Genomic DNA, 72,089 nt, shown 5'->3' with positions numbered 1-72,089 from the left:
GTGAGGGGGTGACGATATTGGATTGTGGGTGGGTGTCTAAGGTTGTACAATTTTGTGTGCGCCTGTGGTTTTGTGTGCGTGCGTGTGTGTGTATATGTCAGTACGTGCGCGAGAGAGCGTGCATGCGCATGCGCGGTAAACCCCACTGACTGCTGCCCGGGCTGCCCTGCACACTCAGTACACTATAGTGCTGCTGTTTTACCTTGAAGTCTCCCTCGTATGTCTGGTACAGGGGCTTAAAGAAGTCCTCTGGGCTGGGGACGTAGCGCCACATGTGCATCTTTTTCAGCCACCCTCTGCGGAAGAGAAAACAGCAGTGAAGCCCCACCGAAGACTCCTGCCCCACTGTCAGACAGGGAGAGAGGTTTCAGACAGGAAGTGCGCTTTACTGTAGCAGTGAGGCAATGGGAAAGAGTGACACAACAGAGCCACAGAGGGGGCAGCCTGGACTATTTGTCATAGCAGTATGCAGATTCTTTCATCTGTGGGTTTGTGGAAAAAATAGTGATAAGGATAAAAAGGAAACAGAGAAGGAGGAGGAGGAGGAGGAGGAGTTCTCTTCAGAGAGCAGGGACCATTCCATAACATTCTTACATACATTATGACATGGAACTCAAATTCCATCACCGTTACAACAGTGTACCACAGTATTCTGTACCTGGAAACATTATTTCATTGGTTTTTGAATGTTTCTGTAAATTTCATTTAAATATCTATTTATGACTACACCTTTGCTACGGCAGACTTCATTGTAGCCTATACTGTACGAGATAAATGATTAGAGTATTAGTGTTGACATAACAGCGATGACTGCAGTGCTCCTTTAGAGTTAAATGAACCAGTATTCATCAAAAGCTTTAGCGATGTATTTGAGTGTGTGTGCTCGCATGCATGCATGTGCGCGTGTGAGTATGCGTGTGTGGGTGTGTGTGTATCGATGTGCTTGGAATGGTATTTTTACTCCGTTGTTTTAATGACCATCGTGCTGTTTTCTGCATATGTCTCTGCCGCATAGCAAATTTTGAAGTGACCTGAACTGAAGCCAATTGAAATGAACTGATCTGAACTGAAGTGGACTGCAATGAACCTGCTTCATTTCGGGCCAGCTTGCAGTGCCTATACCCCAGCCGCTGCAAGTTCGAATCCAGTTATCCTGTTTGATGACATTCTCGATAGCCTTTTCATCTTGATGTGTCTCCTGCTGGCCGCTATTATGCAGGTCCACCCTTGCTGTTAGCATGAATAGCCACACTAGAAGGCTTTTGTGCTTTCATTGCATGATGTAGAAAGTGCATATACATATCAGATGCAAAGGCAGACAAATATCACTAACCAGTCTTTGTCTCTGCTCTCTACATGTCCTCCTAATATCGGAGGTCATTTTCTGAAGCAGACATGATGTCATAATAAAGATGCCCTTTCTAACCCTGGTTCCAGCCAGTACAAGGGTGGTTTCTACAGATGTCAAGAAACTTCCTTAATCCTTGCCAGACAACTTTCACTGTGCTTTGTGTGGTCTGCCTCAGAATCACTGTGCAAAAACATAGTGAACACCGGGGGGAGCACACAACCTCTAAGATACTTCTTGTGTCTGGCTTTCATAGAGTGTAGGGGGTTTCGGGGTCAGAGGGGAAAGTCCAGAGAGAAAAATGAAAGTAGTGAGTAACAAAGAGCTGCCGTATTTTTCTTCTGGGTGCTTACCAGGGAAAATGTCAACTCAGAGTGAAAGGGAAGCCCCCCCCCCCACAAGAAAGCCACTACACCAAGGAAAATATCTGTCCAGTTTTGACTAATGCCGATTTCTGTTACCACACACATTTGAGAGTGGTAGCTACTGTGTTACCCCCTTGACTACAATATATTACAACCATGTCATCAATGGCCAGGTGATTCTGCCTGAAGCAATGGCCTTCACTCATGAGACATGTCTTTGAGTTCCCTGTGCATTGTGGGACATGATGGATGCAGCTTAGACGAATGTGCCTGATGAACTGAGCAAACAACGCCTCAGTGCCCTGTATGCAGTCCTTTGCACTCCAGCTTAAGGTGTGAATGTGTGCAACTTTGTAACATAACAGTCTTTGATGCAGGTACAGAACTTATTTCCTGTACATGGCGCCTTGCACACTGCACCACGCCTCTCTGTAACATTAAATGTAGAGTTTGTGGCTTTCACATGTAGGAGGTAATTTAAAGTAAAAATTAATGGTAATCTAACAGTAGACAAATCAAAACTTTTTTTTGTTTTATATACATCTAAAAAACAAAGACTGAGCTCATTTATGATTAGAGGCACTCTGTATGTTTGCCTGCAAGGAAGTAAACAACCTTTCTTTATAGCTGTAGTAAGGTCATCATTTAATATTAGAAAATGTAACAATTTTCTCTTGTTTCCTAAGTTTTGGCAAAGGGGTCAATGTTAAGAGATTAGATACATGAGAAAAAGTGCAAAGTGGTCAACACACCACTACAGCATGCAATAAACTCAATAATAATACACAATAAACTTTTCAAGCAGCCCTGCTGAGATCTTCAGCTCTTGCATTTCTTGACTAGTAATGTAAGCACAATGAGTGTATAGAGACTGACAGACGTGATTCAATGAGCTACTGATTCTGTACTTACCTTCTTTTACAGAAATACAGGACCCCAAAAGCCACAGCACCCAGCAGCAGTAGGACGTAAGGTATGTATGCTCTGAAGCCTTGACCTAAAAGAGACAGAATGTTACCATGTCTCCCCTGAGAATGTTCAAAATAAAGCTCATACTAAGAAGAGAAGTACTTCATTGCAACTCCTTTTGCATCATTAGATGGATAAATGGCAACCATCTGTGTAGGTCATGGCTACGTAGCCTTGGTTCTGAAGGATCACTGTATATTCAAGCCTTTGTTCCAGCTAGACATGCACTGTAACCACCTGTTCCAATGAATCTTTCTCCCCATTTCACCAGTTTAGCTTCCCAACCCAGCTGAGTGTTAGTAGAACTGGGATGGAAAATCCTTCGCATCAGCTCACACGGGCCACCTGCACTTATCCATTGTAATAATGTCCCCAAGCCAGTTGTTATAACCTATTATAGCACATGTTAAATTATTAAGACTCTCAGGTAGCCCAGTTGGCAGGGTGCTTGCTGTGAATGCAAGCTGAGCCTTACAGCCTGGGTATGAACACGGCCGTATCATCTGCCAGTGATGACCAGAGGCCCACATTAGTGGAACAAACTGGCTTTGTTCTGCCAGGGACAGGAGTGGGTAGGTCAGCCAGGGGCCCTTTGTTGCATTCCCCTTGTTGGGTACTGCAAGTTACTCAGATGAGGTCAGTGGAGCAGCACCTCATCTCCAGTTAGTGGCTATTTTACTGTAATGCACTGTGGGACTTGTGTGAAAATCAGCCACAAGCATTGCCTCGCCTGCATTCTTGTGGGTGTGAAGGTTGTCATGGTGAAACTAGCTGAAAGAAGCACATTTAGCGATCACAAAAAAGTGTGAGAAAAATGAAAAACAAAGAAGCATGTATATATACAGTATCTCAAGTCCATTGTGATGAGCAAGTCCAATTGGGAAAGGTGATTCACAGTACATTGACTCTATGTGCCTCTTTTGCTCCTGAGAAGAGACTTACGCTTGGTTTTCCATTTTATGACAGGACTCCACTCGCTCCAGTAGGATTGGAACTTGGAGGGATTTACAGTGGCCTGGACATCTGCCATATACTCCCTCCCCTCCTGTAAGGAGTTGTACGGAATCACCAGGTACCACCTGTCCTCATTTATATTTTGATACACAGGATCCTGGTAAAGGTAAACAACATGGTATAAGACAAGAAGGTATCATGTTTTCACTCATCAGGGTTTTTTTTGTGAAACAATGTGTTGTACTCTTTGTTTAACAGGTTACTGCTATATTATCCAGGTGAAATGGAGTGGTGCCATACAGAAACACTGAATAAAGAAAAACTGAATTGAATACATGGTGAATGAAGTCTGTTGTGTCTTAAAGGACATCTAGGGTTCTACTTTCAAATAATATCCGCTATATACGTCAGGTCATCAGGTGGTTAGAAGCACACCTATAGCACTTCTGTAGAATACCCTACATTTACATTTACATTTATTTATTTGGCAGACGTTTCTATCCAAAGCGACGTACAAAAGTGCATACAGTAAGTATAGCGACAGTACGGGGACAGGATGTGTACAGTTCCACAATGAGACAGTAGTTCTCAGCTGAGAGCAAGGTCTGTTTGAGGACACAGTACTAGCTAATTTATACAACTACAGGGTATAGGGCAACTAACAAGATCCAACTTCAAAACAGCACAATGAGAAAAGGCGGTAACAAGAAAACAAAAACACAAAAAGCACACAGCAATTTATAACAGCACCGATCCAGATGGGGAGCTGAAAGGCGGCCCTACCACGAGCGGATCCTGTGTTCTTATCCGCACTCTGTACATTAAGATGGAGCTCAAGTGAATGTTCTCTGTCTCTGTGTAAGACATTTCCCACGATATGTTGTAGCTGTCCTCAGCCTCCACAACCTGCATGTTGAAGGGGGGCAGAGGCCTGACTGAGAATAACAGAGAGAGGGATGTGAGGTCACACTGATGCAGACTGAGGAGAGTCAGGTCCACAGACAGGCAACAGACAGGCCCCAAATAGTTCATATAGAAGCTTTGTCTCCTTTGAGTTTACTCAGATTATACTACTAAAAAATGAAAAAACAGAGAGAGAAAAAAGACTAGGAGAATTCTCTACAGAGAATTAAGAGCAGTGTGAGGACATTGCAGACAAAAATGAAACTACATTTTCTATAAACAGTTGCCATGTTTGTGCCAGGTGACTCATAGCAAATGTTTTTCAGCAGAGATAAAAATAATGGCCTGTTAACCGTTAGTATTTGTTTTACTCACTGTGATTGTACAATGTCAGGTTTGTTGAATCGTTCGACGCCATGTTTTGTTCATTTATGTTTTTTGCCCTCGCTGTGCAGTACGTGTCAAAGGCAACTATAAACGTAAAATTCTCTGGCTCCATTTGGCACCATTGCTGTGGAGGTTGAATTTCACAGCTTCCTTTCACAAGCTCATAGTCATCCCTTTCAAAAGAACAGCAAACATACACAAGTTAAGACAACAAAAATACACATTTGATACATCACAGAATCTCCGCCCTTATTTTCCCTTGAATACATCCAGTATTAAACTCACATTCATTGAAAACATCTTATATTACATGGTAATAAAGTGAGAATAAAATGACTATTTTGTTGGTCAAAATCAATACAAAGGTTTAACTTCACACTCACTTGAAATTTTGTTATATATGACCTCTGTGCAATATCTTTTAACTGAAAAAACAAAATGATGTATTTGTTGAAAAGACAGCCAGTGAGCTATGATGATTCTAACCTAGACAGAAATGAGTGAATATGGCTTCTATATTTAAATATGAGTTATTGAAGCAGCGTATTGGATTTTTCTTCCCACAGCTGTTGCAATGAATTTTAGTAAGGTTAATAACTTACTTACAACAACTCAATTTATAATGCATTGCTGTGACCAATTATTAACCTGTCACAAATGAAATATAATCAATGTGCAATCGTTCATAGCTATGTGTAAAATGTTTCTTTCATTGTAGTAGTGACTGCTTGCTGATGAGACTGAGAAGAAACCTCATTCCAAAAGCACTTCTGTTTAAGTGGCGTCTGTGTGACACAGCTCACTGTCACTCCAAACATGCAAGTACTTTTAGGTTCTCAACAGGAATGAGGTGGAGTATGCACAGGTGCTGTATGAAAGACTATGATAATGTAGAGAGTGCGTACCAGCATTCAGCCTCCACTATGTAGGAGGATGCAGGCCCTGGATCTGAACAGGAGCAGTTTAACGAGGAGATGAAGTCTGTGGAACAGGTCACATTGCAAAAGCATGTAGCTGCAGGAAAAAAGGGCAGAGGGTGTGGGGTCAGTGCACAAGGCACATATTTTTGTGAGGGCTGAATTCAAAATTAGCACAGCTTTTGTAAGTGTGGTTACACCCTGCCCCCTAATAAAAACATGAATACCCTTACAGTAATGAAATATTTTGTCAGAACCCAACCAAGTAGAGGAAGTTTGGGTTTCAGAACATTGATATAAATATCAACTGAAAAATGAGGAAATCAGTAAAAAAAAAAACCTACTGTGTTGAATCATGACACAAAACGCAAAGACGACAATGGCAACTTGTTTCACACCATCGATGGCAGCCATAATGAACAATTGAGACTTGCTGTTGGCTCTGATCGGAAGCCGATATCACCAATGACACGTGAAAAACCTTGAGGAAAGAAACAAGGCCAAAAAATGACATTTCTTAGTACATATATTAAGTTATGGATCATCTGGACAAGATGTTGGATCAGTTCGGTCAGAACTTCTCTGATTTGATTTTACTTTAGTTGTCATCAAATTCATTATCACATCATCCCCATATATTAATTCCGTAATCACTTACATATGTATTTCCATATTACTTTAATGATTCATGACAAAGGCACATAATGACATTCTGATGTACAAGCGCAACATTTACAGAATGCTTTGATCTTTCAAGATTTATTTGAAATTTCAGCCTTTTGGTATTTATTTACCTATTTACATATATATATATATATATATATATATATATATATATATATATATATATATATATATATATATATATTTATAGTGTCTCTATCCTTTATAACAGTTGGATTTCACAGATTAACCTCCCTTATACTTTTGTGTTTCTAGATAGTATTTTTCTGCTCACTTAGGTGTACTGTTCATGTATTTGCAGTACTTGGGGGCCACAATGTTCTCATGCCTTTTCCAACTTGAGTCACTTTCTTGAGCACTTGTTTTCAAATTACACGGTCAGTCTGACACATCGTTATACAGGAGTGATTTTGGAATAAAATAAACAAATGTTAGATGCTGAATACTTTTATGTAAATACGGTTTTGTATAGACTTGGTCACCGACATTTTAGAAAAATTCCCACTGAGTCAACGTGCTACTCCTTTTAGATGTTACATGTTCTATTGAAAGAAAGAACAAATTAACTTTACTTATGTAAAACACAGCAGACAATGTTCAATATACTTAATCTCCGTATACTTAATATACTTCAGTAAATAAAGCAACGCTTCTATGTTATCAGGCTGCACAGAAAAGCAGGGACAGTATAGGTGATGCTATGATCAGCTTCAGTCCTTCACTTGCCATCAATGCACCAAACAAGCAGAAAAAAATTGACTTAAAAATCATATACAAATGTATATACAGTCATAAAAAAGAACTGTATTTCTCTTAGGCTGAATATGAATATTAACAAAACACAAACAAAAGAACAAAACAAACAACAAAAAACAACACTCCAGTGTAACAAAGCACGTTCTTATCACTAAGACACTGAAGCTAAACCAATCTGAAAAACACATGCCTAAATGTATAAATTACAAATACAAACACAAATAAATACACATACCTTTATTTTCTTCGGTGGCTGTCAGTAAATTGTTCTAAAATTGTTTAATTCTCACTCATTTCAAAGTCGTAACGGCTTATCCGGCGGTCTAGTCATTCTCGATCACAGGGCTGTGTGACTCTGTTGCAAATGTTATCTTGCAGCGGCTGGGTGCTGCGTCACTGAGGATGTGGCTTTGTGGTTTCCATACAAAATTAAGAATGAGGCAGTCCCCTTGACACAGTTATGTTTTTGCAACATAATGCAAACTCCATGCCTAAACGATGGATGAGTGACACGTAATTTTTCAAGTTTAGCAAAAAAGCATAATTCCAGCAGAAGGAATTTTTTGGTTATGAAGAGGCTTGGTGGTTTTTTTTTTACATCATTGTTAATGGCTCAGCTGACCTGTGTATTTTAATAGTAACATTCAATACTAATATGTTCTTATCATATTACTACATTCATGAAAATGCGATAAGTGAAATAGTTACAGCAAGATACAACATGGCTGACAAAGCGCCCATGTGCTAGAAAACTCCCCCTTTTTACGTCAGAGTTTTAACCGCTGTGTCGCACATCATGGACTGAGTAGTCATAATGTGATTATGTAGGAAGCTAACAGACTATGCCTATTGTCTCTGTAGGTGCATTTAGGTCACAATCTATATGTCAAATACCTAGCATCTGCATACACAATGTACTCATCTTTAAGAAGCTGTTGGTCGACCGTTACATGGACGTCAACTCTAAAGAACAAATGAACTGGATATGACCTACAGATAGGACCTCACGGTTCGGACTTAAGTCCCTCATTGTGGAAAAAAAAGATGTTTATAAATGGCATCAAGATAATATTGTAATACAACACACAATACAATAATGAACAGGAGACTCATTGTTTGTGTGAGCGTAAAAGGAATTTCACACTTATGGTGTGTAATAATAAAACACATTTATGGTAATGCAATGATGCAATGAATGGGGGAGGGGGGGGGGGGGCAAATTAGCAAATCATATTTTTCAGCAGTAGCTCTCCAGGCTATGAAAACTTAATAAATGCCCAGACATGCTTTCCAGCATAATCGTAAAGAAATTACATTTGAAATGAGGGAAGGTAAAGTTGTAGCTAATTTTAGACTGTTCTGTGCTGGAGCTAGCTGGACCCAGAGCTATTCGTTCTGGTTGCAAAGGTGGATTTTAAAGTGGATATAAAAGAGGTTCTTTTCACTGTTTATGGATGAGTGGAACATATTGAGTTGAACAAGAAAAAGACCACAGCTAACCCACAAGTAATAACAACAGCTAAGTTTTCCTTTTAGTATATACCTCTGCACAGACACAAATCTTGCAGTCTCAGTTTGATCTGCACAGTATGCCCCCAGGGCCTAGGAACATCACAGTTTGATATTCCGGAACACAAAAAATAGTAGTCCCAGGTGTCCAGGCTGCAGACACATCCGCCCACATGCAGTAAACATGTGTAAAATGTAAAATAAATGAAAAAGTGTAGGTGTTGATGCAGCTGTATCTGGCAACAGAGCACAACGCTAAGGACAGGGAGTGCGGCCTGTTTTGATATGCAAAACTGCAAGTGGACGCGTCAGTACTTTGGCCCCCTCGCTGTTGTTTTTGTGTTTCTCCCTGTCTGTCAGTGTCGTCCATGTGCTTTTGTTGTCAGCTCCCATGTGTTCCGGCCCTGTCCCCGCCCACCTGATTTCCTGATTGCCTTCACCTGCCTGTCTGCCCACCTGCATCCCATCTCTTCGTCAGCCCAGCCCTTTATATACCCTGCCTGTCTCTGTCTTGTTACTAGTTTGTCTCAGTTTTTCCCCCCTCTGTTGTGTACTTGCCTCATTACTTGTGTTGTTGATCCCGTGCTGACTTCTGACCTTGTCCCTGCCTGCCGCCCTGCCTTGGGTGCCTGATCTGCCTGCCTGCCTGGTTTTGACCCAGCCTGTTCCTGTTTTTGATCCCTGCTCCTTGTTTTCTCTGCCTCGGACTGCCTTCCTGGTTTTTGACCCTGCCTGTTCTGCCACCACGATCTTGCCCTGCGATTTCCCATTCTAATAAAGCCACTTGAAACCTGACTACGCCTGGTCTGCATTTGAGTCTGTGCCTGTGCCCTGACAGGGATGTTATGGTTTGCCGTTGATTTACAGTTGGCTCATAGCCATTGATTTGAGCAATATCATTGTAATGCTATCAGCCAGGCAAAGTTCTTCAGTTAGAACTGCCATTGAAAGCATGGAATAACAACTGGAAATTATTTCAATGTGTGCTTGAAAGAAAAACAGAGGTATTGCCCCACATGAGCTTGTAGGGGTTTTCCAACCCTGCACCCTACAGTGTGCATCTGCTATGTGTAAATGAGCTGTAGTAAAGAAGACCAACAGTTCTTTCCATCCAAGGATTCAAAGGTAACCAGTTGTTCTTGAACTGTAAATACAGCACACAACTGAGATACATATCACTGACATTGAGACTTCACTATACAGTATATAAATATGTACCCAGCTTATTACTGACTTCATGATGAGCTACACTAAAGCCCAGGCAGAATTGCCTTTGTCCAGATCACATGGCACCACAGCATTCTGCACCTGCTAGGGCAGTCATCTCTTGGGACTGGTTAACTGCTTGCTTTCAGAACCAGTTATTATGAAACCTTACTACCTGTTTCTAGCCACTAGGTATTACTCCCTTGAATAACATTTTCTGTGGGTAATATTTCTCTTACCTCTGCTTCTGTAAAACACACATTGTTATTTTGTTTTGCACTTCCGAGTTATGTGTCATATGCTGAATGTTGGGTCATGTGTAACAGGTTGCCCACAACACAGAACCATTAATCATGTGTGGTGTTGTGAAAGTGGTATCGATACCCAAGAGCTTCTGAATAAGCTATCGTAATAAAAATTTAGGCCTAACGTGCCTTAAAGCATCATTCTCTTATAGGAATCACATTGTTCTGGATGGATGTGATTAGTACGTGCAGAGTGCACTATGAAACCAAATGACTAATATGTGTATGGTATGTTTACAGATCACTGCATGCCTATTATGAATATCTTCAAAGTATCCCTGAAACAGTGGGCCCTATTTCAGGGGTACAAAAAGACATGGCAATGATCAGTAATCTTTTAGTGCAATATCACAATTTCAAAAAGACGGTACAGGTGGTAAGAAATGACAGTACGCTGAGATAGCTATTTTCTTCCTCGGTTTTATCAGTGACTGCATTGATTTGGAATGACAGGGGTTGGACTATTTGTTTGGGAGTGTACAGTAGATTAGTACTAACAAAAAGCACAGTATTAGGTTTAATAACCTTTGTTATCTGCCAGGTGAAAGGTCCGTTTAATGCACACAGTACAAGTATTGGGAAAATACAACTTTATGAGAAAAATATAAATTAATGTTAATACTGCTGTACCAACGCTGATTGAGTACGTCTTAGCACCAGTTCATTGCATTTGTTTAACAACTGCATTTCTGCTGCTTAGATAGGTCCCACAGATCCTGTATGTTCATGTTTTCTCCTTCAGTTGAAGAAATTTACATTAAAATACGGCAGTGTAACAGGAATGTACAGGTGTTATAGAATAAAATAAAAATAATAAAAAAACAAATAAACAGCAGTAGGGGTTTTCCCTTACTACTACAGATGTGTTAGTCTTCCCTGGGGCTGGATTAGGACACTGTACTCTCCTAACAGAGCAGCAACTCCTGCCAAGGTGTGCAAGAAGTGCTGGCAAAAACGAATCCTCATCATTTTGCAACAGGAAGCGGCAGCATTGCACATCCCATTAAAGGCACCGGGACACATCTCTTTAATTCATTAGGGCCCCTAACTGCAGCTACCTAGCCTGAGTCTAGCCTGTGTCTACTGTGTGAAATGTTCCTTATAGGAACACCATCACCTCTCCAATTAATAATGTCACATTGTGTTTCTCTGGATGTCCCCACTGTCCCTCCTACCCAGTACCCACCTTCAAGTATCACAGTATGTTATGCTGGTATGCGTCCCTTGCCTTCTGCTAATTTGCATGGCCAATATAAAAATCTTTATAATCTATTGCAAAAATGTACGCTTTCAAAGGAAGTGGGTTAACGTTACCTCAGCTTACGTCTTACCCCAGATGAAACATTAGAGTAAAACCAAGTTCTCACAGTAAACCAATACTCTTATAGAGCCAATTATAAACCATTTCTTGCAAAGGTCAGACCTGTCTTCATTTCAAGACAATGATATACATACAGTATGTGTCTTAGATGTAATTATAAAACCAGTGATTCTGTTAAAAGAAATCAATTTCTCTCGCACAGCGCTGTTGATAAGCTGAGGGAAAGTAGTGCAGTGCATTATGCACGTTTCTAAAAAACAACTCTCAGACAGACATGTACAGAAATATCTCTCTGCGCTTCCTGACCATGCTTGTCTTTGTGGTTTGTACCACCGAACACTTCTCCCTTGCATTTCAAAGAACTGTGTTTTTGTGATTTCTAATAATGAATGCCTAAGCTGATTTGTTGGGTCCGAAACGGTGCAGCTATGAGACTGTGACTAAAATGGTTAACAGAAAACGTTGCTCAGAATCAGTCAAAATGCAGGTTGGGACTTTGTCTGCATAGTTAGAGTAAAAATCCAATCTTTCAATGTTCCATGCAATGAATCGCGTCATTCAGAAATCAGTATCCAAGTAGGGACGGGATATAAATTCGGTGTCACAGATGAAAGACAAACTGATAAATTACAGAACAAACACAGTCCGATACAAAGCCAACTCCTGCTCGCTTTGTGTTATTCACTGGTATCTTTAACCAAAGCCAGTGACAGGACTACTAAGCACATTCTTTCAGTTTTTTTTGTAGAATCATGATTTCATCAAGACATTTGTTTCTCATTGTGGCAAATGTTCATATCAATGGCCAGATTCACTTTTCAACAGAGGGAATTGTACACGTTTTGGGCCTCCAACAAAAAACAGCACCATACTGCAGGCCATTAACATTTTGTGTGCCCTTCTGCATATCATTTACAATGGCTGAAAAATATTCGACAATCATTTTAATGTTCGAATGTTTTGGGTTTTATTCCTGGAGAGCAAACCAACCTGTGGTGGGGGTTCAGACAGAAAAGGATACCTCAACTCCCTGCACACGACTGCAAGCACCACTGACAGGATGCTGTGTGGCTCTCCGCTGTTGCTTCAGTGTTGCATTTCACAGACTCGACGGGCTTGAATCTGCAGGCGGAGAGGCGGCCATTTCAAGAGCGTTTACTGCTCAGATCACACAGAGGCATTTTGTAAAGGAGAGGCTAACAGGTTCAGTAACATTGCAGTTCCTACTCTTGACTACCAAGGTGAGTGTTAGATTGAACTGATTCTCTGCTGACAGCCAAGTGCTGTGCCATCCTGCCGTCCAACTCACACTGCCACATGCGGAGGACCAGAGGACAGAGCACAGTGGGTAATAAAATGCAGGGCTCCTTTTGAAATTTTCATGACTCTTTACACTCCCAAACATATTGCAATCAGGCCAAAGTGTGAATAGGAAAATAAGTCTTGATATCCACAAAGTAACTAGAGGAGGAGTGTGGGTCATGTGGTATGTTCCAAGTGTGTCTGAAATGTGTCGGTACCCATGCGTGTACATGAATGTACCTATGTATGTATGTGTGCATATTAAGTGTGAATGAGAGACTGTTTGTGCATGTTTTTTTTTCCAAGTGTGTGCATCAGACACTAGCTCTGCTTTGTCTAAAAGACGTGTCTGAAAATGGTAGACACCCACGTTTGTCTTTTTAGTGGTTTTTAAAAGAAACTGATAAGCATGGGTCCAGCATAGCTCTGATTCTGTATGCTCTCTGCCCATGTTAAGAGACAGCCTTTGAGTGCTTCTTCTATTAACGCATGTGTTGTGAGGTGAGCATGCTCAGCATTAAAAGTCTAATTTCAAAACCTCATCTGTACATCTTTTTCGTCATCAGAGCGGGGGATGCTGTGGTTTGATTGAGATGATCAGTCAAGATCCTTGCTTGCTTGGTTGTGCTGAGGCTCCGTCGCCGCTGAAGACCCTGAGCTCACATTAACCTTTTCACAACTGTTGTATGCACACCAATAGCTATAAGAGAATATCTGTAACTTCTTTCAATGAACACACACTGAACAAAGCATTTATCTCAATGTCAGTTTTAAAAAAAATGAAATGAACCCAAGCTCCACAGCACTAGATTAGTCTGCTTTTTCCCGATATTGTTTACCTCGTCCATAGGCCTCACTCAATAGTAAAATCATTTACAAAGGTAATGATGTGTGGTCTTGGTTCATGTTCATTTTTTGACTGAGCAAAAGTCAATATGAGCATTAATGGTGGCAATTTTTCATAATGTTCAGCTCTGTAGTGTCTGCACTGATGTTGCCTGGGGAGCTGGAGTTTGCTTTCGAGTTGTATCTCAGAAGTAAACTCCAGCCTGTTTGTGTGAAGTAGATGTGGGCTTGATTGTGCATCTCTGTGCTACCGTGCCACACACCGGGTCGTATGCTCTGTGCCTGTATGTCTGGAGCCCTTGGTCATTGAGGTGGATCTAATGCAACATTTAGCACTTTATCAAACAAATCTGAAATCAAATGCCTCTTTTGGTGGAACTGTACATTTATAAGATCATTTTAGTTCATTTACTGCAATCCATGATGTATCTATATGTACTGAGCACGCATGGAAGATTGTGTAGATTGTACACTGCATATGATCTGAGGGGGGAAAATGCTGAAGCAAGTGAATTGACAACAATGTATTTGGATGTTCGTATGTGGACTTTGGTGTGCTCTCTCCGCTTACAGCTGGATCAGATAACTATGACAGATGACATTTACAGCAGTGGTATTGTATTTTACAGAGCCTTTGCAAAATCATGTAGCTGCAGTCTCTCTTGATGTGATCTGTTGGGATATGGTCATTATTTACATGCCAGAATTGAAGCCTGAGGTATCTAGAGGAAATCAGGACATATAGGGGCCATATATCTGGGCACAAGATGACAGCGTGTTGGGGGACTGTGTTTCCAGAATACTTTGTGTGCCCTTTCATGCCACCTGACCAAGGAGCACCCATGGTAGATGACCATTCAAAGAGTAAGTCTTTGGGTAATATGTTTTCATGAGGTTTCTGACAGGGATTGTGTAACTTTTACAGTACCCCAAATCACTCCTGGGCAAGTCTCAGTTTGACAGTGCCAACAACACAAAATAATGAGGTAAGTAGTTTTCAGGTCAGAGTGCGGTACATAAGAGGATCTTTTTTGATTGGTGCTTTACACTGACAGGATCAGATAAGCTTACATTTTGAAATAACAAGAACATATTTGACGATAATTTGATGTTAGAGATACAGCATATATGTGCTATAGACAGTCTCAGCAAAAGAATGGGCCTGCAAATACTGCAGGTACTCACAAGTGGTGGCCCAAGACAAAAGAACAGGAAGGATGAGAAATTGCCCTTAAAGTTCCTTTATGACTCTCTTGCAGCTGTCGTTGATTGTTTTACATGATTGCCATGCGAAACAAGCTTGCTGATTTTAAGCATCATCCATCAGTAGCTTATTCTGCTTTATTTTACAGTGTCTACTTTTCCTGTGCAATATTATAAAATGATTAAAATATATATTTCAAAAAGATTCATGGACTTATTTGAACAGAATGAACCATCAAATGTTCTAAAGCAAGCAACCAGGCAAAAATTCAAAAGGATTTAAGGCCTTGACAATAAGACTTCATTATTAAGACTGCAGGAATGAGCTAATGTGGTAGCACCAGTGAAAAAAAAGTGATTATCTTTGCTAAATCATTTTATTGAAAGTATTTAATGTAACTAGATATCCTTGCTATTATTCATATGATTTAATATGATGTGCACTGAAGTAAATCTGTAGCATTCAATGCAATGAAAAAGAGGAATTAAGGATATGTGATCCTTACTAAAACTAGCAAGCTTGCTTATCGCCACAGACAACCGAAAATGTTTTCAGGAAACGAAAGGTAAGTCCCTGTCCTCTCCTATGTCTAACTTGCAATCTGGCACTGACGGTTATCCTCGTGCGAGCCAACCCCCAGAGACTTCGAACAGACAGCCAGACAGCATCAAGCACTGCAGCAGTGAGGAAGCTCAGAGACCATTTTCCCCGTCATCACAGTGCAAGCTGTAAGAGTCCTGTAAGTTGTCAGTGGAGAACGTGCATGACATCATCACTAGAGATCATAAGTTAATAGCTTAGCACATGAGAGACTACATGTCTATGCAATAATCTTTGACCCTGTCTCCCTGCAACATACAAGGTCAAGAGGCATCACATGTTCTGTCATCATCGCCAGATGTCACCCTCGTCACGTTACGTCAGAGAAGGTGTCCATCTTGTCTTCTGGCAACCCAATGTCAAAGTCGTATTTCAAAAAGCAGCCCCCACTTTCATATGCTGTATGTAACCTCTCTGCTGCTGCTGCTGCTGCTTACAGATGGCACAGAGCCACTCTCTTGCTGGTGCTGTGGAGGGCAGACTCTCGCAGTCCCTGAATAGCACAGTCTGAGAACATCGTGTTCTTGCAGCGTGCTCTAGGCAGTGGGGGTATCAAAAAAAAAAAGGCAGCGCTTCTCTTTTGTAGGGACCTGCTGTCATAACCGTTTCCCCACACAAAGGCCAATTAGGGTAATGATTTCACACACTGCCCCATGAATTGAGACTCCCTAGCTGTGCTCCATCACACATGTGGATGCCACACATATGCTCTCTATGATTAGCACGGTACAGATTTTGACAGGTCTTCCTTATAAAGGTGTGCTGTACAGGGCAGGAAGGAGTGGATATTTAATGGAAATGTCAGGCTGTGCAGTGGAGGGGAAGGGGTGTTGAGGGAGAGGGGGAAGGGGAAGACAGGGGTATCAGGAGACTGTTACACTGGCCTCTCAGATTACACTCGGCTAGGGACTGAAAAGTGATGGCGTGACCTTGACTGGCTAATTCCCTCATCAGATCGATCCCTCCTCCTTCTGACGCTGAGCCAAAATAGTTATTGTTTTTTTTTTTTTTTCCTGCCGCCGGGCATGCCTGTATTCAAGGTTTAATGTGTTGTCATCTTGCTTTTCACAGTTGAGCCTCTGTTTAATTAAACTGCAATGTGTGTTGTCTTTAACTTTATGTAGCAAGTTTTATGTTTTTTACATCAGCATGGTTCATGCGATGTAGTGATTTCATCACATTGCTTTCTGTTTGTCATCACTATATTTTGTAAATGACCCCCAGAAAAAAACAAAACATTTTCATATTTTAACACTCTTGCACATGCGTTACAAATCACGATTGACAATTTCATAGATGTATGCATGCTTTTGAAATTTGAAAAGACATGCAATTTGAAAATATTTTGTTTTGGATACTCCAGACTAAACCTATATGTTCGTATAATCTAGCTATTCAGACTATACCTGGGCTGTCCAAACATTGAATCTTCCCATTCCTAACACTGCAATAAAAGGTAGCAACTGTAAAACTGATCACAATTAAAGCATAGATGATAAATACCCTGGCCACACCTCAAGAGTTTGCAGTAGCATTAACTCAGTTGTAAATTAGCAATAGCAATATTTTAAAGTTGTACGTCCTATATAAGCATTTACTCTCATTATGGCGATGTTTCCCCACAATGGCACTACATTTCAGGGATAGTGATAATGGTCCACTGTCTGTGCAGCTAATTGCCAAACGTATTCAATGCCTTTCCTGTGAGTCCCTCCCTTCCTGTGAGTGCTCATTCTTTCATCCTTTCTAAATGATTATTTCTTTTGTAACAGTATAACGTCCCGAAGTCATAACCTGCTGCATTGTCCTACGATCATAACCGTCCTCCATATTTTAAATTGCAGGGTTTACTCATTTAATTTGTTATGTCCACCCGACTGGTGCAGGATCTATGATGATTGCTGGTTTCGAGGCGAATAAACAAGTCAGTCTAGATGTGTGCAGGTGCAGACTGATGCTACAGCGTTTCACCAATGCTTCTTTCATTAATTCAGTTCTACTGCACAAGGAGACTACCCTTGTACCCCTGATAAATACATAGTCCTTCAACACTGTTCTCCCTCCTTTTTGGCATTCACAGCTTTCAAAATACAAGTAACAACACACCAAAAGGTATTTTTTTCTTTATGGGTTAATTACAAGAACCTTTTCAGGGGTTTTAAGAGTTTAGACCACAAGACCACTAATCTCTATTATGACTGAAAGGGCGGTTCAAGACATTCCTCTGCTAATTTAGTTATAGATACTATAAGCTTCTATGTCAAAACAATGACTGCCAGAGACTAATCAATTTACAATATTAATGCATATCTTACAAGTAATTCCCAACTATTGTCAAGCATTTATCCTATCATCATAAACACCCTTTATAACAAATGTACCAGTTTCTCCATTCATACCAGAGTTGTTTGCCAGCATTGGAAGGCATGGCTGCCAAAGGTCATCAAATATGAATCAGTTGTGATCTATAAATAAAATTCACAAGCCCCTGATGGGATGAAATGAAATGACCTGTTATGTCTTTGAATAGCCCTATGGCATTTTCTTATTATCAGGCTATATTCAATGATATGGCTGCCATAGGATAATCAATTCAGATAGATACTAAAATCACAAAATCACAAAACAGTTAGCGATGAATCCTAAACATCACCAAAAATTCCTGACACTCTGCAGACATGTAAAACCATATTGTATAGAGTTCTAAAAATCAGGGTTGTTACAGATAATATGGTACCATCTGGCTACTGTCCTGGATTTCCACTGAGTATTCAAAGAATAACAAGATCAATAAAGGTAAATGCAGAGGAATGATATCTACGGTATTGTAGAGAAAAAAATCAAGTCAATAAAAACCATTAAGTGAAGTGTGAATAGTGATAAATGTTCTAAAGCAGTGGCCATGAAAGGTATTGAAGCATCAGCCAGCTTCTTCACAACCACTGAAGGAGTTCTCTCCTTTGGTAATAAGTGATAGTAAAAGATATAATATTCTTTTATTATCACATTCCTAATTATATGGGAATACTCAACACAAGACCAAAAGGTAATGCGCCACAATACTGAAGATTACATTCACTAAAGGGAGTTTTGTTAGTAAGCTGTATGTTCTGCCAACCTGATGAACAGCATACCTGTCATGTTGATTTCTTTCCGAGTAATACAGCTTTAATGACCCGTAGCAACACTTTCAATGGTTGCTTCTTAACAATGCAGAGAACCAATAAACAAATACTTTTAGCTGTGCAGAAGTCATAAAGTACATCATGTAGCATCTTGCCTGTTTCCTTTCATGAACAACGCACATTCATTTTCTCACAGTCCGTTTTAAAGTCTTTTGTTTGTTTGCTGGGTTTGGCTGGGTAACACCAGGTCTCAGTCTTTTTCCACACAAGTATCTGAACTGACAGCTCAGCTCGGACAGCAAAGGGCTGGTGACTGATTTGTAAAGACTTGTTCAGAATAAAATTCAAATAAACACCCACTCCTATTAAGCTGCGCAGTACAGTTTGGAGCAAAGAAAAGTTCTTTGTTGTGATAATTGACATGAGTTGAAATTAAATTAATGAAGGTGTGCCACACTGTTCACAGATACACAAGGACATTCCCTGAAGGGTCTTGGATACTTTATTGACTGAGCAGCACGATCAGCAGAATAGACATTGCGCAATAGCCCCAAGGTCATTAATTCTGAGATGCAGCTCCCAAAACTGGGTTCAAATAAGGGCATGAACACACTTTATATGTATGTGCATCATTGATCATGTTTATCATGGCAACGTCTTACTCCCCATTATTTTGCCTTAGCGCCTGCGGTTGTTTCACAGGAAATTTTCCCGAAATGCAAAATGACCGCATCCCCCGGGATCTTACTGCAGATTTCATATGTAGCCTACTGTAGGTGACAACGCAATATATTCCCGAGAAATTGGAATGCACGAAATACTATAACATTACTTAAAAAGTATGGGTATTTTACCGCATTCGCAGCGGTTCCCAGAAGGGACCCCTTGCTATAATCACCCCTGCGTCCGAACAGCCACTACCTGCACCCGCTTAACATTTATTGTTCGACTCTGACGTCAGACGTTACCACCGCCCTGCGGTGTCAGTGATTTCAGCTGCTGTAGAGGGGGAAAGCGGCCTTGGTTGCAATGGATCAGGATTTGGGAGCTATATCCCCGTTTTGAGACTGGGAAAACATGAAAGAAAGCGGACCAATCGTAAGGAAACATGCCTCTGATTCAAGGCTTGGAATGCAACCGGAGCTTTCTGTACGGAGGAAGGGACGCTTCTCTGTGTCATGTGGGATCTCGGGGGGCATTCCTGTAGGCAGCGGCAAGAGCAAGAGCGTCAACGCCGAGGGCAATATGCAGGAACATTCTTCTTGCATAATTGCGAAATGATTGGCAGTTAGCTTCTAATGTTGTTGCGGGAAAATACCTTTGGTTACAGCCTAAAGTCACCGGGAATGTCATTTTAAGGGTGGAGCAGCAGTTTATTTAATAATACATGAGCCTTAGTAAAAATAAGAAAAAACTGATGTTGTGATTTTGCTGACCTCAGCATTTTAGGTAGGTATTGTTTTGCAAATAATGGTTGCTACTAGCAAACGAATTCTCTGACATGGCCCGTTGAATCGTGAGGGGAAAGCCCTTTAGCTAGCTTGCTAGCTAGCTACTTTTGCAGGCATGGCTGCAGTGGATACACTAGTTAGCCAGCTAATGTAGCTAGCTAGCTAGGTAATGCAGTGATGCGTAAGTATGAATAATATAGGGTATATATTAGTGGGGATAGGAAACTTGGCTGTAATGGCTATCGCAGCTGTCTAAAATTAACTGTCCGTTTGTGGAATGACTGCTTGGTTTGTAAAACCAAGATAGCAGTTGGTTCTATAGTTATCCCGAAGACTGGAAATTTTTGATGAGCAGTGAAAGGACAGTTAGCTAGGTGGCTAATACAGTGTCCTGGCTGGCATTTTCATGGAAGCACGCTGGCCACTATCTAGCTACCGGCAAGCAAAAAGGAAACATTCGCGCAGGCTTGACAGGCATGTTAGGACAGAAATGGCCCACAAAATAGAATTTGTATTTGGCAGAATAACACGAGGACGTCAATGGATAAAGTATAATTTCTGCTGTACCACTGAAGATTTTGTCAACTAGCTTGCTCATCCACGCGTGCGTGCCAAAGTCTAGTTCGCTAATTTGTTATTTGGTAATAGTCGGAGTGCGTAAGGATAGAGATGATGTCTAAATCAGCGACTAAAGAGAAGAAATCCTTCAGCAAGAGGCTCTTCCGAAGGGGCTCTGTGCGCTCCGTGGGGAGTTTCATGAGCAGAGTCCTCAGGACTCTGTCGACCTTATCTCATTTCGGAACCGAGGGACACGCCGTCGATCATGAAAAAGATGACGGGGGCTTCACGTCTTTTAAGACGGGGGGCAAATCCGTTCCCTCGGACGACAGCGACTGCGGAGGGTTTCTAATTGGAGATAGGGTCCCCGGAGTGTCCGGTCTGAAGAACCACGGCAACACTTGTTTCATGAACGCAGTTCTGCAGTGTCTGAGCAACACGGAACTCTTCGCTGAGTACTTGGCGTTAGAGCAGTACCGAGGGGATGACGCAGAAGAGGAGAAGTCGAGGGCGAGCAGCGTGTTTTCGCACAGGAAGGGTCTGCAGGAGAGAGGGGAGGTCACAGAGCAACTGTCCGGTCTTGTTCGCGCTTTGTGGACCTTTGAATACACCCCGCAGCACAGCCGAGAATTCAAGGTAATTCTAGTTACAGTAGCATGCAAGGTGTCCATTACTTCACACCGGAGGCAAAGAGAAATTGTGTGACCATTCATAAGAAGTTTTGAAATAAACAAAGTTCTGTTAGCAACAAGAGATTATTTCTGTTTTGATTGGTGTGATTTTTAATGCTCATATCTAGTCCTCTGTGACAAAATAATAAAAAAGTCGGTTGTAGGCAATTTGGATAGGTACAGTAATATATACCTTAGTAGTGGGCAGTTGTGAACATCATCATAATAACGAAAATGCTTAAATGACTGTTTACCTTTACCCTTTTCAAATTTGTGGTTGACTGTTTTCACGCCTCTGGTTAGATGTTGTCACACTTCTGGTTAAAGGCTGAGGTGTACATCATGCTGCTGGTATTCAGTCCATTTGAAACTGTCTGGCGGATGTTTCAGTTTATTTCGGGCTGTGTGGACTTTTCTGCTTGGCAAAGAGTAAAAAAAAAAACACCCAGGGTTTTCAAGTTGAAAATGAAAGTCAGTGAAAGTGTTTGGTTGGATATTCCATGTTTATGCACCGTCTGCATTGCAAAAGCCATTTACTTGCTTTGCACATTGTACTAAACACTTTTCCAAGGGGTAACTCTCAAATACTTATCGACTTTGTCCAGAATATTTTAAAACCAGTTTTAAAGTTCAATGAGATATGGCTGCATGTTGCATGATTAACTGCTTAATTACAGATGTGAAAATTGTCTTTATGCCCTGCACAGCTGGGAGGATGGACGCTGGCTGTCATCATGGTGCTGACTGTTCACCTTAACACGGTTTGCTTACAAATGCTGTACAACAAAACCAGGAAGTTGGTGGCAGCTGGAACACCACGATGACATTATTATTATTACTGTATTCCCCATGACGGTGCACTGTATCACAGAGGTTAGCTCAGCAATCTGGATTACTGTAGGATGTGTCCTGATTGAGATAATGAAATCAGTGGCCTGTTTTTTAAAGCTACAACTTCTGTACTGTACACCGTCTTTAACAGCTGATCATTCTTGCAATACAGGATTGCACAGTGTATTAGGAAAAGGGAATTCATTGATGATTTGGTCCTAATGTGTCATTTTCAACTCTGTTTTAGTGGCTTGCTTTGGAAAATCAGTGGACAATGTCACAGCTGTGTAATTGTTTCATCCACACACATTTAAGTGACTTAGGAGACAAGTTAATGTGAGGCGTTAATTAAAAGATCAGAGGTAAGAGAAGTGGTTAATAATTGATAAGACTTGAGGCATTGTTCTGCTCTCCCTCCAATGAGGAATTATTTTTAGTCACAGGTCTAAATTATTGAATCAAAAGAAATAGGATTCATGACAGGCTGGCCCAATTATGTGAAAGGACATGAGCAATTTGTTCTGTAGTTTTATTACAGTCTAACCAGTAAAATCTACAGACATGTTTTTATGTAAGGTAATTGGGCTTGTTGGTGGGACGCAGGTGTGGATAACTGTAACGTCTTTGCAGTGGTATGGAATGACTTTGATATACCGCAGCATCTGTTTTGTTTTGCCTGTGTGTAGCAACTTTGAGGTTTTGTCTTCATTGCTGAAATGCACGTTTGGCTTCTTTCAACTGCACAAGACTCTGTCTTGAGTGATACAACCGTAATTTTTGTTAAGATTTAGGCCTAATAAATGTTTTTTAATTGTTTTTTTCCTTCAGGTACATTGCCCATTGTCCCTGTTGGTTTCAGAACAACTATTGGAGTATGTGCATTCGTGTCTGGAGTTTCACAAAAGTGAATCATTTCCCTGTGGTCAGTCCCAAGCTGTCTGTGGCTGAGTGCACATTAGCAGCATCCTCTTCCTCTGCTGATCAGACTAATTTGATACATTTGCTATCATTCCTCATGCTGACCCACATATTTCTGAGCTTGTGATTTTCTGCAAACTAGCCCCCTTAAGGCTCTTCTACACTGTATCTGATACAATCCAATTTAAACTGCAGCTGTAATTTACCATTTATGCTCATTGCGCTGTTGTCTGTGATCTTTCATTAAAGTTGCAACACTGTAACACAAGTTAATGAATAAGAGTGGTTTTAAATGTGATTGCAAAACTATGGCCAGCCACTTCCAAGCAGAGTCTGTGAAACTGGTGCAAATTCAGCATTCTGGAGGATCAATAGGACCACTCACTCCTTGCTCTGGGTCTTCACTGCTAATTTAACTTTTTGCATATTCTGGTCAGTAGTTTCCCTTCAGGGGGTGTGTGATCAGTACACCTCAAAGTGAAACATAGTGGGATTGTTCACAGGTAAAGATTTGTGTCTCTCTTTCTCAATCATTTCTTGTCACATTGATCTGCTGTTACACCATTGTCCTTGGTGAATGTCTTGCCTGTGAGCAGTAAGACAAAATTATCCAACTTGTTGTTGAACTGTTACTAGTGATGAGGCTTACAGGTGATGTATGTTGAGCAGAGGGAACTAGTTACTAGAGACATTCTAATAGACAGCCTATTTTTATGGTTCCCATAGTTATAGTTTCCCATAGTATTATAGTTTCCATAACCAGTCACCCTGACCAGACACAGGAGAGGTGCATCAGAATTACACTGTTATACATGGACACTTCATTTAACAGAACCAAATACTGAGTCTAGTCCAAATATGAGAGCGGTTTTCTGCAGGGCAGAGACAATCTTATACAGTATGTGTTTCATCACAGACCCTTTTCATTTCTGTGTGGTCCATGCTTCCGTAGTAAATGAAGTGATTGGTCATCTTTAACTGATTGGCCACCCCAGTACTGACACTTACCTTTCTTGTCCCTTCTGGGTATATGAGCCCAAGATGGAACTCTCTCATTTAATACATATTCTGTTATTAAGTGTTAAGTGATTGAATACACTGACTCTATTGTTGTTGTAGGCTCAACAGGAAAGCATACAGACAATTCTACTGGCAGGGACTTTTCCTGAAAGTCTTGGCACTCTCATCAGCTACACCATAAGGGCTTGACTGTGCAAGGCTTAGTCAGTCAGGATAAGAGGACTTACACACCAGTAGCTTGGTCTTGCTGGGTTAAATAAAAAGTTGCATTCCATCAAAGTCAACGGAGGAAAAGTGAATGCGTCTAGAAAAGGCTTATGTGGCGGAAATGAAAGGAGGCTTGAATGAGATTTAAAGATACTTTACCAAGAAAAAGACATAACATTCTGTCTGATGAGCTGAACACATGAATGGCTTTCGGTTACTGTACCCCTGCGGAAGTGAGTAGCATGTACTCTGCATATAACCATTGATACCACACACAAAAATTTCAGCAGAAAAGTGTTTACTTCAGCAGTGACGGGTGGTTACCCTGACGTCACATCCCTGACTGGATGCTCTTTTGCAATACTGATCTTCGAAAATGACATCTGGTAGTAAGCAATGCATGCAAAGGCACACCCTCCATCTTGAAATATACTCTTCAAAGCAGTTTGGACATGCCCGATGAGGTCCTTATAGACACACGGATCAATATTACAGACATTGGTTGAGACATTGATAGTGATTTATGTTTGGATGAGTGTTTCTGAAGGAGTGGTTACTCTTTGAAAGTGTAATTTTAGTGCAAAGCAGCAGTCATCATGTTGAAAAGGAGTGAAATAATGTTTTATGGCAGATGAGTTTGTTGTCTCTGGTGATTTTTGTATGAATTATCCTCTGTGGCTGCTTATTTTTAATTTGAAATGGTGATGACCAGGAAGCTCTGCATCCATTTTCTGCTAATGTAACAGCAGCAGTCTTCCTCAGCATTTGAATGTCACTAATTTCAGACCGCATGCAACCTGGCAGTGATGCATTGTGCCTCTTTCTGATTACTCATCAGACAGAATCATGTCACATGTCACATGACAATGGTTTTGAGGCAGAGTGGTATTCCGTATCTCACATATCCTGAAAAAATGCACGTGATGGTGGTGAGGAAATACAGAGAATCGCGGCAAAAGCAAGTCTTTACAAATGAGCGAATCGTGACACCAAATGAACTCATGGCCTTTCAAACAGAAAATTCTCCCAACAATAACATTTTTGAATTCCTCAGCGGATGAGTGGGTAACATAAAAGTTTCACAAATAGGTCCCAGTGTCAAAGGCTTAGCTGTAAATAAAGATTAATTCAAAAGGCTTAGAGGTTTAGATTTTGCCTTCACTGTTGGCTAAGAAGGCCATGTACTGAAGATATAAGGGGGCTTTGTCACAACTGAACATAAAAGGAAAGGTAGGAGTTTTTCTACAATACATATGTGAAATGAATGGGAACATCCTTCATCCACTGCACCTACTCAGTCTCATACCTATGAGTTTATATTCTGTGGATTATTTACTAGAAACAGAACCATTTAGCCAGCAGTTGTTTTACTTCTTTATTTGTATCTTTCACATAGTCACAAATGAGACACACTGCCTCTCAGCAATTACCAACACTTGAGAGAGGGTGATGCCAAAATCAGCTCATTACCACATGGAAGGGCCTTGATTCATTTAACAAGAATGCAGGTGTCTGCCATGTCCTTGTGGCATTTGCACGTCCAGATGTTCTTATGTTACGGTCACCTCTGTGCCAGTCTTTGTGCACAGTAAGATAAACCTGTTCATTAGTGGCCCTCTGTCAAACATACAGCGTGTGAAACTCAAATAAAAACAGGAAGGAATGAAAGCCCCCAGCTTTGCCTTTAGATAAAAGGACATAATCGCCAAGATTGGTGGAATGTGTACGCTAGGGTCATGCAATCTGCCGGCTTGCGCTAGGCCTATTAACTTCTGCTGTCTGAAATTTCTTTGGCTGTGAAAATTGTGCAGTAATTCAATATTTGACATTCTACCCAGCTTTACAAGATGGCTTGGATGTGTTTTTTTTTTTTTTTAACTTCATTGCTCTTACAGACAGAGATGATAAGAAAGTCTCTGAAGCCACTCACTCACACAGGGAAAGTGTGAGCGATAATATAGCTTGGCATATATGTAACCCTCGCAGAACATGTGTTCCTTTGTGTGTCCATCAAACAGGTCTCACTTTCATACCACACCTATAATTTCTTCAGACCCATTATTGTGAATATGCTTTCCGACGCAGTGCGTTGGAGAGCATGTGATTGTTCACTGTGCAAGTTCCATTAAGCATGTGGTGTGCACTGTTGACCCATCCATGCAGACTTACGAGACAAGGAGTTGTACATAAGGACAGAGCACACAGTTCAGACATTTTATGTATGTTTGCCTCACCGTCACACAAGATATATACATATATTTTGCTCCCTCGCAATTGTTAAAAGCAGAAGATTAGAGGAGGTTTGAAGTTGTGTCTGGAGGTCCCAAAATGTCTTCATGAATGAACGGGAGCAGTGCTCAGTTGAGGTAAATTTTCACAGGAATATTTGAACCCAACGTAGCACACAAAGGCTATTGTACACTGGATACAATGAAACACTGCAGCCTATAACAAAGAAAGTGCTGGAGGTGAACGCTGTGCCCTCCTTTGAAAAATCTCTTTGAAACAGACTCTGACAACAGATATACTATTTCATTTTTTCAAATGGATTTTTCCAGGTTTGAACAGATTGTTCCAAATGCTACAACTACCAAAAAAGCACATTTCACTGAGCTTACACTTGGATATTGTGATGAATAACGCAGTTCATGGGGACTGCTCTGTCAACTGTGGTTTGATTGCTTACTACATTTAACCTCTGGGTACCAACCTGCTTGGAGTAAGTAATTCCATGTTCAACAAAAAATGCTTTTAATAAATAATCAGGAAAGTTTGAATGAATGGGTATTAAGCCTAAAAAACTTTAGCAAACTGAGCGCCATCTCATGGACAGATATGAAATTTCTGTCATTTGTGTGCTGTCACATGTTGTAGTTGGCATCACAGAGATTGTTACTTCAGTGTCATAGGGGCTAAAATGGTTGTAGCACATGGGAAGCCACTGCCTTTATCTCTGAATAAAGACATGCTTACATGTGTATGTGTATAATCAGAGAGCCCTCCAAAGTAGTGCTCAATGTCCAGGTCAAACCATCTCCTCATTCACTCAAATACACTGCCACATTGAGCCTACAGAAGATGAACATACAGTATTATCTTGTAAGCCACCTGCCTATTGACTTAGCATGCGCATTAGGTTCCACTGCGCCTCTGTTTCTGTGACTCACTCAGGTAACGGGGTTGCGCCAGCAGTGAGATTTCACATGCAGTGAGAAACCGATGCTGCAGCACTCTCCCCCCGGGCCTCGCAGCCTGCTCAAGTGAAAGTGGCGCGGCCGCTTCTGCACTCACAGCGGCCTTTTCGCAACCTGCGCGGAGATGCACCTGCATCTCTCTGTTTTTCGGTTACACTGGCAGGTAGTTGAAGGCACTGTATGTTGATGAAAGTGTACCTGTAACGTGATTGGTCGCCGTGTTGCTATGTTCAGAGAAACGGAGGTGGGCGGTTCGGCACCACTGACAGCCTGTAGCTATGGGTCCATGCTACTGCAGCAGGAGACCTGTCCAGCAGCTGCCTTAATCATTGGCAGTTCACTTTACTCAGCTGTGCTGTCAGGTTTTGTGGGAGTGTGAATTTATGCCTTATCTTTCTCAGGCGTGGTATTTAGGTATGTGTAATTTCACATGCTGTTTGTTTGAGTTGATCAAAATCACTGAAAATCACTGAAAATCACTTGCATTTTTTAGTTTCAGAAGATGGCAGAGTTTTGACTCCAGCAGGGCATAAATGACACTGACGGTTTAACAGTCAAAGCATGTGACAGTGCTGGCAGCTGCCGGTACTCTTTCTTTTGAAATGTTTGTATCAAGATGCCTCTAATATAGTGACTTTTTTGGATCACAGCGCTGAAGCAGTGATTATTTCACTTTTTTTGGTCATTCATTTATGTTTAATCTCCAGAGTGGGATGTTCACTGTCCAGCCTAACCCCTGATGCACTGATTGTCCTCTTGGTGTTACAGAATGCAGTGTCCAGGAACGCCTTACAGTACAGAGGCAATGCCCAACACGATGCCCAGGAGTTCCTCCTCTGGCTCCTGGACCGCGTGCATGAAGACCTCAACAACATCGTCCACCCCAGTAGTAGACCCTCCATAAAGGTACAACTATTCTCCGCCTGCCTGAGGACTGTGTATTTATGCCCAGTAATTGTCCATTGTCTTCCCTTAAAATGTAATATCAGTAGCTATCGAGACGCAGTATATATGATTTATCTGACATTTAAGGAATATGAGTCTGAGACAGTGAGGAAGTCGCGTTCCTCCTGCAGACAGCGGTAATGGCTGATTGGGGGTGGGGGAGGTGACTCCCCGACGGGTGCAGACGGGACACGCTCTGCTAATTGAGACGTCCTGTGAGCGCGCTTTCTCTGGGAGCGGCGGCGCAGGGAAAGGCTTCGGTGCTGCAAGGCGGGTAGATTTACTGCCCTGGCCCTCTCTATGCTCGCAGACGGGCATAAAAAGCCGAAGCCCCACACAAAGCATCAATCTGCCCGGAGGCGAGAGCGCGTGGGTGGGGAGACCGCGGCGCCGTCGTATATCACACATCCTTAGCTGATTTATCGTCCCTGGATATCGGAAGGGAGCCTGTGGCTGATTTTATGTCCTGCACATTCCCCCTCCCTGCTCCGATGGCGTTGTGGTCTCTGTCACTGTGTCATGGCTCTGTTGCCTCCATGCCCCTGTTACCTGTGAGAGCTGTGCAGCCGTACAGGGCGTCTGACCAATCGGGGCGAGTGCTCTGGCTCCCAGCTTGGTGTCCGCCGCACCTGGGCCGGCATGGCTCGAGCAGTCATTGGCTCAGAGCGCAGAGTCAGAGCCTCGTCAGCTTATATCTCCAAGCAGGGCTCTGCGCAGAAGGTCTTTTAAGGAGATCACTGTGCTTAGGAAAGAGAAGTAGTCATTGGACGGTGTTCAGGCAGTGTTCATTCATCATTCGTGGCTTCTGAGAAACACGAAAGCTAAACCAAAAGAGCTGTGTGCTGCGCTGGACCCTCTTCCAGTGCATTATACAGGTAGATGGACGCAGTGAGCATTGCTGATTAGCATCTCCCCATTCTTTCTGCTTTGCAGCCCCCGTTAGAAGATGATGGAGCCTTAGAAGGACCCTCGTTCCCTCTCTCAGCCGGCTCCGTTGTGCAGGAGCTCTTTCAGGCACAGTACAGGTACGGCCGGCCACAGCACATCTCCTGTCTGTCATTCAGTGGGCTGTGTAGTCTGTGTAGTCGGTCATTGAATCGCTGTGTCCTGCCTGCAGGTCCTCACTCACCTGCCCTCATTGCCAGAAACAGAGCAACACCTTCGACCCTTTCCTCTGCATTTCCCTGCCCATCCCCTTACCCCACACGCGGTAAGTGACGTAAACCTCATTGTGGAAATCACATTAGTATAGTGAGTATAAAATAATGAAAATAATAAATAAACTGATATAGGTGTGACCTCTTAATCAATATGAAAAAAAAAATATGAAGGTGAGAAAAGTACCTTCTCCAAGTTACCTCAGTATAATATTCTTGGATGGTGAGTGAGTGTGCATGGTGGTAGGAGGGAAAATGGAGCTCGCCCGATGCTGTGCTGTTGATACGCTCATGCTGGGCAGACTATCCCACTGATTCTCTTTTATTGTGTCCCACCCAGCACTCTCTCATCCCTGTGCAGCATCAGACTGCTACCCCCCCCCCCCCCCCCCCCCCCCCGGTGCACCAGAGAGCCAATCAGTTTGTATGACACGGCAGGGGGTGCTTTAAGCAATGCCAACTGTTCCTGCAGAGCTGAACCCACACTGTGCATGTTGTGTACACTTGGCTCTGTTTAACGCTCCCACTGACTAACACTGATCAACAGTCATTTATCTATAATACAAAAAAAAACAAACACTAAAATAAACTCAAATCAAATCATACACAGAATGTGCGTATTCACAACATGCTCATATCTCCTTGCGCAGCTGCTGAAGTCATCATGTCTGAGGCATTGGTACTACTGCCTAGGCTGTTCTGCCATTTAAAAAATGGAACAGTTTTTAATGTCTGGGTCCCTTGGGAGGTTAGTCATAAAGCTCCCTTTTTTTTCCCTCAGCTAAGAGGTTTGGTCCTGGTGCTGGAGTGATCGGACTGCCGTGACCTTACTTTCCCGCCTGCGCGGCGTTGCTATTTTGGGTGCTCGCTGTAGCGTCTGAGGGCCGGGGAGAAAGCGCGGCATTCGGCGTACATCCATTCCGAAGCACCCGAATTCATTATCCTTCATGAATCATTAAGGATGGGGAGGGGGTGAGGGGGCGATGAGATGAGGGAGAATGATGAGACGGATGAAGGTGACGCGCCGTATATCACAGCTGCTGTACGTTTAATTTAAGAGGGCGCAGTGAACCTCCCAGGGCCGCGCAGCCAAGTCTCGCCATTGTCGGCCCTGAGAGTTTTACAAACGCAGCGCTGGCGGTGCTCCCGCAGTCAGGGCTGCTCCCACACAGGTGAAACGGCTGAAAAATCCTGCCTGCGGTTTCATTTCAGAGAAGCTGTTTCATGGAGTGCCTGAATGAATCATTCGGTCCATCGCCTTCATGGAGGAACATAAGTGTGGGCACGCTGTTGTTTACCTGGCTGCTGTGAGCAGACGAAAAAAGCAGACATGAGGAGGAGTGGTAGCGGGGAATTGGGGGGCGTGTGTCGGAGGAGAGTTATCTGGGCCCACCTTAGACTGGGGGATTTCAAGCAGAGGTTGTTGCGGGCCTATTCTAGCGTGTGTCCAGTGTGTGACCTGGTAGGGCAGACACACCCTAGCAGCAGGAGGATGCCCCCAAGTGGTCAGTAATCTGTAAGATGACCACCCTACCGTTGTCCAGTGCTGCTGAACCTGCGAATCACTCAGCACGCTCAAGCTCGTCTCAGCACATCCGGCTCTTCCGCTCACAAGCGTGTGCAGTTTCTCTGCCTGAAAGTGCTTGGACTCGTGTTTTGGAAACTTAGTGTAAGGGTGAATCTTGATCTGCGGTTTGGCGGTTTTTCTTTGTAAAATAAAGAATGGCATTTTCTACAGAAAAAGGTGTGACATTAAAAAAAAACAGTTCATATGTTATCACATGATGTGAAGTTGAAAGGGAGGAGTTTGGACTTGGAGCCAAAAAGGTCCTTGTTAGAGCAAGCAGACTAGCTGAGGGTCATGTTGAGCATATTGGTCTGGATTAATAAAAGAGGTAATATTTGCCCTGGGGCAGAAGAAGTAATTGTGTAAGCTGGGCGATAACCTTGGTTGTGTTCCTCTTCACATTTGAATAAATGTGTGCAAGGAAATTGGAATGATCAAAGCTTTTGGTGTATTGTTTATGCTTTATTTTGGTGGTAATTCTTGCTGCACCTCATACTTTTCACATAAAAGTCCCCACAGTTGATAATTGAACACAGCAGCATTGTAGGAAGTTGAATAATGTCTTCTCTTGCAAGTAGAGCGCAAATAACAGGGACTGTGGAAATCGACATGAACTGTGCTCGTGCTCACTGGAGAGACAGAGCAGTTACTGGGTTGCTCAATATTCATAGTGTAGCTTGTTAATAGAGCCGGCAGGAGGTTGGACTGAACCAAGAACCAGAGCTCTGTCCCTGCCTGCTGGGGGAAACTGCTGTGCTTTTATGCAGCTTATGAGACCAGGACTCAGGCAATGCTAATTTAAAAGGGTGTACAGATTTATAGAAAGAAAGATTAGTTTTTATGACACAAATTCTCAAACGCAATAAAATTAAATTAACTCACAAACCACAGTGGGTAGCAATGTGGTTGAGTGTTTAGGGAAATTGGCTTGTACCCAGAAGACTGTAGGGTAGAATTTGGTGTGGGGTGTGTCTGCTGTACATTTTGTGGAAGATACTGAATTGCTTCAGTTCAGCTGTTAATCGTAATAATAATAATAATAATAATAATAATAACAATAATAGTATGACTGTCTAATTGTATAAATGGTGAATAAGTAAAATGTAACGTTGTGCCTTGCCTTGGATAAGAATGTCTGCTGTGAAAAAAAAAAAACATAACAAAGAAATAAAGAGCAGGGTTCATAACCCAACAGATTGCTCATTTGATTCCCCGGTGGGCATCTGCTGTTGGACCACTGGGCAAGGTACTTAAAGATTGCCTCAGTAAATATCTAGCCGCGTAAAAATATGCATTGGTAATATGTGCAAATTGTGAGCTATGCAAGTCTCTCTTGATAAGAGCATTTGCTAAGAATTAATGTTAATGTAAGTGTAATAAAATAATAAATAGATGCTTCCCTCTTAAATATAGATGACACATTATCTGATCTTGTGGTCTATTCTGTAGAACGCCCACATCCTATTACTGGCAGTAGGACATGAGACAATACACATCATTTCCTGACTGCGTGGGTTTGGAACTACTGTCAGAAATGCATATGAAATGCAAATTTTCAGGCCTGCACTCAGTCCTAGTACCTCCCCGGACTTGGCATAGAGCATTATAAAGTTACTACACACACTTTTTAGGGGAAGTATTCCTGAATTAGTGCCCCATATTGTGCTTCTGAGATCCTGGACTATGTTGATTCTGTGGCTGGCTGGTCTGGGAGCAGTTCATTCTGAAGTAAATGCAGTAAAACCCATTGCAGCTATGGACTAACTGGAGCCACAGAAAGGCCTGGGTTGTACTAGCTGTGTCTAAAGGGGTTAGCATCTTCTTCAGGAAGAACAGCATCATACTGCGGCCTTTCCGGTCATTAGCTAAACAAACCCCTTTTAGCCTTACCTCTCTGGCAATCTTGGAATAGATACAATCTTATATGCCCTTGTAAATGGCAGGAAGTTTTTGGCTGCAATTTTTTTTTGCATTGGAATTGCCTTCTCTCTGCAGGCCCCTGTACATCACTGTGGTTTACCAGGGAAAGTGTTCTCACTGCATGAGGATCGGTGTGGCCGTGCCCCTGTCCAGCACCGTGTCCCGACTGAGAGAGGCCGTGTCGCTGGAGACCAAGATCCCCTCCGAACAGGTGCCGCTCCCAGCTCATCTCATCGAAACTGTCTGCACGTGATGTTGAAACTTCCTGTCCCTGCGCTGTTAAACTGAAAGCTTAACTGATAGTTCCACGCTGCACCTCCTTTGTTCAAGTTCAGACTGGCGAGGCTTTGCACTCTGGATCCCCTCTCAGTCTGACTGTAGAGTTTCTGACACTGTTTGCGTTGGCGATGCGGTTCCTGTTGTGGAATGTTCAGTAGGATAGAGGGAAAGTTCATTATGAATTATGAGGAGTTTGATATCTTGTCACTATAGGGTGTCTTTGGCTCAACCATTTAAATAGTGAGACAGACTAGGAAGGAATGCAGAGTGCATCCTCTGTCTCGTGGTAAATTCTCCCCGTCTCAACTGTCAGGTCAAGAAGGGCCCTCTCAGAAAATCCCATGTTAAATAAAGCATGCATAGAGTCCAAACACTACTCTGATGCCCCTAGGTAATTTTTATTTTGCACGTTGCTATAACACGGACAACGTTTCAGTCCCCGGGGATCTTCATCAGGACCCGCAGGGATTGAACCAGTATGGTTCTTGGACCATAGAGGAGTATGCAGACGCTATTTCTTCATTCAGTTATGTTTTAGTCCTGCGCCTACCACAAATATTAGGATATGCGTATGATTAGTCACTGTATTGCTGAGTGTATTAACACTGGTTTAGCAGAGACTAAGAACTGGCCTCTTGTTTTCCAGGATCTGGTAGGTCTGTGTATGAGGCTTTAAACGCCTCGGGTAGCACCGGTTGGGAAGCTGCATGTGCAGTACCTGTGGCAGTCGAATGTCCAGGGTGAAGTGAGCACTTTGTGTCAGGAAACCCGCAGTGTTTATCACCAGCAGTTTGCTGCTTGTCTTTTATGTGGCTCGGGGCTCTCGCGTTGCCAAGGTGTGACATCTGGAAACGGAATGACCCTTTGACCACACGCTCCTGTTTGTGCGCATTCCAGTCTTGAATGTGCGCGCGCTTGTGTGAATTTGGTAGCAGATTGTCTGTTTGTTATGGGACTGGTGGGTTGTGCGTACTAATTGTGTACTTTCGAGTTCTGTTTGTATTTGTGTACTCTTCCTCATTCCGCCTTTCACGTTTCTCTGCAGATCGTTCTCACAGAAATGTACTACGATGGATTCCATCGCTCCTTCTGTAACGATGACGACGATCTCGGTATCATTCAAGAAAGCGATTCCATCTTTGCATTTGAAACCCCGGAGACATTTAAAATGGAAAACATTCGAGCTCAAAGAGGTATTGCTTCTTTAACTGTTCAAAAGTGTCCTGTAGTTTCTAATCGTACATACCTATCCAATGAATAGCTGCACAGACCAGACTTTCATAGACGTAAATGCATAGATATTTTACCTTTTTATCCTCTTGTACATGAGCACTGCAACAGGGAGTGCCTTGCTGACTGCCCTTTCAGGATCCCTCCATAGATAGTTATTATAATACAATTAAACAAGCTGATATTTCCTTTATCAAACCATTTTCCTATATAAAAGCACACAAATCCTTATCTCTTATCTCTTGCAATTAATACCAATTACACTGGTGGTTTTCTTTGTTTGTTGGCTTTACTTTTGTGTAAAAATAATTGCAGCTTTTTATATATAATTTAGGTGAGGATTGCGAAACATCTGACTGAAACACTGCTTTTATTTCAGGAAGCCTACTTGCAAACCTAAATCAGAACAACCTTAAATATGGAACAGAGCTCAGCCGGACTCCCTCCTTCATGCAAGGAGCCATGTTACCTCCGCTGACCAATAAGAACACAGGATCGGACAAGATCATCCTCCTGATCTGCAACAGGACCTGCTACGGACACCAGGGACGGAGGTACTGGGAGAGCCTCCCCTGTCGTTTCTCTTTTCCCGTCCCATCCTGCTGTGGTTGCCGCATCTGACAAATTCAGCCGGCACACTTTCTGGGTTTCAACAGTCTTACAGGTTTCCTTCCACAGTCCTCTCATAGAATAATATACACACATTACCTGCAACCCACAATCTATAAGGTATCAATTAAGTAAACATAGGTTCTTGATTTCATGAAGCAAATGTGTCCTTTTATGAGAAAAACAATATCCAAATTGCAGTTTTGTAAAACAGGATTTCTACCAAAAATGGCCTGTAGAAAGAGTACTAGTGCTTGATGTGAAATATAATCTTATCATGTTTTCCTCTTAATTAGCCCTGTGTAAAGACAAATAATTTCATGTATCATGTCCCTAAAAGGTTCTCTAAAGTGGAAGTACATCTTACTGTAAATACAAGTTTTTTATGGATATGCATTTATATTCATTCCAAAAAAATGAAAAAAAAAACATTTTAGTAATCAGTAATTATTTCATGAATTAATACATCTTAAAAATATACTAGCAGATGGCCTTAAAGAATACATTTCCTGTGATGCAGTGGACAGTGATGTCCCTCTGCTGACCTTCGTACCATAGCAGCAGGGTGCTGTCAGGGCAGCTGGCCCCAGTGCTCCATGGGAGGAGAATTTCACAGGATTCTTTGGAGTTTTCCTCCTAATGGCAGGGAGGTCGGGCACAGCTGTGCACTCTTGGGAGTTCACTTCTAAGGCAGTGTTGTGTGCATGGAGCAACAGTGGGATGGTGAATAGAGAGGCTGGTGTGATCTGAGTAAAGGCAGAGCGTGCTTCTCTCTCAGGTTTGGCCATCCGTTCGTGCTGCACTTGGAGCGCACCGTGACCTGGGACGTCCTTCAGAAAGAGATTCTGGAGAAGATGCGACACCTGCTGAGGCCTGGGGTTTTCATCCAGGTGCTTTCTCAAATGCTTTCTCCCAGAAATGTAAAGCAAATGGCAATCTTCAATTGTGAAATGTTAATTTTACATACAAGTTTTTTAGAGCAGGGCCATAGTTGTCCTTGCTGACGTGTTGCTGTTTTGATGGTTGTATTTTAGCTAGCTCTCAGATTTTCCATGCGATGAAGGGTTGATTATGTCATTGGCACAATGTGTAATTGATGCTTTTGGTTATCTGTAGGTGGGTCCCTTCAGTCTGCGTGTGGTCGGAGTAGTTGGAATCACATACCTCTTACCTCAAGAGGAGCAGCCTCTGTGTCACCCCACTGTGGAAAGGTGAGATCACGCTTTGTCAGTCACTGTTATAATGGCATGACAATGACAATGCATGGACCCTGGTCCTTTATGATACTCATTATAGGAGGGGGGGGCTGGAACATCAGCCATTCAGACACATCAGCAGTACATCAGTATCTTCTTTCACTCTGTGACATTGGGCAGAATGTGTATCCAATTAGTAACACAGGCATCTTACAGCACATTCTTGCTGGAATTGCTTAGAATGCTAACAAGGCATTTACCCTCCTCTGTTTATGATGTCAGAGAGAATGATTTCCTGACCTCACCTAACCTGTCCTGGCTTTGTTTTTGTTGTTTCTGTTTTTTTTATTTCCAGCATGGCTGGTTAGCAGTTATATGTGCTGAGCTTTTGTGTATTTTCTCACACTGATGAGCAGTTTGAAGTTAAATCTTTGAAGGGGGAAGTGATTGTGGTCATGTGGGTAGTCTGTCAGGGTGATGACCATTTGCTGAAGGATGCTTTCTTCTCTACACCAAAACATGACATTGTTGTCAGCTGTGTGGGCTTGGCATATTTACCATATTTACACCAAGTCTGCCTTTGCAGATTTATTGATGAATGGAGCTAAGTGTTCCAATAGGAGAAGCATACGAGCACTGTGAAAAATGTTTAACTAAAGCTACTTTTGAATGAAGATTTTTAACCTGGGTGCATAAGCATTGAGCAATCTGTCAGCCAAAAGGTCTCGCCGAAGGAGCTAATGAGCTGCTATTTTAAATAGATGCCCCTCTCAAGGCTTTCTTAAAGAAAGAGTTTTTCTAATTGAGGTTATAAAGGTCAACAGTTTACCTCGTTCAAGTTGAATGTCAAGAAGGCAATTAGTGCCACACATGGGGATTGATTTTACTGGAGAGAGGGGGGGATGATTGACATCAGTAACCAGGGGGGCGGTGTAAAGACGATGTAGCAGCAAGGTGATCACCAGGAGTACCAGCATGATATCATTTATACCTCCATCCCCCCTACTGTGGATGCCCTGCTCAACTGTGTGTGTGTATGCGTGTGTGTGTGTGTGTATATGTGTGTGTGTGTGTGTGGGACGTAACAGCCAAAAGATATGAGCAAAATGCTAATTTCTGGGAAAAGCTAGTGGCTGATAGGAAATCTCATGTCTGACGATGTGTTTTAACTGGTTCTGCAATGAAGCATGTACAGTTGTGTTTGCCTTGTAAAGTGTGATGACACCTATACGTGAGTAATGTTCTCATGTGTTGTAACGCATAGTGTATGCGGCAGTGTGTGTTTGGCGGATTACTGGAGCGTCCTCTGGCTGGATCGGAAAGTGCTCTTTAACCTTATCTCTCCTCCGTAGGGCGTACAGGTCGTGCGGACAGGGGGGGCCTCCGCATGTCAAGATTGTGGTGGAGTGGGATAAGGAGACCAAGGATTAGTAAGTGGCACTGTGTCAAACGGGCCGCTGCTCCACCGGCCCTCGCTCATGCACTATGTGTGTCTGGTGTCTGCTATGGTGGAGAGGGATGGTTATGTATATGTACCATCAGAGGTGTACCTGTGAAAGCACACTCTGTTCACCGGGAGCGCTGACGTGCGTTTGATTTAAAAGAGGAAAGAGAATGCGGAATGCCAGTCTTCACGATGTCCGTGTGATTTGATCCCTTAAGGAATACCTCTTTTGAACACTCAGACTGACGAGCTACAAAATCATATTGCGGAAGTGAAAAATGAGACCATGGAAAAAAAAAGAATACTCACTGTTTTGAATAGACGTGATTTGGCATCTAAAAATAGATCTAAAAATGGCAAGAAGCATAACTTTTACTAAATTTATTCATCAAACGTCACAATGATTCATCCCTCTCAGTGGGAATGTCACAGAATGCTAAATGCAGGAGAAATAAAACAACTATAATGCAGTTATGTAAAAAAGAAAGAAGCCAAAAAGGTGCTAGAAAGAACATAACTCCACAATAAAAACCAATGCTGTTGTAAGGGAGGAGCTGAGTTTCCTGTTGTCTGATTGGCTGGCTGTGTCCGTCCCCTTGCAGTCTGTTTGGACACACCGAGGAGGAGTACATCCCTGATGCGGAAAGTGTGCGTCTGCACAGAGACCACCACCACCATCCCCAGGCCTGCACGCTGGCCCAGTGCTTCCAGCTCTACACCAAAGAGGAGCAGGTACCACTGCGGTGTACACGCTACACACGCCAACCTACATGCGTGGATGAACGCTGAGACATCTTTTTCCTCTATGACCAACCCATCTTAGAGAAAAGAAGCTGTGAAGTGTCATGTCCCAGCCTGTTTCACATGCAATATCTTACCCAAAAAACCAAGCCTGGATCCATAGCAGCATTTAGCCAGCCATGGTTTCTCTCCCCAGGTTCACAGCCCTCCTGGCAGAAAATATTAGGGCAAAATCTGCTACATAAGTGTGAGTGGTGAAATGGTGAAGATGCTTTGTAGAGGCCTGCCCCATCATACTTGCTGTATTTGTCCCTGATGGACTCGACCTCTGGCTGCTTGTGTTCCAGCTGGCCCTGGACGATGCCTGGCGCTGTCCCCACTGCAAGCAGCTGCAGCAGGGCAGAATCAAGCTCAGCCTCTGGACCCTACCAGACATCCTCATTCTGCACCTCAAGAGGTTCAGACAGGTACTGACACGCCAGCCCAGAACATGACGTGGAACACAAGACCACACCACAAGCCTCTGCCTCTTCGCTGTCCCCTCAGCTTGCTGTAGTTCATTTCTTTCCAAAGTTTAAGTTGAAATTTTATTAGGACGTGAACGTGGCTGGCACTTGAGCGCCCAGACTCAATCTAACAACAGTCCTCTTGTTCCTCCACCGAGTCAGAAATTTACAGCTTCTTTTTTGTTTTTGGCTCATTTTAGCCACTGTCCTGCTCAAGATGTTGGATATGACAAATAAAACAGGAAAACGTCACAAAATTCAACAATTACATGTAAAGTATGTAGTCTGTTATCACTTAGGAGGTTGTTTTGAAAACTGTTGGACCATGGCATTGCAGAACCCATCCCTGCTGTAGTTTGTCTGGGTGGGAGGTGTTTACTTTACACTTCCAGCAGTGAGTAGCGAGGGTGTGTGTTGAGCCTGCTCTCCTCTGCCCCCTGCAGGAGGTAGACAGGAGGGTGAAGATGCAGAACATGGTGAAGTTCCCCCTGATGGGGCTGGACATGGCGCCCCACATGGTGAAGAGGAGCCAGAGCAGCTGGAGCCTTCCCTCGCACTGGTCGCCGTGGAGACGGCCCTACGGCCTGGGACGCGACCCCCAGGACTATCTGTACGACCTGTACGCCGTGTGCAACCACCACGGCACCATGCACGGCGGCCACTACACAGGTGACATGTCAGGAGCTCAGTAGGTGTGGAGTGCTCTGAAATGAGAGGGGCAGCGCAGATTGCTTTGGCTAAGTTTAAGTTGGGGAGACAGTCTTAAAGTGCAGTTTATTGGACACGTGTTAAGTGTCATTGTGAATTTATTTGTAAATTCTTTTTTTATGAAACCTGTCCTGTATGTCGTCCCCTGCAGCTTACTGTAAGAATTCCATTGATGGGCAGTGGTACTGCTTTGACGACAGTGACGTCCAGCCCGTAGCTGAGGAAGACGTTTGCAAGCAGACGGCATACATTCTGTTCTATCAAAGGAGGACCACCATTCCCTCCTGGTCAGCTAACAGTTCCATAGCAGGTGAATGTTATCACATTTTCACAGTGTAATAGTGGTTTAAGGTAGTTATCACCGCACTGAAATAGGCAGACTGAACAACACGGCAAAAAAACTACCTCCACCCAGCATGCTTTGGTTTGAACCAGCCATGCCTTCAGAACTGAACATAGATATCCTAGTCACATTCAGTTGTACAAGAAATAAGAGAAGGTATGATTGTGTCTTTTTCTGTCCCTTTGAATGTGTCCACTCTCTCTCAGGGTCCACCAGTTCCTCCCTGTGTGAGCACTGGGTGAACAGGCTCCCGGGCAGCAGGCAGCCCAGTGTGGCCTCGGGCGCCTCCTCCCGCCGCACCTCCCTGGCCTCCCTGGCTGAGTCGGTGGAGTTCACAGGAGACCTGAGCGGAGATGATGGTGAGCACCACGCCTCCTTCCTATAAGCATTTGCCCGCTTGGCGCGGGCCGTGGAAGGAATGTAATGTGTTCCACTCTAAGACTCAGATTCTGTCTCACCGAGATAGGCTTTGTCCTTAAATTTTGGTGATGGTATTACGCAATTCCTTTGTCTTTGAATTCTCATTCAGAATTATGACTTCAATTAATGATGGTGGCTGTGTGAGGAATGAAATAAACTTGTTTTTAAATGCATGTTTAAACTCAAATTTAAGGATAAAGTGAATCCATTAAGTACCCAAATCCATTAAGTCTGGAATTAGTGCATTAGTGTAAATTTTCTTGTCCTTTTCATCAAGGAGGATTCTCAACTCGGCCCTTTGTGAGGAGTGTTCAGCGTCAGAGTTTGTCTTCCAGATCATCCATAGCCAGCCCCCTGGCCTTGTGTGAGAATGGAATCAAGCCCTCGTGGTCCCTCTCAGCTAAGCTGCAAATGAGGTCCAACTCCCCCTCGCGCTTCTCTCTAGATTCCTTTTCCTCCTGCACCCTGGAGAGGATAGGAGAGGCCTGTGATGACAAGGTGTCCACGTCGTGCTTCGGGCGGCAGTCCAGCGGCAAAGCTCCCCTGGCCATGATGGAGAGCATCACCAGCGACGAGGGCAGCAGCAGGAAGTCCCTGGATGAGCCTTACTGCAAGGCCCCGCCTCCGGCCGAAAAGAAGAGCTCCAAAACCGAGCTTGTCAGCAACAACAACCCGGCCACGCCCGCTGACTCAGGCAGCTTCGGGCAAGGTGTCTCCTCTAAGGAGCCCAAACAGCGGGGCAGCTCGGGAGGGCCCACGCAGAAGGCGGAGAGCACAGCGGCCAAGAGGAGCTCCATCAAGTCCCTGCTGGAGTCAGAGAAGAGCTCCAAGAAGCGCCAAACTGCGTCCTCAACCCCGAACTCTCCGGCCTCCCAGGCGTCCTCCAGCCCTCATGTCCGGAGCTCCGCCAAGGTGTCCAACACCAGGGTCAAGAGTGACTCCGCCAAGACCGGCAAGGTGTCCTCATCTGGAACACCGTCCAAAAAGGAGCCCTCCCAGGGCCAGGAGGGGGCGCCGTCAGGAGCAACCCCGAGGAAGCAGCGTATTTCCACCACACCACAGTCCTCCGCCTCTCCCTCGCCCACCTCCCGGAAGACGTCCTCGGGGGCGGAGAGGAGCTCGGCGAGCGGTCGGAGGAAGCTGGCGGAGAGGAGCGCCAGCCGGGATTCGGTGCGGGCCAGCCCCTTAATCGACCGGCCGCGTGCCGGGGGCACGCCTCGCTCCTCTCTGGCCCGGGCCACCGAGGGCGGGCGCCCCGAGAGGAGAGTGGTGCGGAGCTCCAGCTCCAGCTCCTCTGTCACCAGCCTCCGCTCCCCCAGCGTCTCCTCGCGGGATCTCCGCAGGAGCAGCAGGTCTGAAGACAAGGGGCTGTCCTTCCTCAAGTCGGCGCTCCGGCAGAAGGAGACCCGCCGGTCGGCGGACTTCGGCAAGACCTCCATGCTGGCCAAGAAGGCCTCGGAGGGCACGGCCAAGTTGTGCTCCCAGACTAAAAACTGCATGACGAGACCCGGCGAGGGCTCAGGTAAGACATCGAGGCAGGTATCCCCAGAGCCGCAGTCGGGAAAGACCGCCGCTAAAGAGGAGTCTGCTAAAACCTCCACCCCTGTTAAACGCTCTCTGTTACTTCCGAGCAAATCTAGGTCTTCCACTTCAGGGCTTGGTCTTCACTCTCCTGAAAACGGGAAAAAATCACTTGACAAGACGGCAGCCAATAGAAAGCTTTCTTCCAGCATGCAATCATCTGCACAGCCAACACCGGAGCCTCAGTGATGTTGGTGTAGTGGTTTCATTTCTCCTGTAATGCAGCTAATTTTTTACGTGCCTAATATATACATATATGATATATATATTTTTTTCTTTTCTTAAAGAAAATGTAAATTATGAAAGCGCCTTTCTTTCTATCCTGCCAACGAACCAAATAATTGCCATTGGCAAGATCTGGTACAAGAGTCTGCTAATGTATACAGAACTGAACAGTGAATATCTAGGAATGTGTTTTAACAAAAATGGATCATGTATATACTAAAATAGAATTTATTCTTGTTTTCGCTGAACAATGCTATAACTTAACAGACTACATACACAAGTGATTGCAATGTTATTTTTAACCTCCTGTTACTGTATAATGCTTCAAAGCGGTCTGTTTTGGGCAGATTTATGAAAATAGATTACTTGACAAGGAATTTACACTGTAAGAATGCTCATTATACATTTATGCCATGTTTAGACAGCCTCTTAGTGCGATTTAAAGGGCAATGCTTCATAACCACTGTTTCCCTGAAGGGTGGTCATTGTGTCCCAGTGCTCAAGAAATTTGAATGAAACTTAGTACAACTGAGGAATTTAGTTCTTGTGGAAACTAGAACACAGTTGCTGTTCTGAACCATAATCTCAGTCTTTGTCTTCGGAATTTTCCTGTCAAACAGCTTTAAAAGGAGCGACTCTAAGAGAAGAAGATTTTTTAAGTGTTGTTAAATGTAGGATTCAAAAAACATCTGTTAAGTGTACATTGTTCTCTTCTTAGAGGAAGATAAGAACTGCCATTGACTTTAGCAAGTGGGCAAACTTGATACAAATAAGAGGACATTGTATGATGACTGATACTAACAAATTGACCTCAAAGATAGGTAGGCAGCTATGTATTTATTTGGGTGTGTTAATGTGCGGTTAATGAGGATTAAATGGCCATGGGCCCATTCTGGTATTTCCCGCTGCTGAAGAGGTACAACTAAGAAAGGTATTTTATTATCACTCTCTACCGATAATTTTGTGCAATGCCTAATTGAATGACACTATCTTGCAGAATGTGAGCCAAAGAGTGCCTGAGAATCCACAGTCCTGAGTCTAGATTCTACATTTGCAGAGAGATCCGTTTGTGGTGTTTTTACTTGCTGTCTGCCTTATCACCACTAGAGGGCAATAGCACTGGTATGCAGCAAGGGATTCTGCCATTGCTCAAAAATTACTATTCTTGAACATCAGGGAGATATGGAGGTCTAGCTAGCACTGAAATGATAAACTGACAAAAAACAGAGGTGTTTTTGCAGGGCTTTGAGCAAATGTAAATATATTTGTTGGATATGTACTACAAAAAATAAAATTTTAGGAAAATACATCCTAAAACATTGTGATGTCAGGTGGGCAGTTGAAATATGGGTACGTGGACTATTGAATATAACAGTCTCCTCTGATTACCTGAAAGTTCAAGGAAATCAGATCATGAAGTGGAAATGAGTCACTTGTCTCACTTAGATTAGATTTACACTGATGTTGCTGTCAGCGATTGAAGTCATATTGTTCTGTAAATAAGATCTACTGTTTTGCGTGTCAAACCTGTACGAGTAGAATGTAGCTTTGTATTGCACTGTACACCGCACTTAGAATGCTGATAGGTTTTAAGTTTCCCACAGTCAGTGTGGGTGGAATATCACCAGGGTTTTTGGGAGTAACCCCCCATGACATTGTGAGGTATTGCCCTTTAGATTGCTCTAACATCACGTCTTACACCTCATTTTCCACACTGCCTGCCGCTGCCATCCTGCACAAAGCCAGCCAGTCACACATCACAGGCCTCTATTTGGGTCACACTCACAAATGTGCCCTGACAGGGCTGAGTGACACCCCGATAGCCCATCATTTCTACAGGTTGTCGGTGGCAACCCCAGCATTATCAGGAGCGGACACTGTTTAAGCAGCCTCCCTCTTGCATATGTTGCCATATAAACAGGATATGAGCCTCGCAAAACACACTACATGTGCCAGTGGGTAAGTGACAGAGCTACCAGTGAGCCAAACTACAATGTTACAGAGCTGTCTGAATCATCTAATGGTTTCCTTTTGGCCACTGTCCACTTTAAATTTCAAATTTATTGAGTGGAGTTAAAAAATATTGTCAGAAACAGTTTCGGCCCATTTTGGCTTTTGCGCTTAAAGGCAGAGCAATCAGCTTTTGAACGCACAAATTAATACTTAGATAAAAAAAAAAAAATCCATTTGAAGAATTATGAAAGTGAATTTGCATGATACTGCTGATGCATGCATGCCCTTAGCTATGCAGCAGACTGTTGCAATACTGGCTGCACTGAGTTAAGTGAAACTGCTAATGTTTAAGACTAGTATATATATTTTTACTGTATCTTTCCAAATGCCAGCAATGGAGCGCATGGGTAGAGTCCTATATGGTGATAGTCTTATATTGCATTATTTGCACACTTTTATTTAAGGGTTCTCATTATCACTGTTGAATCATCACAAAGATTCTTAGGTGAAAATGTCAGATACTACTCTACATAATTTTGAATGAATCCAGGGTTCCTGAGTCAACAAAATTTTCTGTATTTCTAAAATTTGTTTTGCGTTCACATTTACTAAGCTTTTGTAAAGGATAGACAAATGTCTCTGAAGCAGAAGCATTGTTTGTCCTTTTATCCATCAAATATTAAATATTTCAAACAATGAAAACCTAAGGAGAATATTTAAAATATATTTTAAAATATACTGCATATTTTAGAAAATCTAGCAGTTATTGCCACTTTTGTATGTAGGTTTCTGAATGTATTCCATATTATATTGTAAAGTTAATCATATTGTAAACTTCTGTAGTATATGCAAAAAATGCATAGTGGCAGTAGTTATTTTCTTACATATGTAGTATATTTGAACATATATTACAAAACATATTATATTTTGGACCTTTGTTTTCGTAAGGGAAACTTTATAATGGTAGCATACGTGAATTATTGTGAATGATCTTTCTCTTCCTGGGCTATGTGTGAAATCATACAGTGTTGCAGTCCTACACACAAGTTCACATGATGGAGCAAGGCATCTGCAAATCTGTTCTTTGCAGTCTAAGTCAACAGCACTTATACCAATAAGGCCACTAAACCAAGAGCTACAGCCACACCATGTTACTTCACCTACCACCATCTCCTTTTTCAATGTTTCATATCATTCAGACATGTTTTACTCCATGTGGCATTTTAACAATCTTCTGTCTTAGTTTAATTACATGATAACTTTCATAAAAAGATAATGTGGCATTCGTTTTGTGTGGACATTGAAACTTTGGAAATCCAGAAGTGCTAATCAAATAGCTGTGATTAGGTTTAACAGGAAGCTGCATTGCAACACTTCATTATGATCTTAATATGTACTGTGCAACTTAAAAAAAGAATACTCTCTCTTTACATTATTCTTTGTGAACACACTGGACTGATAGGTACTGGCAACATGCCAGCTTACTGTGCACTACATAAATGGATTCCTTACTTGTCATAAGTATTTTAGGTCTTGTTTTGTGTTGTCATATCTGTAGAGTTGAAAATGGTCTGAAAGGTTGTTCAAATCGAGTACAGGATAATGTCTAATAAAATATGACATGTAGATGTAACTTATTTTGGGCAAGTGCATGAGACTGTGTCAATGCCTTTTTGTTAATTTATTTGTATGTTTTAATATCTGAAGAGTATGCAATTTTAATATACAAATTTTTTATCGTTTTTTTATGTTTGAAAGAATGCTTTTCTTTGAAAGACTACTAAAAACGTTTATATACATGACGTTGGATTACCAATGCAAGAACAAAAGGAGAAATGTAATAAAACAAGGAAAATTTACACATTTCACATTTTTATTTCTTGATACTAGTTTTTGCATACTTCCCAAATGTTTTAATTTGGTTTCTATTAGTGTTTTAGGTGTTGTGTAAAATCAAATGCTTTAATTTGCATAAGAGGAAGATTGTCGCTCTTGTTACACTGCTCCTTTTCAATACAGATGCACCTTCCTTGGTCATATTTATTACCACTATTAAAATGCTTATTTTTGTGGAGATAGTTGTGGGTACAGAATTCAAAATGTACCATTTTCAGAGATTTCATTTTGCATATCCATTTCAACATGTAAACAGAGCATCATACACAGGTTTCAAAAAGGGAAGTCATGTCCCTGCAGCTGCTTGGGTTGAAGTTTATTTTCTTCCCTACAGTGTACACTGTGTTCTAGAGAGATGCAGTCAGAGGACGGACAGTGCTGACTTTTTGTAGTTTGAGAGAGAGACTTTGAGGAGGACTGCGCCGTCAGTTGGAGCATGGTTGTGTATGTCATACACAGTGCTCCCTGGGAAGACAACTTTTCATGTTTCTATTTTGAGCAAGTGGGAAACTGAACCCCCTCCCATTCAGACAAAGGGAATGACAGACGGAGCAAAGAGTTTAATTTTCGGTGGAAAAAAACCCAGAGCCAGTGCAACTCTGTGAAACCCAGCAAAGGAACTGTCAGTCAGTGTTCTCTTCTAACAGTGGCAGGGCATTGTTGTCTCAAGCTTTGGCAGTAGCACTATAGCTCATGACTTCAGTCCCAGTTCAGAAGCCTGCTCGGTGTGAATAGATGTTAAAAAGCTGATTCCCTTGCATCAGAAGCTGCTGTCTCTCAGCAGAGGCTCTGACTGTGGAGCATTCACCACAAGGCAGCAGCGTGACGTAGGGACCGGGTCTTAAATCAAAAGGCTTGCAAGGTTCCAGGTGGAGCACTGCTGTTGTGCCCTTGAGTGAGCCACTGTGCTGCAAATGTATTGCTTCATTAAATTTCTGGGTCAACAAATGGATCCATGTGGAGACATACAAGAAATGGATAAAATGTGCATCATCGGCTATCCGTATCGCCCCGGATAAGGGTGTCTGCTAAGCAAATAATGAAAAAAAGCTAACCTTTCAGGTGTAGGCTGATAACCTTAGAGAGCTCCTCCTTCTTTCCCCATTGCCATTTGTGGCAAATGGAGTTCTCTGAGGAGAATGAGTTTGTAGGATCGCTTGACTTCATCCTTGTGGGTGGGGCACAAACCTGTACCTGATGTTTTAAGTCCCGTTCACTTTTTACCATATCGCACTGCTAGTCACAGGTGTCTCATTTCAGTCAGTTCATTCGTCCAATGTGAGAGATGTCCTTGCTATTATTGTAAAGAATGAGATTATGATAAAACCTGCCGAGAAATCATGAAATCCCAGATCACAATTTCCTACTACTTATATTTAATGCCAATATGCAGATCCTAATATGCCTAGTTGTCATTTTTTTTTTCCTATGGGGAAAAAAAGGTGCATTTCACTGCATGCAGGGCCGCTGGGGGGCTTTTACCATGTACCATCGGCGAAATCACTGCATAATGACACCCTTCAGCTGCCCTTCTTTGTGCTCCTCTGTGTCCATCCAACTCACTGAGCACCATTCACCTGCACATCTCCTCTCTGACTGCTGCTGCTACAGCACTGCATGACCACTGCTCCTTCACTCTCAGCCATGGCCACGCTCAGCATCCTCCCACCATATCCCACTCTCCCATTCTCACCCGGTAAGGGAGCCACGCAGCTGAATAGTGGGGAAAATGGGCCTTTTCTTCTTTACTCAGGGGAATTCGTGGGTAGTTTATTTGGAGGGGCTGGGATCCCTGTGGGCGTCTTCCACAGTCTGTTACTCTGATAAGCCCTATCGCCCGTCACCTGCTACCGCTCGCCGGCCACATGGTTTGCTTGCTTGTATCAGTGCCTGCAGGAAGAGAAACAGGCAGTCTCTGCATCAGAAATTTCAGGTGGGTAAAGCATTGAGGCTGCACCATCTGATGGAAGTGCCTATCTAATTTCCTTTGCGGGCTTGAGGAGATTGAGGGAGAGGCTTCCAAGCGGAACAAAAAAAAAAAACTGAATATAAAGAATATTACTGTTACTCTGTACTGTAAATTTCCACCACCAGAGGGCGGTATCACTCCAAAAAAGCTATCTGCATGATCTGTGATATTCACAGGGAATTCTGGAGAGATTTGCCTTACTATTTTTTAGTCAAAATAGTACTTAAAAGTGAACTTGAATTCCAGTTATGATTACCATTTGATTGTTATTGCTGAAATTTGTAATGGGTGGTTAAGAAGAACATATTAGGTTTGTCTAGGTTTTGCCACTTATGATGCTGTAAAACCACACCTGAAGATGAATAGTGTTAAGCTAACACTTTACTAAATTCCATTTTAACTTTCAAGGGCACTTTAACACTTAGTTCACTTGACAATTTCAACTGAATAAATAACAGTAGCAGTATAACATGCAAACATGATTATGCTTGCTACCGCTCAACAAATGGTAGGTTAGCACTAATATTGCATTACCTGTCTCTGCATACCTATTTACAGTTTTATATTTTAAAACTTGCTCTTAAACTAATTATGAAAATGATTATTAATATTATCATTTCCACTAAACTGTGTACAGCTACACCTGAATGTGGCCACACTATTCAGGCTGGTAACTTGCTGCCAGCTGGAGATGAGATTGGGTTGAAGGCAGGTAAGTCCAGGTACATTTGACTACACACTTTAATACTTGATATGTCCAGGATATGTTTGCTGCGTTTTGTTTTATGGAACCTTGTGTTACGCTGAAGGAGGATATAGCTTGGCACAACAGCAAACACACAGTGTGATCCAGCATTCAGCTTAAACACTAAACACATCCAGCCAGATGGAGATATTGATCTCTGCATGGGAGGAGGAGGTAGTCACTGTGAATGCGACCATAAAAAAAAGGGGTCGATTTTATTCTTGAATTAACTGCATCCCAGTTAACAGTCTGTTTTGTAGACAATCCCATGTCTGTGTTGGCTGTCAAGATGTAGTTAAATGCAGGTAATGGAATCAAAACATAATACACTTAGAAATGAACCAGACTTACTCAATATGAAATCATTCATTGTGCAGTCAGCTAACACTTTTTAAAATCTGTCAGCTTTAGCATTTCTGTTTTTTCCTAATTGGTTAGTGGAGGAAATTCTGTGTATTTCTATCATTATTTGTGCTGTGATTGCAGCCAGTTGCAGCATAAAGGCTAGAACAACTTCTTCATGTGGGACTATTACATGAAGACTGTTCCATTGCACCCAGCAGTCTGATTGTGAGGTTAACCCAAGTAAATAGACGATACAAATGTCAAAATTCTAGTAATCTATGGGTTGGGATTAAAAAAAATCTTAACCACTATTAAGGCTAAGATTTCTTAGACATTGATTGATTAAGAACTGAAAATGGAATATTTGACAATATTGGAGATTGCAGTGCTAATGTTAGAACCGCTTCATGTCTGAATTACCAAAGCCATAATACCATGAAGTGCAGGGTAGCGCGGGAAATGACAGAAATATGAGATTGGTTGGATTTGTGAGGCGGCACAGGGTCGTTGGGTACAGCTGTTTCCGCACAGAGGAACTCAGCATTACTTGAGGAGTGTTGCATCTCCATTTGTGTGATTAATGTGTAAACCACTGTCGGAGATGCCAGCCTTTGCAGTGCGTTTCCCTCCTGCTCGCAATACACCGTGACTCATTTCGCATCCGTTTGAAAGGCTAATCAGCTCTTCTGTTCAGTCTGGTTTAATTTAGTGTCTTATTCTCCTTGAGTGCTCTGCCCAGCTATAGTTTACCTGGAAAAGATGAATCCCAACAGTTGTAACAGTTATGGTTGTATGTTTTTGGATCATATCTAGAAAAAAAACATGACAGATGAGTAAGACACCTTATTTATAGTTGTGAAAGAAATAGAAACATTAAATAATAAAGTTATACATTGCGGCCAAACAAAGCTGGTCAACCAAATGATCGGCATTCCACATTATACACCCAGAAAAACTTCAACTGAAAAAGTACAGTAGTTAAACTGTATATACATATATTCTATGGAAGAAAGGTATGCCATAGATACTACTTTTCAACCCATCAGGCAACATGTGGCAAAGTGGTTAATGTACAAGTCCCAGATGGGACACTGCTATTGCTCCACTGAGCAAAGCTTTTTACATCAATTGCTCCACAAAAAAGAAAATGGGTTCAGCAATCTACAATATGTGACATTTTAAGAATGATAAGTTGCCCCGTATGACAGAGTCTACTGAATAAATCAATAATGTAACATTATGTGATATTCCTTATGAAACAGTAGGAGGGGCACCCTCTCTGAGTATGTGTGACTGCTTGCTGTGCTCTGTCTGACAGATGGGTACGGTATCAGCTTCTATCGATGAACAAAGGGTTCCCAGGGGGGTGGAGTCATTTCAACTGACCGGTTGTTTCATAGGCTGTCAAGTTACCCTTCCCCTCCCACCAAGAATTTGACAGTAGCCATATTTCTACCCGACAATTTTAGTATCCAACCATTAAAAAAAGAGTCCGCTAAAGTCATTTACTTGGCATTTTATCTATGTTGTTCCCTCTTTTGACACATTCTAAGAGGGGTCAAGGGGAACTTTATGACAAAATCAATAGTAATTGATTCCTCCAGGCTGGAGTAAGAGGGCCTTTTAAACAGTCTTATTTACCACTTGAGGGAAGACCTTTAGTCTAAGGCAGACCGAGAGGCATTAACAGCCAGGTTCAGAAGCTATGGATTAATATGCATGTGGTGTGCCCAGTTAAATGCCACCAGTGAACCCTGCTGTACACACAGATTATCACAAGGTGTAGCTGCATGCGTATTCGAGTTTCTGTGGCCTTTAAAAAAAATACAAATCAAAAAGCAACAAGAGTAGCATTTCTCTTCCCTGGCAGGTGTGGAGGGATGAAAGTCAGCGGAGGTATAAGTCAGCAGATCAGAACCAATATACTGCCCCACTGCCATATGTTTTTGTATACATCTTGGGCTGTCCTCTAAAAAATCTGTTTACCTTTTTAATTTTATTATAATTTCACACATATGTCGAATTTGAGCAGGGAAGTAATTTAAGGTTTTCTATTAAAACTCAAGTATTACTTTAGAATGAGCCCCTAGGTAAGGTAGCTAGTCAAATATAAGTAAATTAACACCAAGGAAAATGGTGCTCATGTTTATGTGAGAGCCACATGAATGCTTTGCTCTGTATGGCCAATCAAACACTTTCACAGGGTTTTATTAACTAAAATGGACATTGGACACTTTCAATATACTTCTGCTATCAAATGTTGTCCAATAAAAGAATTTGCATCCCTAAATGAAACACATGCTGTGCTGCCTCCTTTGATTTAGAGAGAGAGATGTGTATGTTATTGGACACCTGAAGCCTACCCCTTAAAAAATCAGTACTTAACACAAGTATATCTAATTGGAACTTTAAGATTCCTAGGCGTCGTAAATACTATAAACATTTGATAAGTAAACCTTTGATAAGTAACCCAAGGTAAGTGCTTATTAGGATGTACTAATGTCAGAGAACCTTATAATCTTCAGTATCTTTTCTTTTAACCTTGCAATTGGCTGTTTGACCATAGGGGGAGCTATACTCAATGTACTGTATTTCTTCTTTTAGTGAAATGATGTTCCTACCAGCTGCAGCCTGAGTCTCTGGTATCAACAAGAGGGCTGTGCTGTTCTCAAAGCATGGCTGCCTGGCACAATCATTGCATCTGACTAAAATCATTTTTGAAAAGATTTTTTTTGCACTTTCACTGCAATTAATTTTTCTTCAGACAGATGTGCGTATGTGTGTAATATGCATTCTCTCATTTGTCTCAAGTGAAGATTCTCAAGTGGTAGTCTGTATTAACATTTTGTGAATATATTTTCCATTACCTCCACACCTGTGGAATCTAGCATTAGATAGCTGCTATTCCCACCAGGTTCTTAACCACACAATTCACATAATCTCTGCCTTGATTAAAGCACTTTAGCCTTGGCTCCCAGGTCTGAAGGGTTTTAAGAGACCTGTAAATCCAGACCCAAAGCACTGAACTTGCACTATACACAGAGGTACTTAATGACTCCCCATTGAGCCTTTTTAAAGTGTACATTATGTTGTTTGCTATCACAATATATTTCATACATGTGATGTGAATATTTTGTAAAATTATTACTGAAAAACAATTTGGAGTTTGTGGGAAAATGGCACAACATGAAAGTTAGGTCTGCCAAAAATACATGTTTCTAGTCTTCCCCTTCCTCCCTTATGGAAACCGTGATCTCTCCCTGTAACTACACATTAGCCTCTGGTCACATGTGTGACCTCATCCACTTGGATCTGTCTAGACAGGTTCTTATTCATGAATCAAAATTTAATGAAAAGTCTGCAGATCTGCTCTTAAACCCTAAGCTCAGTCTGTCGATGAACCCAGTTCTGGGAGAGTGATGTATATATGCAGACCTGGAAAATCACTGTTTGATATTCTCTGGTGCAAAGCACATCCCCAGACTTGCAAAAAAAGAAACACAGAAACAAACGAACAAAAAAAAAAACCCTACAGTGGATGCAACAAGGAGATGCTGCGCTAACTTTAACAGGAACTGCGATGCCAGAAAACAAGGTGAAGTGTAATATGCATCACATTGATTTTTATTAATTCAGCTCCCCACTTCTCCCAGCTAATTTCTCCCTCTGAGGAAGCTGGCAAACACTTCTCACAAGACAAACAAACAGAAGGAACAAACTTACAAAAAAAAAAAAAAAATACAAAGCAAAGATCCACAGCCTTGGCCACAAGCAGCTCACAAAAGTGTCTCAGCAATACCCACACACCTGTATTTAATGTGCCTCTGATCAGGCAGGTGTGGTCAATTAAGCATACAAGCACAACAGACAATTACACTGACAACAGACAAACAATGAACAATTAACAGGTTTTGATGCAGTTGACAAAAAATGATCTGCTATTGGTAGGTTTGAATTGGATAGAAGAAAAAGGGCCCTTGAAGTGCCCTTGAACATTTACATTTTAACAATTAACACAAACTAACAATTAACATACAATTACTAGGGGAGGTGAGGGCTTCACACTCCCCAATGGAGATATGTTGAGAAACATTTCTGGCACATCTAAACTTTGTCCCCTACTTCCTTGTCTCTCCTTTTATTGCCCCCACTTGTCAGTTACACTTCTATCTTTGCCCCTCTGAGCTGGATCAATGACTTATCACTCTACCCTCTTCAAAGTACGATGTGCAGAGATAATTGGCATCTGATTCTCCATCATCTATTGCAGTTTTCTCAGGCAGACATCCCTACTTAGGGTGACTTGCCTAGATTACACCTGATGTATTATCCACTTGTAATTCTGAATATTTACTGAATTGGTTTTTAGCTACTCAAGGTCACCTTTACATCACAAGCACATCTCCTCTGCCACTGTTCCACAAAGCTGCTCTGTCTAAACCAGCAAAAACCAGCTAAACCCAAACAAATATTATGAATTCTTGGCAATTTCTCTGCCATGACGGAGCTTTGCAGGTCTGTGTGAGTTGATGGTTCTGAGAGTGACACCCAAGAACCCCCACCAACCCCCAACACACACCCCCCACTCCACACCGCACACCACCATCAGCCTTGAAAGTGTCAGGTGACGTGAGCAGTGAACCAAGGAGTAAGTCAAAAAGAGTTTCATGTATGGTTCCCTTAGTGTGTCCTTTTATGGCCTACCAAAGGCTATGTTACATCTCTCATCATATATGCAGAATCTCTTTCTTCTCTCCAGGGCCAACATTAAAGAATTCACGCTGTCCAGATATCACCAGGGTCCTCTGAATAAAGCAATAAAGCTTCTGTTGATTCAAAGGGATCTTTTTTTACTGTAAAACAAGAAGTGTTTGCAAACTCATTTTTGTGAATTTAGTGTTTAGATTGTGTAAAGTGTACAAGCTGCAAAGGACTGTCCTGCATTAAATTATTATTAAATACACAAACAATTAATTACAATTAAATACAACAGCTATCGCTAGCTGGCTTGGTCAGTGCTAATTTGACATTTCAGCCATAAAAGTACAATTCAGTTGAAATCTCTGAGAATGACTCTCTCTGTATATAGCCTACATATATATGTGTGTATATGTGTGTGTGTGTGTCTGTGTGTGTATATGTGCGTAAAAAAAAAAAACATCTCAGGGGAAGGACTTCAAAGCAGTGCAAAAGCACTTGCTTTTTAAAAGTAAACAAGTGTTGTTTGTTTAGATGATCAAAGGCCAACTGGTGAAGAGGTTTGCAAGTTTGCTTCTTAAATAAACATTTTTTTAAACAATTCCTGTCTCAGCTCACCCTGTATCATTTCTCACAAATGTCAGTGATTAAGTAACGGTGGCATTCAAATGGCCATCTAATGCAATGCAGCACGGCCCTCATGAGCAAAATATGAAGCCCACAATAGATCAAATTCTGTGGTGTGTTCATTCAAGTTACTGTAGCATGGTCGACATTGGAGACCAATTTTTAACAGGCATAAAAGGTGAAGATGAAGTTGCAACATTCTACTGACTTGAGCAGTTGGAGGTGAGGCAGTGATGACCACATAGCATTCTCTAAGTGAATGTATGCTCAGTAATCATTTATAAAATGCCTGTGTACGGTTAAATTATATAGTCAACTTATTGTAAAGCAACCCTGTTTTCTGATGTGGAATTCATCCAAATAAAAAGTAAGGCACTCATGTTCATGTACTAGCTTTGTACTTGTCTTTGTACTACTCTGAATCAAGACCTGGCAATGTGGCCTAATAAAGAAAGTTTAAGAAAAAAAAGCAAAAAGTTTAAGCAACAAAAAAAAGCCATTGAAGTTTATTTATAACATCAACTGAAATAGTAAACTTAAGATGACGATATTGCTCTGTATCTGGAAGTCAAATCAAGACAATGCTTCTGATTGTTTCATGATGCCTCACGTTCCCTGTGAATGCATTAGTTATCAATGACAGCAAAAAGAATGAGCTGGCAGACAAGGCATATACAATAGCACAACTGTGTCCTCTCCCTTATTCATACACGGAGTGTCCCTGCTCCAGCTGTTAACAAATACAAAATTAAATCCAGCTGAGCACAGTTTGTTAATCTGGCTTGTCGACCAAAGAAAGCCGTGCAAATATGGCCTGTGTGGCAGAGTCTCTGTCTGAGGGTACGTTGCACTGGCGCTGTGATCAATTTTTAAACATTGCTGGGAATGTAGCAGGACCGCACTTTACCAAGCAACGGTTTCCTCATCAGTGTGCATGCCAGTGCAGCAGGTTGCAGTGGTGGGGCAGAATTCCACCCAGGCCACGTCTATCAAACATCAGCCGAACAATGACAGTCCTCTGACAGTGCTTTCCTGGAGTCTGTCTTAACGGGACAGTGAAGGAGTGCGGACAGATCCAGATGCCAGGCCATACATGTTTCACTTACCCAGATGTCAGCCATTTATTGGCTTGACATGCAATTTGTGCTGCTTTCACACACAATGCACTGAACACTTGAACATGTCAATCAGGCACTTGGGTGCACCTTAATCCAGGGGCTCCTCAGAATGGCATTAACAAAATGACATGGCTCACCAAAGACTCTCTTAACGTTGGCTAGCACTCCACTTTATCTCTTAGGAATTTTGAATACTGTATACTCAGCTGAAACTTACTTTACCCATTTTTTCTAATTTTATATATGTAAGTGTTATTAACAGAATCCTTAATTCCCTCTGTTATATTGCACATACCAGTTGCAGCAAAAAATTGCATTTTAAAACCATATTTACATTCCTTAGGAAATTGTTCTCATATGTGTAAAATCATATGCATCAGATACCTAGAAGACATGTTCCTCCAAACCTTTTGACAGATGACCACAAAGAAGTTCCTGAAGAGAATGTCTTTTCTCTGATTTCTCTGAAACCAGCTGGTGTCCATGAGCTTCTCAGCCTTTGTAAGCAGACCTTGGATTTGATGCATTTAATAAATTGATGAACTTGCAAACTCTGAGGACTGAGACGCAGTCCAATTTACAGTGGTACTTAAGGCCTTGTTTGTATTTAGAGGTAGCAGAGAGAGGAGCCTGGGGTGTTGCAACACTGAGACGTTCAGTTCCAGTTTTAAAGCCTTTGTGTTTGAGTTAGGATCATTATGTTACAGGCTTATTAACGGCTCCCTCAACAGCTGGAGAAAAACATTTTTGAAGATGTAATTTCATCATATTTACTGTTTCTGACTCAGTTACAGTCAGCTCATACAGTTTTAAGTGAATGTTACTGTGGACCCTGTAAGAGGACTGTAAATATTTAGACAGACATTTTATTGGAGAGAGCTCAAATAAGTAGATGATCCTGAAGATATTGGCCTTGCAGGCATGGATGGGATATCCTATTGGTCAATATACATCTTCTGTGCCAAGAAATCATTGAATCATTCCTTCTGAGGATGGTAAACAATTCTAGTTTATGCACTCAGCTCTCAACTTAACTCACACACCCTCTAAGATTTCAGTACAGAATGAAAAATAAGGAAGATCACTGAAGGACAGAACAGAACATTTTAATGTGCTCTCCAGCAGTACTTCGGCACAAACAGATTTATCACTGGCCCCATCACCCATCAGTCTCTTTATTAGTCTGTTCTAATAGTTTTTTTTTTTCCGGAATTTTCCTCAACACTGTCCTCTACTAAAGTGCTTATTAGACCTTCCACCGTTGGAAGTGGTGCAGGTGTGAGCACTTAATGGTAACATAATGCTGCTTTGGCTTTTAGCAAAGTCCCGTTTCATAAAATTTAATAACCCCTCATAAATGGCATCATAAAAATCAATGTGTTTGAAAAGCAAGCTTTGAGCAGGAGCAGCCAGAGACCCGGCTGATTCTTTTTCTTTTTCCCCTCTGTTGCGGATATTTCTACGTGGTCAGCCTGTGGACTGGGTGACTGGTAAGTCTCACTGGTCCACCTATGAGCCTGAGTAAGGCACACCTGAGACGCCCTGCTCCATTGCCCCTCACCAACAATGGTGCGCGGCAGCCATTATGGAGTAATGTCTCTCCTGGTCAGAAGTAATGCTGCTGGTTTAGCAGAATGATGTGCCTCATTAGGGATGTGTCTGATGGGGTTGTATTTGGTTGGATTGGCATCAACATCTCTCTTTATATACTGTATTTCTGCACTCTGTAGAGACAGTTTTGTGGGGACAGAGGGCTGGTGTCTGGTAGTGTGAAAATACCATGTGTCTGGGTAAATCCCATAGGGTTGTATATATACATTTTTTAGAATATAAGAGGATATAGTCCTCAGATGTTTTAGTATTTTTCCTTTTCTATATTGTCAGTGCCCTTAGGTGCTCATTATTTCAGTCAGTCTAGGAGAAAAGCACTTTAAATGTGCTTACAGGTTATGTGCACCCCAATCAAGCCGTCGTCAGATCCAAAGGCAAGAGCTGTAATGGAAACTAAATGGAGTTTGTCAGGCATGAGATATGAAGCTATTGACAGATCTATCAGTGGGAGATAGGCTCCTGAAAACAGCCTGAGGGACACATCCAAGAAGAGGCAGGAGATCTCCATTACCCCCCGTCCTGGAACCAGCGCTTATGAACACGTCACCCTCGGTGGGATGAATAAATCATGATCTCACACCGAGAGAGCCGGCCTGACGGCTTGATCAGAGGGCGGAGCTCGTCCGCTACCCCTCAGCTGCCGCGCTGTAAGGTGACCTGCCTCAGCTCCCAGAAGCCCCTGGGGCAGATCCCTGGAGAAGAGGCAGGATTCGCACATGGCAGCTCCCATGCTCTCACCCGCCCACTCACGACGCGCTTCTCCCTCACCTCCACCGCTCCGCAGCTGTTTCCCACCCGCCCACTCACGACGCGCTTCTCCCTCACCTCCACCGCTCCTCAGCTGTTTCCCACCCGCCCACTCACGACGCGCTTCTCCCTCACCTCCACCGCTCCTCAGCTGTTTCCCACCCGCTCCGCGAGGAACACGCCGGAGCGCCTGCGCATGCAGCGAAATTCATATGCAAGGGAAGCGCAGGCTTCCTTTGATGAGCCTCTGAATTATTTAGAAATTATCGAATGGCCCCTTCAAATGTTCGGTTATTACAGGACGTAAACAAAGCCATAATGAAGCACAGTTTACGGCATACTTTTATTGTGCGATTCTTCATGGTCTCAAAACAGGCAATTAGCACAGACTTTCTCAGTTCAGGAAACTGCATTTGTTTTGATATTAACGGTCAAGGACAGTAGGGAATTGTATTTTAATGTTTGTACTTATATTTAATGTTGAATGTTTCTTCTATTGATTTTGACTGTGATTTTTTTCAACACTCTTCTCTTACTGTAATATTACTTTTAATCATAACGACTGCAATCTACTAAAACATTCTTTTGATGTTGATCTAGTCTGAGCGTCTTCATAAGCAGGAAAAAAAAACTTTAGACAATTACCTCATGAGTCTAAATTAGATTTTAAACATTGCCATTGATTTTGAAGAAAGAAAATGAATTCCACCTTCGTTATACCTGAATGAAGAGAAACACTTACAGTATGAATAATATAGAATTTCAGGCAACTTCCTGAGCAAAAACTTTTATACCCTGCAGCTACCCATGATGATTTTTTAAAGCTACTTTTTTCATACATTTTTAATTACCAGTAAATAAATCTGACTGAAAACCAACATCAAGCAAAGTCCTGAAATGAAATGGAAGCATTTTTCAGGAATTTATAGGGGAAGAGACTTAACGGCTTTGCTTGGTGGCTGTTGTGTTTTTTGCACACAGAATATGTTGGAAGTAATGAATCTTAGTTAATTTGATCATGCAGTGCTCACTTGAAGTTTAATAAGTATCATTCCCTTATTGCTTTTGATTTTCCACAGTGCCATTGTAAAAGATTACAGACCAACTCATTGACTTTTATGATTTTTTTCCCAGTCCCACCACTTCTCTTTCTCAACATTGTGCCTTGACAATGTGGTACAGAAATACAAGGGAACCTGTCCTGCATTGGAACTGGGCTGATTAATCTGCATGTGGACCCTGGGATCTCTCATCCCTCATTTCAGATCTGCTCCTGAAATGGGAATCTATTTGCATTCATTTGCTCTTAATTTCTCTCTCTTAACTTGGCTCTGATGCTATTAGTAAGGACAAATGAGATGGAGATGGGCAAATAGCATTTGTGAGGATTAATTTTAACCCTAAGTTGTATTACACTCTATCTGTTTAGCAAATACCCAAGACATACACAGCTTACAGTTCCTATACCTCATCCATTCTTAAAGCTGAATATGTATGAAGGTAGATTAAGTATTTTACACAAAGATGTAACAACAGCTAAGATTTCCTAAAGGCACTTTTGTTTGTTTCCAAAGGGAACTCATACTGTGATATTCAGGAATAGTTATAATAGTACTACAACATGACATTCAATCAGAGTTGAATGACATTCACTACATTCAACTCTGATTGAATTCTGCATTGCAATACATACTTTTTTTTTTTTTACATCTAATATGTATTTTCACCTTACTTAAAATATTGAGTTAAGAAGCTATGTGTGAGGGGTAGGATTTTAAAGATTACTTAAATTATCACAGATGTAAGACTGCATACATATTGTTCACTTTGAAATTCGCCCTACCACTCAGATAAAATTGACAATCCAGATAGTCTTGGTAAAGTTCATCTGCCAGGTTCTCTGTCTACAACATGGATAGGTTATCAAACCAGAATCAATACCCTTCACCCTCAGACTGCATACCATTTCAATTTTTTTCTGTTTAAATAAGAAATAATGAATCCCACAGGCCAATGAAAGGCATCTGCCTGCAAGAGCAATGACTAAATATGCTGTTGCAACAACAGAAAACATTAACAAAAAAGCTCACACAAAAGTATCACAATTTGTGGATACACATAACCCCTGGACTCTTTCTTAAGCATTTTTCTTGTTTTTGCAGCAACCGATTTTGTATCTGCTGTAGCAAGAGTGGAATCCCCAGTCTTGATGCATCTGTACTTATTTGTAAGGATTTTACTTCAGAGCACTAAAACTTTTCTTTTTTTTTGGATATCTATTCACAAGGCATACAGCGGATTATCTTTGACAATTTAAATCAACCTACAGCATTACTGCCACGAAGGAGTTTCACATTGTTTGTGAATGCTGCATTTCCCTGCCTTGCTTAAACAATCACCCTGCTATGGCTAAAGTATTACTCATCCCCTTCGTTTGCTCCTTCTGTGGCAGCTTAATGAGTACAAAGCTGACATAAAAAGGTAAAACGACCGAGCGCCTGGGACAGTGATTAGGAAGTTACCTTTATATTAAAGCCATGAGCTGGCAGGGTCAGATTTTATGAGGTTTTTATGCTGACAAACTCTAATGGATGGTATTTCGACTCACTTGTGGATAAATGGCAATTTCAGGTCGGGACGCAGCAATAAAACAAGGATTTCTGGCTCTCCCTGCATTTCCTTATGTGCGTGTGTGTATGAGTGTGTGTGTGTGTCTGTGTATCTGCAGCAAATCTTTGGTCACCACTTGATGTGCGTCTTCCCTATCCTTCTTTTATCAATCTACTTATCCCTAGATTCTTCAGAGAGTCACAAGAAAATCAATTTTAACAGCACCATCTTATACATGGAGACTTATTATGACATCACAGGCGGTTCAAGGGATGCTGCTTGGAAGCTTTTCTATTGTGCTCTGTTGCTGACAGTTTCTGCTTTGCTTCAAAGCACAATGTGGTTTTGTCTCAGGGTGAAATAAAGCGGGGCTAATTGCTTATCCTGAACCGTTAGCACTTCTCCTAACCTGTGACTCCCTTGTTTTGGTTGGCCTTGGTGAGCATTGCTGCCTTTTGTAGTTGCTTGAGGCTCTTGGTTAAGACACAATAAGCATCTGAAATCACACCTCGCGGAAGTGTTCAGCTGGACACGTCAGCCATTTATAAGACACCACTCTGAAGGCAGTGTGAAGTGTGTTCAGATAAAACACATTATCTAGGTTTGTGTTTTTCAGAGAACCATTCTAGGTGCCCTTTAAGTTAGACTCTAGTGAATGTTCCAGGTTTTCTAAACAGCCATCCTGCTTTTAAGGATGTAGTGCCCATTTCTTTTGCAGTCTCTTCGTCACTTCTGACATTAGGCTGCTCTCCTCCACTTTGAAGTGCTTGCAAAGGGTGATATGCTGTTTTGCGTTTGAGATTTGCCATTTCCTTTTAGAGCCCTTCCCAGCTCATTCCAGAGGGTCAGTGTTGATGTTGTAAGATGGCAAGTGTGCATTTTTGACAGACGGTAATAAAGTCAGCACTGTGGTCAGTGGGAGCTATTCACCAATCTGCTGTACCAAATGGAAGGAGACATTAGAAATCTCAGATGTCTGAATACTGGACCTTTCAAATGTTGGTCATTTTCCCCAAATTATGATACAAATGGGACAGAAGATGAATAAGGTACAGCCCAAAGATGAAGGGCCACTCTCTGTAATGCTTCATTTAAATGAACACCTCTGTAGGTGAAGCACAATCAGTGATCTGTTGAACCTGTGGCACAACCTTATGTATAGCAGTGGGATGATCAGAGACAGCAGGTGACTTACAGACATGCAATACATTCACGTAATGGAAAAAAAAAACATTGTGAACAGGGGGAGAACTGTACATCTAAATGCATTACTGGAAATTTTTTGCATTATTGTGGAGCAGTCTTGATATTGCTTCCCTTTGAGTCTGCAGACTCAATGCACACAGCAGAAACTGCATGGCGAGTCATCGCTCCTGTCTGATCCTTGGCCGAGCTTCAGATACACATTCCTTTTTTGCTTTCAGTTTTTTTTTGGTACTGATGTCCTATGCACTGGAAATGACAAATATTTTTTATTGATAATTCATAATCTTAGAAAACTTAATACAATTTGCCATATGGCAGTATAATTAGATGTCACAATTTAACAACACATGCCAAGTGGTTTTGAAGGTTAATAAATAAGGAATTTGGCTAAGGTGAACTGCCCTATCTTTCAGATATGATATATTTATTGGTCAATCACCACAATCCCGAGAGTACAAAACAGCGCTGCTCTTGGTTAGACAATCAGTAGATAGATAAATGAAACATGGAAATACTGCCGTAGAGGCAAGAGTGAAGAATGAATTAACTGTAACCGGTGCTGAAGTCTGTACTGTTGATATTCATTTCTTTCTATTAACAGCAACGGCACAGAAACTATTCGAAAAGGTCTAGAAGACTGGGCATTTAAAAGGTATGTGAAGGCTCAGACTGAAACAGGGATATGATGTTTTTAGCTCAGTAATAGAACTCGTAAAGTGTACATAGACAGACTAAATGATTTTTGTACTCTCCATTGGGAAGATTCAATATAAAAATATAATATTCTATCTTTAAATGTTGATATTGAAACAATTTTGCATGCAGCATATAAAATATCCAGTTGTTCTTACAGTGAATGCAGGAACAATGTCAATTCCATTACTCTAGAATCAAAAAAGAAATTTTTGCTGAAGTTATTCCTGGCAGGCATGAACTTTGAGCTGACTTCTGGAGAGAAAGAAGGCGGCAAGTGTGGGTTCAAAGGCAGAAATGTTTTCAGACCGCCAGCAAAATAAGTGTTTAACAGAAAGTGTTCTTGATTGACCTTTATGAAATAATTGGATGCTTGTCAGATATGGTGCACTGGATATTGAGAATCTCTACCTTGTCTGGTGAATTGGCAGAATGGGGCAGACAGTAACACCACAAAACTGATTCACACTAAACTGATTCCCAATGTTGCATATCTTCCTCTCAGAATTCATTCAGTAAAAATGAGGATTGTTTTCCTGTCTGTCGATCCTGACATGTTCCCTTCTGACTCAGCAGTGTGGTGTACTGAATTGGAAATCGTACTGGATGTTGTAACAAGAAAGTCTCAGGTTCAGATGCTGAGCTGGGCACTGCTGTTGTGTGCTTGAACAAGGTACTTAACTTTAATTGCTCAGTAAAATACCCAGATGTCTAAAGGGACAACGTGTACACAATTTCAGACTTGTAAGACGGATTGAGGGAGTCCGATAAGCAAATGAACAGAATTTACCACTGGATTTAGTAAAGAAAGCTAACTTTATATTTCAGGGGACTAATTATCTCCCTGTTGTTTTCCACTGCAGTGCCCTCTGTCCGGGGTGAGTGTGCTGCGCTCTGTGATCCCTCCAGGAGAGGGGAGGATCTGGACTGCAGAGATCACCCTTTGATTTATGGAGGATGTATGAATACCTCTCACTGCATTCCATATTTCACATCAAACAAGGAGCGTTGCATTTCTCCCGCTCCTATTAAGAAATGTCAGAGCTGCGTGAAACGAGCGGATGTGTTCTTGACAAGGCAAGAAGCTGGGGGTTTATTGCTTGTGTTTGATAACTGAAGCAGTCCGTTTTTCTTTTTTTTTTTTTTTAAATCAGGTGGGTGAGGACAATTATATTTGATGTGGGAGAGTGCTGTTGGGGTGCACAGAGCGGAGTGTCTGTCTATCAAGGTGGATTCCTCCTAGACTCTCTCAGACAGGTGCTGAGAAAAGTTTGCCCATGCTGACCTCTAGACAACACAGGGTGGTGATTATGGCACCGCTACCACATTAGGTCCAAACACATTTTGATGCACTGGAAGCTGGGCTTTTTGCCTGACTGCTAGTAAGAGAAAGACATTTGTTAGCCACACAAGTGTTTTCCATCACAAGTGTCTCATTTTCCATTCATGCATTTCAGGTGAGGCAGTGTTATTTGCATCCAGGGCCCCACTTTGTCCGTGAACATGCCATCAGATGCTACACATGAGACTATGAGCAATGATCTGTGCTGTGTCTAATGGACATTAACAGCTCATTGGTTAATGCCTGTAATGCACTGGAATTAGGCATTGCGCTTTCAAATCTCATTTTGGTACTATCAGAAAGGATTACCTCTTTGCCTAAACCTTGTAATATTTATAGAAACAACTCACAGCCCAAAATATTCTTATTACATTCAGCATTGTAATTATTTATTTACTTTGTTTTGGGTCATTGTAAATCTCCCCTCATTAAGATCACTTATAATCTCTGTTTTACCCATTTGTGGTCTGCATTCTTATTACATTTAACCTTTTTTGCATTAGGATCAATCCATTTGCAGCATCCTTGTAAGCAAATGGAGGATGCTGCAGTATAAGACGCTGGTAAAAGCTGTTACATGCTGGATGTCAGATCAAATCTGAAACCCATTATGAGGACAAAGTAGCAGCCTCTCTCCGGTTTCAGAGGATGGTCTCTGTGCTGTGTCAGTGTTAGAACATATTTAGCCTCATGAAAGTGTGTAGTATTTCATGCTCCTGAGATGCCATTCTTGTTGATTTACAGTCAGGAACATCTTCAAAGGACTAATGCTTTGCTATAGCAGCGACGCCTTCTGAATTATGGTTAGTCAGGTCTTGCCATGCTGTATAGCATACTGCAAAGCATAGCGCCCTCCATCTGTCCTGTGCTCACTGCATGGCCATCGCAGCTGTTTGTTCAGCTTGATTAGATCCTTGGTGTATCTTTCATTTCTCTGCTGGTCTTCAAAACTAGGGCAGTGATATAGAATTACCCAGAGTGTATATTCTGTAGAGGGTTGTTGGGTTTTTATCAGCAAAAACACTCTAAGCATGATGCAGTTCATATTCAAAGACCGGAGTGTTTCCTATTTAAGGGGCAAGAATGCTGACAAAAGTAACCTTCTGTCATGTTAATTAGTGTTTTCTTTTTGTTTGTTTTAACACTGTATGACAACATAGTGTTTTTTTACAAACCCCTTTGCACAATGGCCAATATAATATAGTATTGCAACTTACTGTATTGCTCCGTCTGCTCGTTTGCTCAGGAATTAATAATAAAAAAAAATCAGCCCAGAATTTGGTTTTCACATGTGAGGTTATGCATTTTCTGTGGTTTATCTTTGTCATTTAGGGGAGTAGTAAAGATAATACTAAATAATGGATCTTAAGTGAAGCCTGGAAAGACATGTCTGTATTTGAACTAAATGAAAAAGCGCCTGAAGTTTTCTCATCAGACTGGCAGTGATTGCATCATACTGTACCAGCCTTTCATTATAACGTTTATACTGAATGCAGTGGTCTAATGTCTAAGATGTTATAAAAATGTTGGCTCAATCAGAGCTACTTCATAACTGCACTCTACCGACTTGGTTTGCTATGCTTTGATGGTAGGCTGACTGTACATTTTGTCTCATTTGAGTGGAGGTTGCCATAACTAAATATGATTTGTTGTAGGCATCTGCAAAAAAAAAAAAAAAAAATGTAATCCTTGTGAAAATGAGTTTGGTAGATGCTTTATGTGGTTCATTCACAGAATGCAGCCAAGGGAAAGTAGATGAATCTGCAAAGCAGTTAAAATCATTCAAGTCAGGATGTGCTTGATAATCTGGACTAAAAGTTATTTCCTCTTTTTCTTTCTTTCTCTTTCCTTCTTTCTTTATTCATAACATTTTTTCAAGTGCTACTCAGATATACATTATAAATACTCAAATTTCACCACAGAAACTATACTACAATCAGAAATTGAGACAACTCCAATTGATTGAGGTTTTGGCCCTTCCCATTTGACAGCAGTCATGAATAAAATGTTTCTTAAGTACATGCTGGTTTGTGTCATGTAATGAGTCATGAGTCATACATAATTTCATAAACATGTCTGTTTTGACTAAACAATTATGGTTGCCATTTTATTCCTGATAGAGATGAATTAGCAGCAAAATTGAGAATAAATTGGAATGCTTTACAGCCCTGATGTGCACCAATCCTTCAACAAATAACAACAAATGAACTGGTGCAGTCAGGCCTGGCAGTCTCTGTGACTGAGAGACTGGGGAAAACTGCATTCATGAGCAGTAAAGTTGTGCACTGACTGACCCCTGGGACTTCCCCATGACAAATGCAGCTTTAAAAGGTGTTGTTTGCTGGGCGAATACAAGCTCTAAATGGTCCAGTGGTTCATATATGTATTTGGGCTCTGTGGCTGTCACAAGGGGCACGCCTAATCTCCATCACACTCCTGCTTCATGAAATGGAACCCCTCTGCATATGCCATGGCACAGTCTCATGTCACTGAGCAAACACCCCCTGCCCCTCTCTCACTCATTATCAATGCCCCGACTTTACACCGCAAAAGCTTCATATAGATCAGTGGAGGCCCCTAATGTGCTGCATCCTAATGAAATTCCCTTTCAGCAAGGCCTTTATGTTCAAAACGGAAAATAACCAGGGTTTGTACCATTGATTGGAAAATGTATGTACATACAAGTGCATATTATGTAAAAATAGACAGTTTAAGTCACCCAGCGTCACTCCTAAGGAGAAAACGAAGAGAGGGAGAAATGATATATCTTGTAGATCAGACTATCTGGAAATGTTACCCTGAACTCATCTCTGTTGCTGTCCACTGGTAGTAATGGATTAATTCATCTCTGGCATGATGGGGTTGAGTGATATAAATCTCTACTGTTGGTGCACTGATTGAGTATTGAACTTTCCCCGACCCAACAATATTATTTACAACAACTCAACCTACTCAAAAAGTAATGGTACTATTAATCCTTATGGATTAAGATATAAAAATTTAAAGCCCCCTTCTAACACAGAACATGCCATCAGTCACATGTGCCAGTTGGACCAATGGATCAATTAATTTTCTTAGAACAGATGCTGGCATCTGGAAGCTCTGGGCCTGCCTAGTGTAACACAGCAGTCTCCTGTATGGAAGGCTATCATGAAAAAAGTCCATCTGGACCTTGCATTGGTCTTTCCTCAAACAAATGTCCTCTCATCCTGACAGATGGACACACTACTTTCCTCCATAATCTTTTGAAACTGTTGCTCATGAAACTTGTGCTGCCTTATCCCAACAGTCATGTGCACTTTGCCTGATTTAAAAACAGCAGCAGAGCACCTACCAGCATACTGTGTCCCTTTTCATCGTGTGTTTATTATTGTAGCTGGCATTTGGTGCCCGATTGCATAAACATGGCTAGATCTGTGGAGCAGATTCTTGGCATTGCAGGTGCCGGTGCAGGTAAGATTAATGCACAAACTGCAGGGAATGCATCAGGGTTCAGAGGAGGTGGCCAGACTGCTGCTGTGCACTTTGTTCTGCAATTCTACACTCACACCCAGATCTGAGCTCTGATCCTGCTCGTGCTGTGTATGGTGCTGTCCTTGGTGCTGAAACATAGGTCCCTCAACTTCCCTGTATCAACATTGGCCATACCAAACTGAAGTTTTCAGTCTTTACAACACATCATACCACCATTTTGAAAACATCCCCCAAATCAATTAAAATAATAATGTATAAGTGCTTTAAAAGATTTTATTTTAAAATGTTTTTTTTTTTTTTGGGCAAGCAATGCCTAAAGTCCCTCACAGGCTTGCCTTTTTTTTGTCAAATATCATTTCTCTCCATAATTAAGTTTGTATAGTGCTGTATGTGGACAGCTAATCAGGGCACTTTCATGAAGTAATTTAATTTTGTTATCAGGGAAAAAAAACGCAGTAACAACTGTGACGCCTTCCCTTGCCTTGAAGTGCGAGGAATTCATATTTCTTCACATTCTACCATACCACAGTAAAAACAAGGAAGAAGCATTCTGAACCTACAAGGCTGCCCTAAAAGAGATGCCAGAGAGATACAGCAGCTGAGACGATACACTCAGGAAGCAAGCAAGACAGTCGAAAGCCTGGGAGGAAACATGGAGAATTGGAGGCCTCGATGCCCAGGCCTGCTGGGACAAGCTGTACATAATACAGGCAGGTCCACTTGTGGTCACTTTTTTGAGCCATTTCACTGCATTGTACCTGTATCAAGTCACCATAAATCCATGTAATAAAAGCAGGACTGTTCTGTGAATTCAGTACAGAAACAGAAACAAAAAAAAGCTTCTGCAAAGAAACACTGCAGCTGAGCTGGGGTGTTGTGTTCACCACCGGTCTTAGGGTGCATTGTCTTAACATGGACTGGCAGATGTTGACCCAAGCATGAAAAAAATTCCGCCTTGATACTGACCCTGCCATCCGCTGAGCCTCTGGGGCCCCGCAACTTGTTAAGCGTCCATCCATTCTAATTGAATGCAAAGTGGGGCTGAATGTTTGTGTCACAAGTTGATGGCCATTGCCAGTGGTGCGTGGTGCGTGCTATGACCCGGAGACACCCGCTGAATGAAAAATTACCCTACAGGAACTCCAGCTTTAAGAGACCAGCGGATGAAAGAAACAAAGAGTAGTATGTAAAAAGCCTCTTGGAATTGTACCAATGAGCAAAAAAGAATAGCTTCTCTTCTGCCCTCTTCCCGTGTAGAGGTAGATAAAATAAGGCCTATGCAATGATCAGAAGATCTTTGCAATACAGTGAGGTCCATATTTTAAAATCAAAGTCCTCTTGAAGAGCTATGAAGCCCTACACTGCACGAGTAGCCTTTGAAAAAAATATATTAAAAATGAAATATGGATATGAAAGTTAATATTTGAGAAGATTTTCCAAAGAGTTATTTTGATGATATCAATAGTTGTGGTGATAAATAATACATAAGTGGATGTTATTTTTTAATATGAAGATTTATCATAAGCTCAACAGGAGGCAAGTTTTTAAAGGCAGAATACATGATTGGAAGCAGGCTTAAGTATGTCTTATGTATGTCTGGAAGAAGTCTAACAGGAATGCAATGTGCATGGAAGGGAAGTTAAGAAATAACTTTGGTGTAATAACAGTGGTAATAACAGAAGCATGCTACCGTAGCAACATGCTAAGCAGAACTATACACTATGTTGACCTTATACACTAGTGTAACATTATTTCAATTATTTCAGAAGCAAGTCTCTAACAGTGCAATGCTACATAACATAGAAAAAAGTAAATGATGGGCACACAATACACAAATGTAGGCAATTGTCAGAAAATTTGGAACTTGATTTTCGAGTGAATTTAAAACCTGAAGAGGAATTTTCCATCCCTAAACACAAACACACACACACACAATTAGCAAATAACACAACAAAAGACATGATATAAGACAAATTACGTATTGATGCTTAAAGCATGCTTAAATCATGTTGAGGTCGCAATGATTTTTCCAGAAAATTAACCTTTACATTTATTTACATCCCAGTATTTTGTTAGAAGCACCAGAGCCTCAGAAATCACTGCATTGTACTAAGGGAGTATTCTCGACCATTCTGTCATGGAGAAGCACTCTAGGTCCTTCAGATCTTTTGGTTTGTAGGCTGCGAACACATTGACATGGTTTATTCAAAGTGTTTCCCAGGAAAGCCTGAGCTGAAAAAGAGTTAAAAAATGAAATTTCAGTATGAGTGTTCTTTGAAGATCCAGATCATTTGTCTCAGGAATGATCAAAAACATCAGTGCACAAATGATTCTCTTTGAAGATGAGGGTGTTTCTACAGACTTAAGCATTGCTGATTCAGTGACATTCACAGACCTACACACTGGACTGTCAAGTTGCGTATGCCTACTTTTAAAATGGCATGGAGAGATTTCTTTTTATTTCAGGGGATTCTCAGAGGGGAGTACTGGAGATCTGGTCAATTATTATATCAGCTTTCACTGTCAGTAGATCTCGTGTCAGTTCAAATGGTCATCGCATTGTTGAAGGCTTTTCAATATTACAGTGCAACAGTGGATCTGCTTCAATGGCTTGAAGATAAGCACAGATACCAACAATAGAGCAGTTATTGCAGACCCATTCATGAATTTTATCCATTTCTGTGCAGATATGAATAATTGGAACTGGATGGAATTTAAACTGAACAGTGTTTACTCGAAGTGTTTTTTTTTTTATCTGGGCATCAGCCTATCATATTCTGCCAACTTGCAAAAGGGGAAATGACATTGTCAGCATTCCTACTTGAAAATTCATGCTAAATCATTTCATTTGCCTCTCATATTGAAAATCACCTTTGGCAGGCAGGATCAAGCTTACTCTATAGAAAAAACTAACATATCCTTTGAGATTGGCAAATAGTCATGCAAAGTAAATGTATTGAATATAATATGCAGTGTCTGCAAAGCTTTGCATTTTAAATACAACCACATGCAAGCATGACCAAAGTATTCCGAGATGTTCATGTGATAGTGGGAAATTACATGAAAATCCATACTGTATTGATATGAACTCAGTATATTAAATGTCCTGTCTTTTTCCTATCATCATTGCTTGCCAACTGCCAGTATTCCCATACACATGAATTCATTATCCTATTTGGCCTTTATGTGATAAGCTGAGACTCTGAATCTAGAATCTGTTTCCATCAAGTTTCAATAATTATTGGGCTCTTTGGAAGCAGGGGATATTCAGATGGCCAGAGGGGCTCCAGTTCCCCTCCCCACTGAACATTTACTCAACTGAAAAAACATGTTTGAATATTCTACTGTAATTAACAGTTGTGCTATTGTAAGTATTTTGCTTTCTCTGCCTAAACCTTGCATTGAGTCCAGCTCCTCTGCCTGACTCTCCTCTGCCTGCAACAAGCATTGACTCCAGATTGACTTGCCTGCCTTATCAGGAGATGTTCCTTACAAATGACCTGTCTCGTCTGTGAGTGACTGATGTGAAAATGTGACTGACCATGTTCCCATTAACTTAGACGCAGATTCCTTTTTTCAGCCAGGGAGAGAGAGAGAGAGAGAGAGAGAGAGAGAGAGAGAGAGAGAGAGAGAGAGAGAGAGAGAGAGAGAGAGAGAGAGAGAGAATGGACTACCTGGCCAGAGCACAGGCCTATTACAGGGTCATTATGCTCAACTCATCCCTTTTAATACTGAATGCCAAGGAGAGAGGCATCGGGTATCAGTGGATATATGTGAACAGAGTAGGCGGCACACTCTTGTACACCTCTGTGAAGGTGTGCAAGATAACGTCCTGCTGTGGCCACATACAGCCATTGACCTTTTTAACGCAGTAGTAGTGTGCTCCATCACCACTTACTTGGTCGCATCACACAACTTTCATGCAGCCTTCCGAGGTGTCTGTGGATTGATGACCATGTCATGAGACAGGATTTCAGCATGCAACTATGTTATTAAGTGAATAGCACTGATGAAGGTTGCTTGAAACGTTGAAGGAGTGAAACATTTGCCAATTTGTACTTCACTCCCTAAACAGGGGCATTTTTGATTAAATTTAAAAAAAAAAACAAAACATTTTTAATCCCTGTGTTACCTTATGTTGTTTGGTTGGACTTTTGTTTAGTCCCAGATAATAACGATGTGTGAGTTTACTTTAAACTTTGTTTCCCTAAACTGATGCACCCACAGTAAGCGCATGCTAATTGAATTGATTGAATTAATTGAATTCGACTGTGAAAGGGCATTAAGTCCACATATAAATTTGATAGTTGCACACTTTTATTGAAGTGTCAAAAACATGTCCTCTTGCTGAAACATGTGTGTTTGCAAATGGGGTATGTGTGGTCTGGAGCAGACATGAAATTTGTTTATACGTAAGAACAAATTCCAGCTGTGTCAGATGGATTGTACACACACTATACGCACAAAATCATTTGGACGCTGTGGTGAATCTGGCCCAGTGTGCTTTACTCTTAACACAGCATGGTGAAATTAAACAACCGTTACCTTCTTTCGTTTCTCACAGAACATTTTACATCAATTTCAGCAAAAGCTAAACACACCATGTTGCGTAAATTACAGAAATTCCTGAAGA

At 41.8% G+C, this 72,089-nt stretch overlaps 2 protein-coding genes across 3 annotated transcripts in view; one reads left to right on the top strand and one right to left on the bottom strand.

Moving 5' to 3' along the window:
• The window catches only part of il21r.1 (interleukin 21 receptor, tandem duplicate 1), a 10,201-nt gene extending 3,927 nt beyond the window's left edge, over nucleotides 1-6,274 (bottom strand). Inside the window, exons 1-7 of the mRNA XM_036552844.1 lie at nucleotides 6,188-6,274; nucleotides 5,832-5,940; nucleotides 4,915-5,099; nucleotides 4,420-4,571; nucleotides 3,625-3,793; nucleotides 2,626-2,710; nucleotides 203-296 (exon numbers count right to left, since the gene is read on the bottom strand). Coding sequence (XP_036408737.1) covers nucleotides 203-296; nucleotides 2,626-2,710; nucleotides 3,625-3,793; nucleotides 4,420-4,571; nucleotides 4,915-5,099; nucleotides 5,832-5,940; nucleotides 6,188-6,257 — 864 coding nt within the window. The 5' untranslated portion in view covers nucleotides 6,258-6,274. The remainder of the gene's footprint in view (nucleotides 1-202; nucleotides 297-2,625; nucleotides 2,711-3,624; nucleotides 3,794-4,419; nucleotides 4,572-4,914; nucleotides 5,100-5,831; nucleotides 5,941-6,187) is intronic.
• A 14,136-nt stretch (nucleotides 6,275-20,410) lies between these two features.
• usp31 (ubiquitin specific peptidase 31) lies at nucleotides 20,411-42,517 on the top strand. Of its 2 annotated transcripts, none has more exons than XM_036552810.1 (16): nucleotides 20,411-21,346; nucleotides 28,320-28,457; nucleotides 29,430-29,521; nucleotides 29,614-29,706; nucleotides 33,216-33,351; nucleotides 34,465-34,612; nucleotides 35,029-35,203; nucleotides 36,037-36,148; nucleotides 36,375-36,469; nucleotides 37,807-37,884; nucleotides 38,501-38,630; nucleotides 38,987-39,106; nucleotides 39,589-39,814; nucleotides 40,005-40,163; nucleotides 40,403-40,555; nucleotides 40,897-42,517. In XM_036552810.1, exons 1-16 carry the CDS (start codon nucleotides 20,822-20,824, stop codon nucleotides 42,384-42,386), a joined length of 3,870 nt encoding a protein of 1,289 aa, XP_036408703.1. In that variant the 5' UTR covers nucleotides 20,411-20,821; the 3' UTR covers nucleotides 42,387-42,517. The 2 variants fall into 2 exon arrangements, with proteins under 2 accessions (XP_036408703.1, XP_036408702.1); XM_036552809.1 differs by having other exon boundaries at nucleotides 40,894-42,517.
• Nucleotides 42,518-72,089: the final 29,572 nt, after the last annotated feature.

The sequence above is a fragment of the Megalops cyprinoides genome, chromosome 19, assembly GCF_013368585.1.
Source record: "Megalops cyprinoides isolate fMegCyp1 chromosome 19, fMegCyp1.pri, whole genome shotgun sequence".
In the NCBI taxonomy this organism is placed as follows: Eukaryota; Metazoa; Chordata; class Actinopteri; order Elopiformes; family Megalopidae; genus Megalops; species Megalops cyprinoides.
Note: the sequence above shows the minus strand (reverse complement) of the source record. Positions and strands in the feature narration are given on the sequence as shown.

Excerpts from the sequence above, each read along its gene's own strand:
- usp31 (XM_036552809.1), top strand. The coding sequence starts at position 20,822 with ATGATGTCTAAATCAGCGACTAAAGAGAAGAAATCCTTCAGCAAGAGG. Across the intron at positions 28,458-29,429 it reads GTAGTAGACCCTCCATAAAG|CCCCCGTTAGAAGATGATGG; the intron begins GTACAACTATTC and ends TCTGCTTTGCAG. Across the intron at positions 29,522-29,613 it reads CTCTTTCAGGCACAGTACAG|GTCCTCACTCACCTGCCCTC; the intron begins GTACGGCCGGCC and ends TCCTGCCTGCAG.